At 46.5% G+C, this 60,948-nt stretch overlaps 1 protein-coding gene across 2 annotated transcripts; it reads right to left on the reverse strand.

Moving 5' to 3' along the window:
- Nucleotides 1-11,528: 11,528 nt before the first annotated feature.
- LOC132836667 (transcription factor RelB homolog) lies at nt 11,529-60,388 on the reverse strand. 2 transcript variants are annotated; one of them, XM_060856054.1, is made up of 12 exons: nt 60,150-60,388; nt 46,138-46,173; nt 42,589-43,226; nt 38,537-38,688; nt 34,791-34,882; nt 29,204-29,329; nt 25,748-25,852; nt 21,958-22,173; nt 20,545-20,610; nt 18,038-18,085; nt 16,428-16,490; nt 11,529-12,011 (listed from the first exon to the last, which is right to left on the reverse strand). In XM_060856054.1, the coding sequence occupies exons 1-12, from the start codon at nt 60,250-60,252 to the stop codon at nt 11,557-11,559; spliced, it is 2,100 nt and encodes a 699-aa protein (XP_060712037.1). In that variant the 5' UTR covers nt 60,253-60,388; the 3' UTR covers nt 11,529-11,556. The 2 variants fall into 2 exon arrangements, with proteins under 2 accessions (XP_060712037.1, XP_060712038.1); XM_060856055.1 differs by lacking the exon at nt 60,150-60,388 and adding an exon at nt 47,536-47,675.
- Nucleotides 60,389-60,948: the final 560 nt, after the last annotated feature.

Genomic DNA, 60,948 nt, shown 5'->3' on the forward strand with positions numbered 1-60,948 from the left:
GACTAGATGGATCACAATGGATCCACAAGCAAGCCTGAGCACCCAGCTGGACAATAGTGGATAGGCATTGGAAAAAGACAGTAATAATCAACCAGATCATTGGCTCAGACAGGTCAGAAGGATCAAGTGGGAACATTTACCTTTGTTACAGTCTCATGGATATCATTTGTGACTTTAAGAGATAAGACCCTAAGACATAGGAGTGTCTTTGGTATTTGGCAGAGGCCAAAACTTAGTTGGAGAGATTGAAGCATGGAGTTTGGGATATATTGGGAATATTATTTGGAGTCAACAACACATTCAAGGACTCCAGAGATGAAACGTTGTTTGGAGGTTGGATAGTGGTTTGCAAGGAGAAAAGAGGTAATTTTTTTGTTGTTGGGATAGATGTTGGCAGCATTTCAGAGGTGAGGGGGACAGCATCTAACGAGTCTCTAGTCAACATCTGAAGAGAGGGTGATCCTTACCTGGATCTTGAGGGAGTGTAGCAAGCTGGTTACAAAAATTTACTACTCAATGTCAAGGAACAAAGAGTAACATTTGATGAGTGTTGCAACTAGAAGGCTCTTTCAACCCCCTGTTTTTTTTTGTGTATATTAATGATTCAGAATTAAATGTAGGGAGCAGGATCAAAAATTAAAAAAAAACAAAAACAAAAATTAGCTAGTTAATAGTGAGGAGAGCAGCTGTAGACTGCAAGAACATATTAATGTATCTGTCAACCAGGCATAAGAATGGCAAATGGAATTCAAACAGATAAATGTAAAGTGATGTATTTTGGAAGTCAAGACAAAGGGATAAACAATAATTGGGAGGACATTGAAAGTGAGAGATCTTGGACTGCACGTCCACAGATCACTGTAGTATGGCAGGACAGATTGATAAGCTGGATAAAATGACCAATGGAAGACTTTCCCTAAGTAACCAAAATACAGAAGGTAAATGCTGAGAAGTTATGCTGGAATATATGAAACACTATTTGAGTACTGCATGCAATTCTGCAATAGTCACCACATTCCAGAAAGGACGTAATTGCATGAGATAAGGTATAGAGGAGATTTATAAGGATGATAGTGGGATTTGAAAATTGAAGCTATGAGGAAAGATTGGATAAGATGGAGTTGTTTTTCTTGGAACTAAGATGGCTGATGGGAGATTTCATTGAGATGCACGAGGTTGTGAGGGTGGAGCGCATGGGAATGACCTATTTCCTTTAACTGAGAATTCAGTTGGTGGTGTTTGGAGTCATAGGATTAGAAGACAGATGAGGAAAACATCTGGAACTCACTGCCTAAAAGGGTAGTAAAAGCAGAAATCCTCAATCCACTGAAATAGTGCTTAGATATGGATCTGAAGTTCTGTAACCTACAGGGAGGCTTTGGCAACCAGCTGTTTCACTCTGGTTTTTTCTCTGTCCAGTTAAAGAATTTTTTTCCCTGGAGGCCGAGGGGTGACTTATAGAGGTTTACAAAATTATGAGGGGCATGGAGAGGATAAATAGATAGTCTTTTCCCCGGGGTCGAGGAGTCCAGAACTAGAGGGCATAGGTTTAGGGTGAGAGGGGAAAGATATAAAAGAGACCTATGGGGCAACTTTTTCACACAGAAGGTGGTACGTGTATGGAATGAGCTGCCAGAGGCAGTGGTGGAGGCTGGTACAATTGCAACATTTAAAAGGCATTTGGATGGGTATATGAATAGGAAGGGTTTGGAGGGATATGGGCCGAGTGCTGGCAGGTGGAACTAGATTGGGTTGGGATGTCTGGTCGGCATGGACGGGTTGGACCGAAGGGTGTGTTTCCATGCTGTACATCTGTATGACTCTATGAATAGGGTAGCCATGTGACCTCATGAATGGCAAAACTCCCTGATGCTGTTGCTATGGCTCCCCCCATACACATCTCCAAGGGGTGGATCCTTCATGGGAGTTGGGAAGGGTTTGTTCTCACTACAGCTCCTGATGCTGTTGAGGAATCTCGGCCTGCACCAAGTCTATAGGACCTCTTCCTTGTTCTATAATCCCTCACGCTCCTTATCATCTGTTTGTTGTTCATTGATGGGGTTTGAGATTGGGTAGAGTTAAAATTCTCCACTGCACTATCCTGGCAGGAAATGACGTGGGATCTGTACGTGCGTTGTGAGGTGAGAGCTCAGATCAGCATAGAATCTGTGTTGCCATGACAACAGATTAGTTAGCCGAAGACCTTGTTACAAAACAATCACTCAGCTTTTATTTTCCTGTACTGTTATGAGGGATGAAGGTGTCACTGGATTTATTGCCTGTTCCTAATTGCCCTTTGAACTGGTTGGCCCTCTGGGCTATTTCAGAGGGTAGTTTAGAGTCAACCACATTGCTGTAGGTCTAGAGTCACATGTAGGCCAGACCGAGTAAGGATGGCAGATTCCCTTCCCTAAAGAGGGACCCAGATGTATTTTTACAATGGACAATAGTTGCAATTGGTTTCATTTCCAGATTTTACTGAATTCAAATTCAGTTTTCACCACCCACCATGGAGAGATTCAGACCATAGCCCCCAGGACACTAGCCTGGTGCTGTAGATTACTAGTAAAAAATGAGGTCTGCAGATGCTGGAGATCACAGCTGCAAATGTGTTGCTGGTCAAAGCACAGCAGGCCAGGCAGCATCTCAGGAATAGAGAATTCGACGTTTCGAGCATAAGCCCTTCATCAGGAATCATTCCTGATGAAGGGCTTATGCTCGAAACGTCGAATTCTCTATTCCTGAGATGCTGCCTGGCCTGCTGTGCTTTGACCAGCAACACATTTGCAGCTGTAGATTACTAATCTAGTGACAATATTCACATCACAGCCCCATAAATGTTTAAATTTGCATCTTGCGTTCTGCTTACAACCATTTTGATTTGTGTTTTATTACCAGTGGTTATGATGTATAAGGTTATGTAACAGCACTGTTTGAATACTGAAATGTTTTTGATTATTTATTCGTTGGGTGTGTGGGTGTTACCAACTGGCCCAGTATTTACTGCCTGTTCCTAATTGCCCTGGAGAAGGTTGTAGAGAGGAACTGCAAAATTAAACCGTTCCCTTCCACATTCCTCCGACAAATTGACTGATTAAAGATTGTGGAGCAGCTGGTGTTGGACTGGGGTGGGTCAAGTCAGAAGTCACACAATGCCAGGTCATAGTCCAACAGGTTTATTTGAAATCACAAGCTTTCAGAGCACTGCTCCTTCGTCAGGTGAAATGTCAGCGCTCCGAAAGCTTGTGATTTCAATTAAACCTGTTGGACTATGACCTGGTGTCATGTGACTTCTGATTAAAGATGTTTCCATGAGGATACGTCAAGGGCTGTTTTATAATCTCCGACGTAAAGCTGCCAGGCTCCTCTGTAAAATCTAATGCAACCCTGCACAAAAACCACAAATCAGAGCAATTGTAAACAGAGTGTTAAAAGCTGGGTATTTGACAAGAGCAAGACCTCAGTGCTTTGGGACAAGGAAGTATTGCCTTTGCTTTCAGAACGTATAGTAGCTTGTGTAAGATTGGGTAAGTCTATATAATTTCGAACAAAAACCTAATAAGTCTTTATATTTAGAAAAATTGAATGCGCAAGATTAGCTCCAGTTGTTCAAAGTCCTGGTTGGACCACACCTGGAGTTACTGTGGCAGCTCTGTGCCTCACACCTTAGGACAGCAGCGAGTGCAACAGACATTTAGCGGGAAGACACAACAATGTGTCTTCTTCCTCAGGCGGCTTGAGAAATTCAGCATGTCCATGACTCACCAACTTCTACAGCTGTACCATAGGAAGCATTCTATCCAGGTGCATAATGGCCTGGAGCGGCAACTGCTCTGCCCAGGATGGCAAGAAATCACGGAAAGTTGCCCAGGCCATTACGAAGCCACCCTCCCATCTAGTTACACTTCTCAGTCCTGCAGAGAGGCTGCCAACATTATCCAAGACCCTTCCCACCCCAATAATGCTACCTCTTCTGTCAGGCAGAAAATACATAGCGCCTGAACACATGCACCAGCAGGTTCTAGAACAGCTTCTTCCCTGCCATTAATGAACTGATGAATGGATATCTCTAATTCCAAATAATGTTGATCTTGCTTTGTGCACCTCCTGTTCAGTTGTAATCATGTACACCTCACTCTGTCTAAGCACCTCATGATCTGTATGTCCTTGTGTGCTACAATCTGCCCTTCCTGCTTGCAAAACAAAGCTTTTCACTGTACTTAGGTTCATGCGACTACAATAAACCAAATCAAAAAATCAAATCAAGGATGGGAGGTACTCTTCAAAGGTGTTGAGGTGAGATTTTACAAACTGTGATTGAATTCACTGGAATTTAGAAGATTGACAGGTGATTTGTTGAAAGGGGTGTGACAAAGAGAAATAATTTCTGTTATTTGTTTGGGTGGTTCCAGGACTTGGTGAGAGCACTCTTCATTAGAGTCGTAGAGACGTACAGATGGTCCAACTCGTCCATGCGACCAAATATCCCGATCTAATCTAGTCCCATTTGCCAGCACCTGGCCCATCTCCCTTTAAATTCTTCCTATTCATATACTTTTTTTTAGATTAGATTACTTAGATTACTTACAGTGTGGAAACAGGCCCTTCGGCCCAACAAGTCCACACCGACCCGCCGAAGCGCAACCCACCCATACCCCTACATCTACCCCTTACCTAACACTAGGGGCAATTTAGCATGGCCAATTGACCTGGCCCACACATCTTTGGACTGTGGGAGGAAACCGGAGCACCCGGAGGAAACCCACGCAGACACGGGGAGAACGTGCAAACTCCACACAGTCAGTCGCCTGAGGCGGGAATTGAACCCAGGTCCCTGGCGCTGTGAGGCAGCAGTGCTAACCACTGTGCCACCGTGCCGCCCAGATGCCTTCCGATGGGCTAAATGGCCTGTTTCTGCTCCTGTGGGTCAGATCCAGAAAATTTCACGAGGGAGGTTAGGAAACATTTCTCACAGTAGAGATCTGGAACTCTCTTCTACAACTGATCATTTATTAATTTTAAAACCAAAGGTTTGGCAGGACATTGACAATATCTGGTAAATGGAGGTCAATTAGAGATCAGCCATAATCTTGTGGAATTGGGGCTGAATGGCTTCCAGCTCCACCCAACTGCACTATTGTGACATGTTATAACCCAAATGGAGAAGCGTTTGTGATGATCTGTCCTTGTTATGTCAGACGTGTCACAGTGGGTAATGTTTCTCATGATGATGTAATTAATGGCATGCAGAGTTGGGGGTGGGGTGGGGGAGGGAACGACACTGATTGAGTCACTCCTTCAGAGCATGACGTGAGTTTAATCTGGAAATAATGTGTGATTGCCATCAGTTTTATTGCCTACGTTGCACCTAATAAAGCCTTAAAAATTGAGAGGTTTGATAGCCGGATAAAGCATTTGCAGCAAGTACTGATCCAAACCAGCCAGACCTTGGGAACCATGATTTGGAGGGGCCGGTGTTGGGCTGGGATGGTCAAAGTTAAAAGGCAAACGCAGCACCAGGTTATAGTCGGTCAAATTTATTTGGAAGCACTAGCTTTCGAAGCGCTGCTTCTTCATCAGGTGGTTGTGAAGCTGGACCATAAGACACAAAGGTTATAGCAAAAGATTACAGTGCTATTGCAGCTGAAATGATATATTGAACAAGCCTAGATTAAGTCTTCCATCTTTTAGAATGGGTTTGCTACTTTCGGTTCTTTAATACGTAAGTCCAGAACTTCTTTTAAGTCACATTCTCAAGATAAGTTAAGGTTTTATAACAAAAATGCATTCTGAGCTGAGATGGCACCTTAATGTGTGAGGTTAGAGTCTGACTGACTGGTTCTATTTCCAAAGTAGGAATTTGTTAAATATTACATGGATGTATGCTTTTTTGAGCAAAACAGAAAGTATCTGCATATATAATTGTGCAAATATAAACTCGCCCCACAAACCTGTATTTGTATGTGCGTGCATACACTCACTCTGTCTCTTTCCCCTGCACGCACACACACGCAGGCGTTTATGGGTGAGTTTATATTTGCACAATTATATTTGCAGATACCTTCTATTTTGTTCAAAAAAATGCATAACCTACAGGCAGTCAATGCAGGCAGTAAATCCATGTAATATTTTATAAATTCCTACTTTGGAAATAGAACCAGTCTGCCTTAAGATTGGGATACAGACAGACTCTAACCTCACACCTTAAATGTATTCTTTGAGCTGTGATGGACCCTATCAGTATAAAACCTTAAGTTATCTTGAGAATGTGACTTCAAAGAAGTTCTGAACTTACATATTAAAGAACCGAAACTAGCAAACCCATTCTAAAAGGTGGAAGACTTAATCTAGGTTTGTTCAACATATCATTTCAGCTGCATAACACTGTAATCTTTTGCTATAGCTTCTGTGCCTTATGGTCCTGTTTCACAACCACCTGATGAAGGAGCAGCGTTTCGAAAGCTAGTGCTTCCAAATAAACCTGCTGCACTATAACCTGGTGTTGTGTGATTTTTAACAACTTGGGAAATCATTCCTCCACCCAGGTTCTGTGGCATGACCATCTCACGGCCTGGCGTAGTGGCCTTCTGGCATGGCGTCCTCTTAGCCTGACATGGTGGTCTGAAGTGATCTCCCAGCCTCTTAGTCCTCAAGTCTGGAGCCAGAGCCTGATGAGGACTGAAAGCTAAGTGCCAGCGTGGCCTGTTGTTCTGAACTTTCATTTTTGCAACCCTAGAAATTTTATTTCTCTATTGTCTAAGATCTTGTAACTAACGAAGCTGTGCCTGGGTACCTTTGTATCTAAAATGGTGCTGTAAGTAGCGATGTATAAATTTTTCACTAGACTCATGTGACAATGAAGCCAATTCAATTCAGTTTGATCTCGGCCAGTGCTGCAGTAGTTCCTCCTTCAAACAGCTGCACCTCAGTCAGGACCCATCTCCATCTCAAGAACACCAACCATGTAAACAACACCTTCTTAAAAAATGGTGACAGCTCACAGGAGCATCACGGGCTAACCATAACAAACTTGATTTCTGAGCAAACTCCTCTCAGGCTCCATCAAGAGAGAAGGGACTCTTAATGGGAGGGTATTGAGGGAGGCTGGTGTCGGGAATCCAGAACAGTGAACCACAATCCCAGACCAAGTCGTCAGACCAAGATGAGGAGGAATGTCCTCGCTCAGAGTTGAGTATCTTTAGTAGAGAAAGAGAGGGAGAGCTGTGGGTGCTCTTTCATTGAATGCAAAGATCAGTTGATTGCTTTGGGGTTCAAAGAGAATGAAGGGACATGGGTAAGAAGGGTGAAGGATCAGCTATGAGTTTATTGAATGGTGGAGCAGGCTGGAAGGGACCAAATGCTTTTCTTCAACTCCCATCCCTCAATAGTTCCTCAATCTGACCCACACGTGGCCTCTGTTTGTTGGTGAAGATCATGAATTCTTGGTTCGCTGAGCAGGCTGGCTTTCAGTCACACAGCTTCTCGCACTTGCCACTTCCCCTCACCACCCTCCCACGACATCCAATGACAGTACAGTGCCTGAAGTGCGACATGCATATGTGGCTTTGGGGTGTAAAATGAGATAAACAGACACAATCACTTTTTAATCAATATTTAATGTTCACATTCTTGCTCCAAGCAGCCAAGGGAAATTAACTAACACCTGTTTTACGACTGGAATTACAGTTCGGAAACTCCCGATTGTAGTTAAGTTAATTATTTATTTACATTACATACACCATATACACAGAATTTCACCTTCATTATCCAGGCTCACTGCAGCATCGGTTAAACCAACTTGCAATTTATCTCAACTCTTGCAGAATTCCTTTTCTCCCTCCCTCCCTTCCATGGACCTTTCAAACCAACAAGTCAAGCTCCATTTGTCAGCTGGAACTGACTGGGAAAACCCCAGGATCAATTTGTAGGAAGATAGGAAACAGGAGCAGGAGTAAGCCGTGCAACACCATCAAGCCTGCTTGGCGTTTCAACATATTCGGGGCTAGTCTTCTACCTCAACAGCATTTCCCCGCATGACTCCCGCATCCCTTGCTGCCTTTAAGATCAAGAAATCCGTCGATTTCCACCTGGGAAATGCTCAAAAAGACTGAACACCCACAGCTCTCCGAACATTCACCACCCTCTGAGCAAGGATAATCCTCCTGGTCAGTGCTAAGTGGGCTCCACCCCCCCCTCCCCCATTCTTGCATTGAAATAAAACAGATTATTTTTGTCTCTCTTTACCAGACATGAAAACAGTGAAATTAAAAGATGGTTTGGCTCACAGTTCGTTGGATAGGGTGAGTCTTTTCCTTTGCTATTTCATTGGCTCAATGTATCATAAAGACTGTTGTATTGGCTGATTAAAGATTGGAGCGTTTGGACAAGTTGGGGTGGGGGGGGGGGAGAGCATAAGTGACATGATACATTTAATTGCACTTGGCAAGTCTACAGTGCCCTAGCTTCTGTTGAAAATCCCCTGGACTCTCCACTAGAGCGAAACTCTCACTATACATCTTTCCACAAGTATTGATCAGCCTTTGTTTCAATAAAGTAGCATTCCATTCAATTCAAAACCATAACATCAGCATTATTCCATATCCACACTTGAGTCTGAAGCAGCAGAGACAATCTATCCCTTGTGGAACATTTATCGTTTTTATCCGTAAGATCACTGTAATCAATTGCACTGACTGACGTAACACCTCTCTGGAGCCAGTGGGATTTGAACACCCCCAGGGTCTCCTGATTCAGAGGCAGGAACACTGCCACTGTGTCACATGACTTCTCTGTTTTTATGAGGTAAAAACAATGACTGCAGATGCTGTAAACCAGATTCTGGATTAGTGCTGCTGGAAGAGCACAGCAGTTCAGGCAGCATCCAAAGTGCAGCGAAATCGACGTTTCGGGCAAAAGCCCTCTGTTTTTATGTACAAACCCCATAAAAGTCACTTTGTCTAAAAGGCTAATTCCACCTCATAAAACCAAAAGTACTGTGGGTGCTGTAAATCAGAAACAAAAACAGAAGTTGCTGGAAAAGTTCAGCAGGTCTGGCAGCATCAGTGGAGAGAAATCAGAGTTAATGTTTCAGGTCCTGTTCTAAGGAAGTGTCACCGGAGCCAAAACGTTAACTTTAATTACACCTTGTTCCTCAACCGTGATTCGTTTCTCATCTATTGTACTGATAAAGGTCAGTCACCTGTCAGTGAGTCAATCTCATTGATGAGCAGAATTGAGTCAGCATAGAATTCTTTCATGGGACATGGGCGTCACTGGCAAGACCACAATTAGCCCCCAGTCCTCGGCTGACCTTAAACTGAGTGGCTTGCAAGGCCATTTCAGAGAGAAGTTCAGAGTCACATGTAGATAAAGATAGATTTCCTTCCCTAAAGCGCATGGAGGGAACCAGAGAGTCATAGAGATGTCCAGCATGGAAACAGACCCTTTGGTCCAACCCGTCCATGCCGACCAGATATCCCGACCCAATCTAGACCCACCTGCCAGCACCCGGCCCTCCAAACCCTTCCTATTCTTTTTACAACAATCAATGGGATGTGACGTCATAACCCCAGAGTAGGAGCCGAAATGTTTAAGCCAGTAACAGTCATCACTGTGCCCACCCCCCCCTAAAGAGGAAGGGGTGTAGAAGTAGACATTGATACTGGACAAAGAGTTACTTACCACCCAGTAACTAATGGAAATCTTACATAAACCCATTTAAGGCAAAGCGAGGATCGAGAAACCCAGAGAACAGATCCATTGATGACTTGTGTCTGTATTGGACACTTTCTTCACTTTTCCCTAGCTGTGTTTTATTTAAATTGTGCCGTTACCATGATAAAATGACCTATATAGGAGGGCAAAGCATAATTAGACAGCATGTCACAGAAATATTGGGGCAAATGACCAAAATAGTATGGTTATAGAAGAGAGAGAGATAGAGGCAGAGAGACAACTCCAGAGTTTAGAGCCCAGGTCTCTAAAGGTGTGGGTGCTAGGGCGGGGGAGGGATTAAATCAGGGATGTTCCAGAGGTTAAAACAGGAGTGCAGAAAACTCGGAGCTGGAGGAGAAGTCACGGGGGTGGGCAAGGGCACAGAGGGATTGGAAAACTAATGACAAGGATTTTAAACTCCAGGCACCATGTGACCCAAGGGCTAGCCCATGTGACCCATCAGCGCCGGACAGAATGAATAGGACTTGGCGCAAGTAACAAGACCACCCAAGAGCTCTGGACAAGCCCAGGTTTCAGAGTTCATGCAAGCTGATCTGAGAGAGGGGATTAGAATTTGGAACAAAATACAAAACAAAGTTGAGAGAAAGATGGTTTGAGGAGGTAAGTGCTTGAAAAGCCTGCATCTGCTGCTTTGAACAGATTGGAAAGGATGAAAAAGTTGGCCAGTCCAAGACCTCAATAAGCAGCCTTTGCCGCCTTCCGGAACTTTCCACCTTCAAACTGCTGGCTCTCTGTTTCACAAATCACAGACAAAGCCACTCAACCCCATAGGAAATGCCAGAGTCTTTCAATCTGTCAGGAAAAGTTGTGAACAGGCATGGGGACAATCCTTGAGACCACACAATCAGCTGGAAATAACAATCCTTAAATGTAGACAGAGACATTCTTTTTTAAAAAAAGTTCCATAAGTACTTCACAGATAATAGGTACATTTTCAGTTTCTCAACTTCCATTATAAAAATAAGAAAGGTATTTGTTTTAGTAAAAATTAACAAGTGAATAACAAGATCCCAAAGCCTGGATCTAAAATTCCACTGTCAGTGAACAAAAGGGCACTTCAAAGGGCATCTTAAGTATCAAGACGTCTTCAAACTCTACATTCTTTTAATCTGCTGACAATTCACAATCTCCTTGTTTTGGCTGAGGGAAAGGATTGTGGAAAGGTATGCAGGAGGGGAAGTGCTATGCCAGCCTTGTGCCCAATAGTCTGGCACCATCTCCTCCCCTTCCCCAGAGAAGTGGGGACTTGCACTACCCGCTGTTGTCCCTGGAATGTCAAGTCTCCGCCTTCCCACTTCCTCACCAATACAGTGGGCTGCTGAGTGGTTAGCACTGCTGCCTCACAGCGTCAGGGACCTGGGTTCGATTCCAACCCTGGGCGACTGTCTGTGGGGGGTTTGCACTGTGTCAGTGTGGGTCTGCTTTGGTTTCTTCCCACAGACCAAAGATATGTAGGTTAGGTGGGCAGGCCCTGCAGTGTCCAGGGATGTGTAGGCTAGGTGGGGATTGGAGGGTCCTCTGGACGGGATGCTGTTTGGACGGGGGCTCAGTAGTCAGCAGGAAAGTAGCCACGGCCATTAACGGGCGAGATTGGAAAAGGGCGGAGGGGGAGTCAGCTGAAGACACGGGCGGGCATCAAGTTGGGGATGGGAGGCTGGGTAGGGCAGTGGAGTGCGCTGTCCTTTCAACCCACCCCTTCCTGATGACAACAGCCCTCCCACATACACCATCCCCCGCCACCCGCCCCCTTACCCACCACCACCCCCCCCACCCCCCCCCCCCCCCCCCGGTATTCTGACCCAACAGCGAGCGAATCAGCACTCAGCCCTTGGATCCTGGCTGCTCATTGGGCATGGCGATACTGCTGCCCAAGATGGTGGACAGCTCCTCACTGCCATTGGCAAAATCCATGTTCAGCATGTAATTGTCGAGGTCCCCGCCTGCTGGAGCCATGGGGAGGTCTTCAACAGGTGGCAGGACGTTGTAATTTGTGTCAAAGGTGGCACCCACGCCTTCGGGTTCCCGGCACTTCTGCAGCTCCTCCAATTGGCTGTAAAATCCATAATTAGTCGTGTCCAAAGGCTCGTCTTTCATGTAACATTGACTGTATGGGTCCTCCTGCAAATCTTCCACGGAATTGTCAGTGTAGGGCACAGCACTCGCATAATCTTCCTGGGTGTAGCAGTTCCAAGGTTTGGTCACTGGATTCAAATAGAGCTGATCCTCCTCATGTTGAAAATTATATCCAACGTCCATGTTAGCCGGGAATTGGAAATCTGTTGTGAGGAAAATCAGTCAGATCACAGAACTCCTCAATTATTACAGTGCAAAAAAAGGCCAATCAGCCCATCATACCTGCACTGGTTCTTTCCCCCAGTGCCAACCTTCTATCTTTTCCTGCACACCATTTCTATCCAAAAAACTACCCAATACCCTCCTGACTTGAACCTGCCTCCCCCACATTTCCAAGCAGTGCAGTCCAGACCCTAATTACTCACGGAGTGAAAAAGGTTCCTCCCATCACCCTCGCTTCTTTAGCACATCATTGAGTCGTAGAGTTGTGCAGGATGGAAACAGACCATTTGGTCAGTCTCATCCATGCTGACCAGATATCCTAAAGTAATCTAGTCCCATTTGCCAGCACTTGGCCCATATCCCTCCAAACCCTTCCTATTCATATACCCATCCAGATGCCTTTTAAATGTTGTAATTGTACCAGCCTCCACCACTTCCTCTGGCAGCTCATTCCATACATGCACCACCCTCTGCATGAAAAAATGGTCTCATAGATCCTTTTTAAATCTTTCCCCTCTCACCATAAACCTATGCCAACTAATTTAGACTCCTTCACCCTGAGGAAAAAAAACCTAATCATGCCCTTCATGATCTAATATTTTGTTTTAAATGAGCAGGAACAGCTTCTCCCTATCTATGCAGACCCCCTATGATTTTGCAAACTGCTATGAGATCTCCTCTCAGCCCTTCTTTCTCCAAGAGAAAATCCTTAACTTCTTCTGTCTATCCTTATCATTGACGTTTCTCGATTTTTCCAAGTCAGGATGGTGAGGGGCTCGGAGGGGAACTTACAGGAGGAGGTGTTCCCATGTGTCTGCTGCCCTTGTACTTCTGGATGGAAGTGGGCATGGGTTTTGGAAGGTGCTGTCTGATGTTACTTGGGGAGTTGCTGCAGTATGCCTTACAGATGGTACACACTGCGGCTACTGAGTGTTGGTGGCAGAGGCAGTGGGTGTTTGTGGATGTGGGGCCAATCAAGCGGGGGCTGCTTTGACCTGGATGGTGTTGAGCTTCTTGAGTGTTGTTGGAGCTGCCCCCATCCAGGGCAAAGTGGGGAGTATTCCATCACACACCTGACTCTTGCTGAACAACATTCTTGTTCCTGTATTTAAATCCTCTCACTACGAAGACCAACATACCATTTGCCTTCTTCACTGCCTACTTTCAGCAGCTGGTGTACAAGGGACACCGAAATCTTGCTGCACGCCTGGAACTATTCTTGTATTTCTGTACTCTCTGCAGTACATTCATATGTTTCCGATAATGTGATTCCCACATACTCCACCTCCCTGGAGTCACAACCTCTTTTTTTAAAAAAATAAATAACGAGGGGGACAAAAAAAACCAGAAAAGTCCCCTCCTGGGAGGAGGAACCTCAGTTAATGAGGATAGATTATAGAACCAGGTCCACAAAAGTATCTCATTATCACACTGGCGTTGGTGGGAATGTGTCAAGTACCCATTATCACAGTGACTGAACTTTCTTCATTGGTCATTGAGATGCCAAGGGATCTAGTGATCCCCTGTGGCCCAGATTTTCATCTCTCTAAATGTGATTTTCGTTGTGCTGTCAGTTATAGGGGATCTCCGATATTGGGCAACAGTCACATCATCAAAAAGGCTAAGCAACCAATCACAACGGCGAATTCCAAAGGACAACAAACCCGAAAGTAACAAATGGGCTATGCAAATGTGGGCCCCTTCACTGTTGAGCAGCATCAGTACCCAGAGGACAAGAATTTCGAAAAGAGTCAGGGGGAAGATACGGGATACTTTAAAAACAAACACAGCAAAACAGTTAACAGAAGTTTTGATCTTGTTGCTTGAAAAGGCAATGGGGGAAGATTCAAAACTTCGAAAAAGATGTTGCTAAATACAAGCTGTTTACATAAGCATGTAACTTCCAACTCTTAATAACATTAGATTCATATTTGGCAGATGCAGGCTTTAAAAAGCATAATAAAACTCACACATAAAGTTTTGACACAAACCAGATCACATTTCTAGATTTCAAACTATCCTTTTTTGCAATACACTGTTGAGTGGGGGTTTCTAGGACAGTTCACCTCTTCGGCCCCTGTTGTCATTTTCAATCAGTTTCAGCATCATGACCATAAGTTTATTAACAATATTACACAATATATTCTTCACCCAGAGGGAGGTGGGGGTCTGGAATGCACTGCCTGGGAGGGTAATTGAAACAGGCAACTTCAAAACCTTTAAAATGTACTTGGATGAACACTTACCATTCAAAGCTATGAACTTAGTGTGGGAAAGTACAGCAAGTGTAGATAGTAGCATATTTTGGCAGTACAAACTCGATGGCTGAAGGGCCTGTACTGTATGATTTTATCATAGAATATTTTTATGAGTTACGTGTTCAAATTAGATTTAGCTTGCTCATATGTTGCACACATCAAAAATTATTAAGGGTTAAAGTTGCACAAAGACGTTACAAAGGAGCTGTCCTCGATGGAAGGGGCAATAAAATTATGGGATGGTGGTGAGAGAGTAGGGGATGTCGGAACAAATTGGACTGCTCTTTTAATGAGCTGGCACTTAAAAGATGGGTTGAATGGCTTCCTTCCGTACTGGAAGATCTTCCGAATTAAGTCAATTTTCCTCACTCCCTCTTTCGAGTTTAGATTAAAACATAAAGGAGAGAGAATTTTAACATGGGCACCCTGACCATTTTAACGGAGGCACCCTGGACCATTTTAATGGAGGCACCCTGGACCATTTTAGCGGACGCACCCTGGACCATTTTAGCGGAGACACCCTGGACCATTTTAGCGGACGCACCCTGGAGCATTTTAGCGGACGCACCCTGGAGCATTTTAGCGGAGGCACCCTGGACCATTTTAGCGGACACACCCTGGAGTATTTTAGCGGAGGCACCCTGGACCATTTTAATGGAGGCACCCTGGAGTATTTTAGCGGAGGCACCCTGGACCATTTTAGCGGACGCACCCTGGACCATTTTAGCGGAGGCACCCTGGAGCATTTTAGCGGACGCACCCTGGACCATTTTAACGGAGGCACCCTGGACCATTTTAGCGGACGCACCCTGGACCATTTTAGCGGACGCACCCTGGACCATTTTAGCGGACGCACCCTGGAGCATTTTAACGGACGCACGCTGGTCCATTTTAATGGAGGCACTCTGGAGCATTTTAGCGGAGGCACTCGGAGCTCCAGTGAACAGTAGCTTGGAGACATTGGTTATTCAGATTTTTTGTCATGGTCACGGCCAGAGTTTGTTGCTGACCCAAATTACCCTACAGAAGGTGATGGTCAGCCATCTTGGTAACCCACTGCAATCTGTCTGGAATGAAAACCAAATGGATCTACTTTTCAAAAGGTTCTCCTGCACAGTGGCAACAGCTGAAATTGGCCTCAGCGCCCATAGATTGTGGGTGGTAGGGGTGAGGGAGGTGGCGGGAGTTGCTTGGCAGGGTACCCTACCAACCCAGGACATCCCCCTTCAAAGGGAGGGAGGTTTGAGAATTTGATGGAGGTCAGAATATGGTCAGTCAGTCTCTTAGAGTGAGATGTGTATGGAAACATTGGATGAGAACGCGGCTGATTGTGACGTCCAAAAGCAATTCTCCCAACAGAAAGGGAAGGTAGGAATGGAGAGCTCGCTGTCCCTGGGAAAAGTGCTGTGGATGCTGCTAGAGCAAATCAGAAAGACTGAAGCCAAAAGAGTCTGGGTGGGCAAGAAATATGGAGCCAAAGTGGGCCAAAGGAGTTGTGGTGGAAGGCAAGCCGGGTCTTAAAGATAGGTTCTTGATTGTTAAAGGGATCAAGGGTTACAGGGAGAAAACAGGAGAAACTTATCAGCAGTGATCGAATAGCGGAGTAAACTCAATGGGCTGAATGGCCTCATTTCTGCTCCTATGTCTCATGGTCTTGTCGTAAAGGGCTGTCGAGGCTGGGTACTTAAGTATATTCAAGGCTGAGATAGGTTGTTTATCAGGAAGAGAATCGAGGGGTGATGGGGTAAGGCAGGAAGGCAGAGTTGAGGATTGCCAGATCATTCATGATCCCATTGAATGGCAGAGCAGAACTCAAAGAGCTACTTCTGCTGGTCTGTCTTATGGTCTTAGCTTACTGAATTGGCCAATTTAATCTTCCATCTCACTGATATCTCTGCAAACAGTCAACTCTTGCAGTAAAGGGGCACGGTGGAGGACATGGAAGTGATTGACTCTTCTGGTCATCAACTGCTCCCTTTCCTCCCCTACTTTCAACTTGATTTTGTCGATAGCATCCTCACGTCTGGTCACTGGTAACTCAGGGCAGGTCTGCTCGTGGTGACCACCTACAGAGCCCATTTCATGTAACCCTCCCTCCCTTCAAGTCATGAACTAAGCAGCTTCCGCAACCGAAGTTACCTCGATTCTTGATGGTCTGTTTCATCGGGATAGCTGGTGGGTCCGGCTGGGTAAAACTGGAAGCTGTTGGTGAAACAAATTGAAAAGCAGAGTCTTAGTCAGGATCAGGAAGCTGAACTGTTTTTTTTTGTAGATATTTTTATTGAAATTTAACATTTTTGCAAATTTACAAAAATAAACAAAACTCTCAAATACAAACATTGATGTACAATTAAATCATATATACAATAGTCATAATTTAACAAAGAAAAGAGAAAGAAAGAAAACAAAAAGAGAAAAAAAAAGAAACAAAAAAAGAAAGAAAAAAAAACTCAACTTTCTACTAATCTAACCTATAACTAACCAGAGTGTATACCTAAGTCTCTTACATGCTCGGAATGTATAAACATCAAATATAATAAAACCCGTATTCGCGCAGGATTCCTCTCCCAAGGGGCCCCGGAGCAGCCTGGTCTGAAATCTTCACTAAGGAAGCTGAACTGTTAATATATTGAGTTACTATTGACACCACTGTGTCAGCCAATGAGATAGACACAATGGTGGGACTCGGACAATATAGACACCACGTCAGACAATGAGTTGAAGATGAGATGTTATGGCTTGTCTTAATTTATAAGGTTTACAAAAGAAACTGTACAAACAGAGTCTCCCAATTCTCGTGGGATTATTTTGTGGCAGAATGCAAGGTTCAGTTCTGCTTTGATTCAAACTGAACAGCTTAATTCTCCTCCCTCTCCCTACACCAATACTGCTTCACCCAATCAGAATCCTAAGGATGGGGTGAGAGTGAGGGGGGTAAAACACAACATTAACTCCTCTGGTTGACTAACTTTTGCCCATTCCCCTCACTGCAAGGTAATTGCAGGTTGAAGGTACAATACAGATTGCACTGGTAATTAATGAAAGCCAGAGACGGCACGGTGGCACAGTGGTTAGCACTGCTGCCTCACAGCGCCAGAGACCCGGGTTCAATTCCCGACTCAGGCGACTGTCTGTGTGGAGTTTGCACGTTCTCCCCGTGTCTGCGTGGGTTTCCTCTGGGTGCTCCGGTTTCCTCCCACAGTCCAAAGATGTGCGGGTCAGGTGAATTGGCCATGCTAAATTGCCCGTAGTGTTAGGGGTATGGGTGGGTTGCGCTTCGGCGTGGACTTGTTGGGCTGAAGGGCCTGTTTCCACTGTAAGTAATCTAATCTAATCTCCGGTCCCCATCTGGAATTCCCTCCCAAAATCTCTCCTTCTTTTAGACACTCCTAAAATCCTAGCTCTCTGACAAAGCTTTTGGTCATCTCACGTCTAGTTTTGTGGCGAGGTGACCTGTGAAGTGCCTTGCACTGTTTTGTTACAATCAAGGTACTATATAAATGCGAGTTCTGTTGATGAGCTGTGTAGCCAAAAGGAGAAAGTGAGGACTGCAGATGCTGGAGATCAGAGCTGAAAATGCGTTGCTGGAAAAGCGCAGCAGGGTCAACATTTCGGGCACGATTCCTGAAGAAGGGCTCATGCCCGAAACGTTGACTCTCCTGCTCCTCTGATGCTGCCTGACCTGCTGCGCTTTTCCAGCAACACATTTTCACAGCTGTGTAGCCAGGCATCATTCAAGTCAAACTTACCTTGATTCTTTAACCGTGTTACTGGTTCTGATGAAGCTAAATTGGATCCTGTCAAATGAAAGAAAGAAAAGTAACTTTAAATTGCAGGATCTTATCATTTTGCTGGAAACCAGATTTGTTGAACAGTATGGCGGTTTGCTCAGCATTCATTTCTGTCACCCTGGGAAAAGCTTCAGGTTGTTAGGGTTCAAATCTCACTGTGGCAACTGAAGGCCCCAACCTGGGTGGGACATTGCGAGGAGTCACTCGCTGGGATGTCATCTTTTGGAAGTTTCCTGGCTACAGTCTCAGATGATAATGGCCCTGGGCTACTTGGTGAAGAATTGGGGGTGCTCCAGCTGTTCTGGTCAAACCCACCCAAACGTTGGCCTTTGACCTGATCTTGACCTGTCCAGGGTCACACTTACCAGCTGATAAAAATGTACTTTAAAGAAATTTATTCAGGGGGTGTGGACTTGGCCAACAAGGCTGGTATTTGTTGTCCAATCCAAATTGCCCCTTGAATAGACTGGCTTAGCTTGACCAGTCAAGATTCAATTACGTCACTGTGGGTCTGGAGTCACGTGTAGGCCAGACTGGTTAAAGATGGCGGTTTCCTTCTCAAAAGGACATTAGTGAGCCAGGTGGGGTTTTTTTTAAAACAACAGTCAATGGTAGTTTTGTGATCACCACAGCAGAGACAAGCTTGTGCTCCGGTTTCCTCCCACAGTCCAAAGATTGGATGGATTGGTCATAGGAATTGCAGGGCCACAGGGATAAGGTTTGTCTGGATAGGATGCTCTTCGAAGGGTTGGTGTGGATTCGACAGGTGGCACGGTGGCACAGTGGTTAGCACTGCTGCCTCACAGCGCCAGAGACCCGAGTTCAATTCCTGCCTCAGGCAACTGACTGTGTGGAGTTTGCACGTTCTCCCCGTGTCTGCGTGGGTTTCCTCCGGGTGCTCCGGTTTCCTCCCACAGTCCAAAGATGTGCAGGTCAGGTGAATTGGCCATGCTAAATTGCCCGTAGTGTTAGGTAAAGGGGTAAATGTAGGGGTATGGGCTTCGGTGGGTCGGTGTGGACTTGTTGGGCCGAAGGGCCTGTTTCCACACTGTAAGTAATGTAATCTAATCTAAGCTAATCTAATCCACATTGTAGGGATTCTATAATTGCAGATTTGTGAATTAATTAGATTTGAATTCCATAGTGGGTTCTGAACCCATGTAGCCAGAGGATTAGCTTGGGCCTCTGAATTACTAGTCCCACTATGCCATTAATTCTGACTTCTAAAAGTTCCCTTTCTTCAAAATTCATAAGATATGGAGGGTACCAATGGTAAAACCAGCATTTATTGCTCATCCCTAATTGCCCTTGAGAAGGAGAGGTGATGGCCTAGTGGTATTATCGCTGAACTATTAATCCAGAGACTGAGGTAAGGTTTGAGGCACTTGGATTTGAATCCTATGTTGACAGACGGTGAAATTTGACTTCAATAAAAATCTGGATATAGGAGTCTAATAATGACCGTGAATCCATTGTTGATCGTCAGGAAAAACCCGTCTGGTTCACTAATTATCTTTAGGGGAGGAAACTGCCATTCTTGTCTGGTCTACGTAGGACTTCAGACCCACAGCAATGTGGTTGGCTCTTAACTGCCCTCAGGGTAATCAGGGATGGGCAATAAATGCTGGCCCAGCCAGTGGTGTCCACATCCCATCAATGAATTCATAAAAGATACATTCTCTGTCATTTCACCCATCACTGTGCAGACCTCCAGGGTCGTATCCCTGTAACATTCTCCCCTTGTGCCACTCTGTATGCCTTGGAAAATTCTTCAACCCCCTTGAACTGAAATTGTAATCATTTTTATTAATATTCATTTACTGAAGTATTGTCCGGGGAAGTAGCAGAGCCAGAACTCCTTTGTAGGGCCACCCTGAAGCTAGGACATATCACACCTACCATCGTCTTGGAGAATGAGTCAATAAATCGTTTGCATAATGATTCCCCAGGATTGGGGCATTTACATTTACATTATCATTATGACCTCATCCTACCGTTGCACCTGGGGTAACAGGAGGTTATGGGGGCTGGGAGTGGCCAGAGTATCTGTGAGCATTACTGACTGACCTGTATAACAGGGGTGTCTTTCCTTTATTCAAGGCCTCATTTTGGTTCACCTTCGTGAGACCGAAGAATGTCACAGTTGGGGGGATGGGGGTCACCTAGCTTGTACAGGCTTTAATAAACTTTTACTGTTTGCAGCAATTGGTCTGTGCGGATTGCATCTCATGAATGAAACCTCAGGAAAAGAACCTAACACCACCATCTTAACGCCACCTATTCTGTTGGCTATACATCACTGCTTCCCTGTTAAACTCCTCAGTGTCTTCTACTGCACTCAGGGCACAGGAAGAGTTGAGATACCACGGATGACACCACAACAATTCCAAATGAACCCATCCATTCAACAGAGCCAAAGCAGACGTGAATGATTAAATCCAGACAGCACTGAACTCAGGACTCACCCATTAAGGCGTTGATTGAAGGGAACTTGATCTTTCTCGTGCATTTACTCCGAACTCCATAGGCATCTGTCAGAAAGCAGAAACAGCAGAGGGTAATCACACAGACCACCTTCCCAGAGTACCACCTTAAAAACTTGCGCATGACCATCCCAAATATTTATACTGTGCCCTTCAGCTCAAAGGGTTGACCTGATGCAATCTGGAACCCATTGTTTAAGGCAGCAGTAGAGACAAATACAATAATGGCTGCCTGAAGGGCATTGTGGGTAAATTTAAAACTCAAAATGTTTGCAGGACCATGGGGGCAGGAACACGAGGGAGTGAAAATCATCCAATAGTGTGACTGGGGAGACAGCCTAAGGGCCCAATGGCCTCCTCGTGTCTATGCAATTCTATAACTGATTTAAACATGCAAGATGCTGAGGAGGTTTGAACATGTAAATGTGAAGAGGATTTTTTTCATGGGAGAATCTGGAACAATTTTAAAATGAGGGATTGCCCCATTTAAGACATTTTTTCTTTCTCAAAGAAGGTGATGAGTCTTTGGAATTCTCTTCCTGAAAAGTTGGTGGAAGAAGAGCCTTTAAATATCAATTCTTGATAATCGAGTGGATAAACATTATCGGGGGTAGGTGGGAACATGGAGCTGAGGTTCCACTCAGCTCCACAATAGATCATGGCATCTCTACAGTGTGAAAACAGGCCCTTCAGCCCAACAAGTCCACACTCACCCTCTGAAGAGTATCCCACCCAAACCCATTCCCCTACCTTATTACTTTATATTTAACCCTAACTAACACATCCCTGGACTCTATGGGGCAATTTAGCACGGCTAATTCACCCTAACCCACACATCTTTGGACTGTGGGAGGAAGCCAGAGCACCCAGTGGAAACCCACACAGACACAGGGAGAATGTCTGTATGAGTTTGCACAGTCACCTGACGGTGGAATCGAACCCAGTGCTAACCACTGAGCCACTGTGCCACCATGGTCTTATTAAATGGTGGAGCAAGCTCGAAGGGCTGAATGGCCTACTCCTAACTTGCTTGTTTGTACATACGTCTCAGACATATTCAGCTCATGTGCAGCAGTTCGCACATTGGCATCGCTCAAAGTTCTCCTATTGCTGCATCTCTATTCTACCCCATTAGGTGGTCTGTTGGTGTGGTGGTGGTGTCCCTGTCCCTGAGCCAGAGGCTGTGGGTTCGAGTTTCTTGGCAATGGAAGAATGTGATGCTGTTAATCAGTCTGTTAATCCTTCCAATCACTGCCCAACAGGGAAGAGAAAGCGAATGTGGGAGGATAGATGCAACAAATAGATTCTATCGTTGACTTTGCTCTTGACCCAAGCTATCCCATCCCACGCGTTCGTTAACACTCAGGAGTTTGCCGATCTGTTTCGGTACGTTACCATTTAGCTTTGGGAGGTAACGGAACTCAAAGCACTCGCTGTATTCCTTATCAGAGGGGCGGTACAACTGCAGCCTCACGGTGACAGGTTCCTGGATGTCGATGTCACAGTACGGCGGCGTTTTGAAGACTATGGCGATCTGCCGGTGAACATCGGTTTGGGAGAAGACTCCCTTCGCTTCCCAGTTGCCTTTTGAGAAGACGACGGCAATATCTTCTGCATGAGGAAGAGAAGATTATTGAAAAGATATGCTTTCTCCCCACCCTCTAGCGTTCACAATTTGACTTCTTTCACATCTCTCCTGTCCCTACTATCCAACATTTTTTTTAAAAAAGCAAAGCTTAGGGACACTCAGGATGTTATCAAACTATCTCCCTGGCTATAAATTCTGTGTCTTGCAATCTTAATCTCCACAACCACCCGATGAAGAAGCGGCGCTCTGAAAGCTAGTGCTTTCAATTAAACCTGTTGGACCATAACCTGCTGCTGTGTGATTTTTACTTTGTACAGCCCAGTCCAACACCGGCATCTCCAAAGCATTGCTAAGAGTTTTACATAGAGTCGGTAGAGGCAGGGAAGGCAGGGAGTTATAGAATGTAAGTCCAATATAAGAAGGAAGAAAGATGAAAGGAGTGAAATTCTGTGGACATGTTTGTTGACATCAGTACAGAAAATGTCAGAGTGTATTATAAATAACTGGACTGTTCAAAAAGATTGATAAAATTGGACAGAGTCAACAAGGATTTAAAAAAGGGAAATCCTATTTAACAAACCTTTTGGTGTTTTTTTGAGGATGTCACTAACAGCATTAATAAGGGAGATCCAATGGATGTGGTGCATTGGGAAGGCTTTCGATAAGGCCCCACACGGGCCACTAAATAAAATTACACCATATGGGATTGGGAGAAAAAAGATCGAGAATTGGTGAAACAAAATGAAAGCAGAGAGCAGGAGTAAACGGATCATTCTCACGATGGTAGGTGGTAACTAATGGGGTATCACAAGGGTCAGTGCTAGGTCCACAATTATTCACAATACGTACGAATGATGTGAAGACTAATTTCCAAATTCGCCAATGACCCCAATCCGGGTGGGAGTTGTGAACAGGATGTATAGAGGCTGTAGAAGGGCTTGGGCAGGCTAAATAAATGGGCTAGAACATGGGAGATGGATGATAACGTGAACAACTTACTAATTTTAGTAGGAAAATACTGGAAAGGCAGAATATTTCTTGCATGGGGAGAGAGGGGTTGGGACATGTAACAGTCAAGAAGGGACCTGAGTGTTCTTGCTCATGAGTCACTCAGTTATCATTCATGCAGGTGCAGAAAGCAATTAGAAAGGCAAACTGTGCATTTGCCATCATCATTACAAGAGGATTTAAGTGAAGCTGTCTCCCTGCAATTGTATAGATGCTAGGAGAGACGTGCCTGGAGTACAGTGCACAATCTTAGTCTTCTTTTCCAAGGAGGAAGAGCACCAAAGGCTTGTCAGATTAATCCTTGGGATGACGGGATTGTTGTCTGAGGAGAGATTGAGGAGATTCGGCCTGTATTCCCTAAAGTTTTAAAGAATGAGGGCTGACCCAATTAATCCAAAAATTCTCTGAGACAGAGGGGGCGGCTCAGTGGTTAGCACTGCTGCCTCATGTGCCAGGGACCTGGGTTCGATTCCAGTCTCAGGTGACTGTCTGTGTGGAGTTTGCACATTCTCCCAGTGTCTGCGTGGGTTGCCTCCGGGTGCTCCATTTTCCTCCCACAATACAAAGATGTGCAGATTATGGTGAATTGGCCATACTAAATTGCCCCTTGATGTTCAGAGATGTGTAGGTTAGGTGCATTAGTCAGGGGTAAATGTAGAGTAATAGGGGGATGAGTCTGGTTGGGGGTTACTCTTCAGAGAGGGTCGGTGTGTACGTGCTGGCTCAAAGGGTTTGTTTCCATGCTGTAGGGATTCTATGACTGGGTGAACATAGATGAGATATACCGTCTACAGCAAGGGGAACATTATCTCAGCCAAAGGGATGCATCATTGAAGACTGAGATGAGGAAGACTTTCTTCACCTAGAGGATGGGGAATCTTGGAACTTCTCTACCCCAAGCTCAAGACAGAAATTAAAACATTTCCACAGAATATTGACGTTATAGGAAATGGAAGCAGCATGGGAAATTGGCATTGAGGTAGATATCAGCCTTGACTTAACAGAATGGCAGAGCAGGCTTGATGGCCTACTCCTGTTCTGGTGTTTCTGCAACAAGGGAAGGGGTGGACATTACAATAAGGGCCAGTCCATTCAGGGGTGGTATCAAGAGGCACTTCTTCACAGGAAGAGAAGTGGAGATATGGAACACTCTCCTGCCAAAGGTCAAAGCGAGCAATAGATTTTTGTTTGGGCAGATGGAACCGAAACAGATAGAGTTAGGATACAGACAAAAATAGAAATTGCTGGAAAAGCTCAGCAGGTCTGGCAGCACCTGTGGAGAGAAATCAGAGTTAACGGAGTTCTGAGGAAGGGTCACTGGACCTGAAACCAGTGCTGCCAGACCTGCTGAGCTTTTCCAGCAACTTCTGTTTTTTGTCTCCCATTTACAGCATCCACAATTCTTCCAGTTTTTAATGAGTTAAGGTATAAATTGGCTAGGATTTAATTGAATGAATAGCTTTAAGGAGCTGAGTGGCCTTCTCCTGTCCCTGTGTCTCTTTGTAACTCTGCTGCCCCATATCCAAACACATACCAAGTCCCGTCCCCCTATTACTCCAGAGATTGCTGACTACACTGGCAGCCAATAAGCAATGAGTCAATTTTAACACTCAGCCACATTTTAAAACCCTTCCACCTCCTTGCCCTTCTCGTTATCTCTCATCTCCTCCCACTCTACAATTCCTAGAGATATCTGGCCTCCTTCAAGTTTGGTCTCTTTCAAGGACAACAGCATTAGTGGTGGTTTCTTCAGCTGGTGTGAACCCCTAAGGAGGGGAATTCTCTTCCTAAACCACTACATCACTTGGCTCCTTTAATACCTGCCTCTTTGTCCAAGCTTTTGGACCACTGTCCTAATATCTCTTCATGTCGCTTGGTGTCATATTTCATTTTTTTCTGTAATGTCTGTCTGTGATGCTCTTTAGAACGTTTCAATTCACTTAAGATACCTCACAAGTCCAAGTTATTGCTTTAGCTGAAAAGCTACATGCAGATATTACAGCCACCGCAGCAAGTAAAACAACTATAAGACTGCTTCATCATGCAAGTTAAAAATCACACAGCAGCAGTAATAGTCCAACAGGTTTAATTGGAAGCACTAGCTTTTGGGGCACTGCTCCTTCATCGAGTGGTTGACAATTTGAAATTTGGAATTCTTGTGTTTCTGTCCTGATTAGTTCAAAGTGAAAAGCTTTGGCAGTATGACAACCACCTGATGAAGGAGCAGCGCTCCGAAAGCTAGTGCTTCCAATTAAACCTGTTGGACTTTAACCTGGTGTTGTGTGATTTTTAACTTTGTCCACCCCAGTCCAACACCGGCACCTTCAAATGATCCTCACCCAACCAACTACCTGAAACACTTTGAATATTCTCAGAACCACAAACCTGATTGTGTCTGTCATCATTGCCTGCTGTCACAATGTTATCAAGGATATCAAAACCGTAAATGCAAAATACAAATGTCAGGTGTGGGAAATAAAACTGAAGGCAGAAACTTAATGGATGAGACGGCGTGTGCAGAGAGTCAAACAGAGTTAACGTTTCAGGAATAATTGCCTTTCAGCAGAACCACAGGATGAATGTAAATACCTTTCTGCACCTTGTCACACAGGAGAAACAGCTCCTCCCCTCCTGTGCAGACCCCATTGTCTTTGTTCAGGCGACAGATTCGCAGCTCTGAAGTGTTAGTCGCCTCTAGAAGTGAAATATTGAGCTTTGTGAGTTCAATGTTAGGAACAAAATCTCCACATATCCAATTCTTTCACATCCCCGATTTCAATCGCTCCACTATTGGCTGTCCTGACATAAGCTACCTGGGCCCTAAGCCCCGATGTTATCTATATAAACCTCTCCTCCTCTCAGCTAGTCCCTTAAACCTATCTTAGTTTAGATCAGAATGGTGCTGGAAAAGCATAGCAGGTCAGGCAGCAGCCGAGGAGCAGGAAAATCGACGTTTCGGAAAACGCCCTTCATCAGGAAACCTACCTGATGAAGAAGCAGTGCTCCGAAAGCTAGTGCTTCCAATTAAGTCTGTTGGGCTATAACCTGCTGTTGCGTGATTTTTAACTTCATTCATTTGGTCATTCTTTCTTGTATTTCAGCCATGAGATGCTTTATTTTAGTGATGCTAAACGAATGAACTTTGTTGTTGGGAACTGCTTTTGAAAGTAAACCCTACAAAATCACCGTAGCCCCGGGAAATCTGCACCCTCGCAGCAGTGGTTTGCAAACCTGACTGTAAATCCAGCAATGTGGCTCACACAGGGAAGTGTCCTCTGTAGGCAAAAGGAACATGTCCAGGCATTGCATCTTTTTTCTGAATTAAACAGTTGTGTAGGGACAAAAAAAAACTCAGTGGATTCTTAGCAACATAGAAAATAGGAGCAGGAGTAGGCCATGCGGCCCTTCAACCTGCTGCACCATTCCATTTAATCCTGGCTCATCCAACTCGGTCCACCGTTCCCACTTTCCCCTTCTCACTCTTTGATCCCTTTAGCCCCGAGAACCAGATCTATCTCCTTCTTGAAAACATTCAACGTTTTGGCCTCATCTGCTTTCTGTGATAGAGAATTCCACAGGCTCAGGGCAGAGCCTCAACTAGAGTCAACTGGCCAACCAATCCACACACTTTGCTCATGCAGTTTAAATTGTTGCTCCCTTTGAAATTTGGTATTCTTGTGTTTCTGTCCTGATCAGTTCAAAGTGAAAAGCTTTGATAGTATGTCTCTTTTCCTTCCCCACCCCACCCCAAGCAATACACAAAGGGGCAGGGCCACAGACACGGTCTTTTCCCTAGAGTAGGGGAAACCAAAAATAGAGGGCATAGGTTTAAGTTGAGAGGGGAAAGATTTAAAAGGAACTTAAGGGGCAACTTTTTCATTCAGAGGGTGGTGTGCGTGTGCGGAATGAGCTGCCAGAGGAAGGAGTGGAGGCAGGTACAATTACAGCATTTAAAGAGCATCTGGATGGGTATATGAACAGGAAGTGGTTAGAGGGATATAGGCCTAATGCAGGCAAATGGGACTAGATTAATTTAGGATATTGTTAGCATGGACGAGATGGACCAAAAGATCTCTAAGTTCTGTATCACCGAGGGACTATTTGCCAAAACAGCAGGTGGTAGATTCAAGTTTCAGGCCAGAGACTTGACCACATAATCCCACCGCGGCCCTGAGGCAGTGCTGCATTGTCTGAGGCGCGGTCTTTGTTAACGTCTCACCCGAAAAGCCACCGAGAGATCATTTGCTGCCACCAGTGAGAGAAGATCAGGGATGGGGAGGGAGGCTCATTGTCAATGTCTCATCCCATATGAGCCTCCCTCCCCATCCCTGATCTCCCCTCACTGGTGGCAGCAAATGATCTCACGGTGGCTTTTCCATAGAAGAGCTGGGAAAATTAGCCACAGTGCACACGGACCTCAGCATTTATGACCCCAGCAACTTTTCAAAAAAAAATTGAGCTGTGGATATCATTGCAATTTGCGGAATCTTGCTGTTTGCAAATTGGTGACAGAAATAGTGAGGTTACAGAGGAGATGTTTATCTAGCTCCACCTACCTAACAAAGCGAATGGTGAATGGCAGAAACCATATCTCTACATTAAAGTTATAGAGGTCTGCAACAGAGGGAAAGGCCCTTCGGCCCATCAAGTATGCGCTAGTCAAATACACCCATCTAATTATTCCAATCCCATTTTCCAGCAACGTGGTAAACCATCACATTGGGAATCACTGATTAATCTCCCCATTGTTTTTGTTGTATATGACTTCCCTTGGCAACAGTCTGTCCAATTGGAACGTATCACCCGAGCCCTTTAGAAAGCATAGCCAGTGGCCTTTGCAGATAATCCTCTAATTGACTGCACGGGTGGTTGTTGCTGGGTGGTTAATACTTAAAACAAAAACAGAAGAGTCACAGTGATTTGGTGGTGGGAACATCATTCAGTTCTGTGTGACAACACTTCCAGACATATAAAAGAAAGCTGGTTGACCCAGATTCCAGAGTAACTTTGGAGAGGGAGTGTGCAGTGTCAATCAATACTCTTGATGCCTCTAGAGAGACACAGGGCACCACAACTTGTGGGAGTGCTTTATTTCTGCTTCCCTCTCTCCCTACTTCCCCCCTCACCTTCTGGCACTTAGCATTGTCCTTAACAGGCCTTGCATGTCAATAACCAATTAGCTACATGGGTGATTTACTGCTTAATAAATGAAGGAATAAAATGTCACGCTGATTTGGTAATGGGGAAGAAAAAGTTCAGCTGTATGAAAAAGCACTTCAGTACATAACGAAAAGAAGAAAGCAGACTCAGGAATGGATCTGCATAATTAGGGCGGCAGAGTGGCTCAGTGGTTAGCACTGCTGCCTCACAGCACCAGGGACCCAGGTTCAATTCTAGACTTGGGCAACTGTCTGTGGCAGACAGGGTTTCCTGTAGGTGCCCTGCTCTGCTCCCACAGTCCAAAGATGTGCAGGTTAGGGTGGATTGGCCATGCTAAATAGCCCTGCAGTGTCCAGAGATGCATGGGTTAGCTATGGGAAATGTGGTAGATTGAGTCTGGAAGGGATGCTCTTCAGAGGAGTGGTGTGAACTCAATGGGCTGAATGGCCTGTTTCCACACCATAGGGATTCTATGAATTGTTGGCCCTTGGCTGGGACTAGCCCATGGGTAGTGGCTGTGTTTTGATGCTCCTTTCCATATTATACAACCCATAGCCTCATACGCCACAGCGTATTTAAATATTTCTTAAATGTTGTACTGTTCTTTTTATTTATGCAAGGCAGAAGTAGATCGATTTATTAGAAACAAGGGAGTCAGGGGCAGTTGGGAATGTGGAACTGTGGCCACAAACATATCAGCCACGGCCTTATTGAATGGTGGAGCAGGCTAGAGGGGCCGAATGGCTCACTGCACCTAATTCTTAAGTTTGTGTGAATTGGGAAGGAAGAGACATAGCGTGGAGATTTTGGACTGAGGGAGCATGCCAACTGAAAAATAGGTGCATAAACCAAAAAAAAAGATGAATTCCTCAATGTCTTCCGTACTTTTGTCGTAGATAGGATCCGACAGGACAGGGGCTAGGGCCAAGTTCGTCTCTTGGATAAAGGCCTGGAAGCAAAGTCGAACCACATTCATATCAACGTCTTCCGAACACCTCGCAGAGTCACCAACTGTAAAGGAAACAAGGATTCCGTCAGCCTTCTGACATCGCCAAGAATTCCACCCCTCCCCCTCCGAATGCCCTGAGCAGAGGTCAATGACCAGCAAGCCCCACCCCAGAACCCCAACAAAGTTATAAATTACTGGCAAAAGCAGTGCTTACTAAATAGGTTTGGGACAGGCAACCACTGGGGCCTCAGCGCGGACCCCTTATGTGGGCGGCACGGTGGCACAGTGGTTAGCACTGCTGCCTCAGAGCGCCAGAGACCCAGGTTCAATTCCCACCTCAGGCAACTGACTGTGTGGAGTTTGCACATTAATCCCGTGTCTGCGTGGGTTTCCTCCGGGTGCTCCAGTTTCCTCCCACAGTCCAAAAATGTGCAGGCCAGGTGAATGGGTCATGCTAAATTGCCCGTAGTATTAAGTAAATGTGGGGGGTGGGTTGTGTTTCAGTGGGTCGGTGTGGACTTGTTGGGACGAAGGGCCTGTTTCCATGCTGTAAGTAATCTAATGTAATAAAGAAGTGCATCACCAATTAGTGTCCCCTCTGGCAGTGGATAAAACTTCTTAAATACGGTAAACGCAGTAAACGATCAACTAGGGAAGGTTCAAATCTTGCCACAGCAGGTTCTAGAATTTGAATTCAATAAAAATCTGGAATTACGAGTCTAATGATGACCATGAATCCCATCTGAATAACTAATGCCCTTTAGGGGGAGAATCTGCCATCCTTACCTGACCTGCCCTACATGTGACTCCAGACCCACAGCAATGTAGTTGACTCTTAACTGCCCTCTGGGCAATTAGTGATGGGCAATAAATGCTGGCCCAGCCAGTGATGCTCACATCTTGTGAATGAATGAATTTGAAACAAAAATATGCAAATCAGATATTCCTCCCAGCGTAGGGAAACCTAGAAGCAGAGAGCAAAATTTAAAAATACGGGGATTCCGTTTAAGTCTGAGATGAGGAGAAATTATGTTGCTCAGAGGGTGATGAATCATTAGAATTTTCCAGGTGAAAGCGAGTACTGCAGATACTGGAGATCAGAGTCAAGACAGTGGTGCTGGAAAAGCACAGCAGGTCAGGCAGCATGTGAGGAGCAAAAGCCCTTCCCAGTATCTCAGATTTTAAGTATAGTTAGGAACGTTGTGTAGGGATTGATAGACTGATAGTGTAAAGTCAATATGGAAACACTGAGGGAGAAAACATTAGATTAGATTACTTGTGGAAACAGGCCCTTCTGCCCAACAAGTCCACACCAACCCTCCGAAGAGCAATCCACCCAGACCTATTCTCCTACACCTAACACTATGGCAATTTAGCATGGCCAATTCATCTAACCTCCACATTTTTGAACTGTGGGAGCAAACCCACGCAGACACAGGGAGAATGTGCAAACTCCACACAGACAATTGCCTGAGAATCCAGGTCTCTGGCGCTGCGAGGCAGCAGTGCTAACCACTGTGCCACCGTGCCAGCCACAATATTGAGGTGGACCATCAGCCTTGGTCATATTGAATGGCAAAGCGGGCTAGGTGGGCTGAATGTCCGCCTTCTGCTCCCAAGTGACTCCCATTGGCTAAATAATAACGTTGAGCTATTTGTTCAGGGCAACAGACTACAAATTATTCAGAACCATCGGGCAAATTGCATCCTGCCACCCTGTCAGTGTTCGCCTTCCTCAAATGATTCAGGAGGAGTGGGAAGGCAGCAAATATTTTTTTGTGCGTGGCTAAAGTCAAGCCAAGTTACCAAGGGCCTGGATGAACACACAATGCCTTCGATTCTCAAAAGCTGGGGACTCTCCCCAGCGCTGCGAGCTTCTGAGATACAGCGTCTGATAAGAGACAGTGGCAGAGAGGGCTTGCTGGGCCCCTGAGTCATTTGTGGCAACTTATGGTTAGATAGCCAAGGCAGACATGCCACAAGTTCGTTGGAGAGCTTTCTTGTTTTGAGAAAACAACCTCACTTTGACCTTGGGGTAGCTGTCATTTTTTCTCCCCCCCCCCCCAATTCTTTTACTCATTCACTGGATGGTTGCCTAGACCAGCATTTATTACCCTATCCTTAAGACTGCAATTAAGATTCAACCACATTTGCTGTGGGTATGGAGTCACGTATAGGCCGGACCAGGCAAGGATATATCAGTCAACATGGTGGCGTTATATTTGTTTTTCTTTAAATTGAAATCAAATTTCACTGTCTGCCAACCTGGGCGTCTCGTTTCCTCGTCCAGTCGTATTATTACTGCACTACCAATGTCACTTCATTTGTTTATAGAATGTAGGTGATTGTGGCCAGCATTTATTGGCCTTCCCTAATTGCCCCTTGAGAAGGCAGTGGTGAAGCGCATCACCTGAGCTGGGGCAGCCCACGTGGTGCAAGGACACACCCACGATGCTGTTGGGGAGGGAGTTCCAGGATTTTGACCAGCGACATTGAAGGAATGGTGACGTACTTCCAAGTCAGGATGGTGAGCGGCGGGGAACTTGCACGGGGCGGGAGGTGTTCCCGTGTATCTGCTGCTCTTTTCCATCTAGGTGGTAATGGTTTGGAAGGTGCTATCCAAGGATTTTCAGTGAATTTCTGCAGTGCATCTTGTAGATATTACACACTACTGCTACTGAGAGTGGGTGGTGGGGGGTTTGGATGTTTGTGGATGTGGTGCCAATCAAAACAGGCTGCCTTGTCCTGGACAGTGTCGAGCTCCTTGGGTATTGTTAGAGCTGCCCCCATCCAGGGCAAGTGGGGAGTATTCCATCACACTCCTGACTTGTGCCTTGTAGATGGTAGACAGGCTTTGGGGAGACAGGAGGTGAGTTACTTGAGTCTGAATCTCTAAAAGTTGCAAGTTTCAATTTCCCACAATTGGTGTAGGCAGGCTATTTGGTTACTTGGCATGCAACCGCAGACACACTCCCTGTCCTCAATGCCCACCAGTAAGGGTCAAAGGGCATAGTTTCATGCCTCGTGGCACCTCCAGCTGTGTGGCATTCCTTCAGCATTGACACTGGCAACTCAGCCAATGTGGCGTGCTTGAGTTTCTGGAGTGAATTATACAGAGAACAGCTATGACCCTGACCCAATAAAGAGCAAGTGCAGTCCCACCTGGCTGTGTACCAGACAACCTGGGAGGTGTCGCACTCAGGGAGGTGTGGCGAGGCCAGGGGTGCAGTGGTGGGAGGGGGAGAGCGGGAGAGCGAGAGATAGAAAGAAAAACAAACTGACAGACAAAAAGAGAGAGATGGAGAGACTGAAAGGAGGAGAGAGAAAGAGAGAGAGAAAGAGAAAGAGAGAAAGAGAGAAGAGAGAAAGCGAGAGAGAGAAAGAGAGGGAGAGAGAGAGAAAGAGAGGGAGAAAGAGAGAGAAGGAAGGAAAGAAAGAAAGAGAGAAAGAAAGAGAGAGATAGAGAAAGAGAGAGATAGAGAAAGAGACAGTGAGAGTGAGGAGTGGGGCCAGGGTCTTCATAACTCCTGTAACCTCTTGCACTCAGTGATAAAGTGGCTGTGGTTATGCCAATGAATCATTTCACTCCACAGGGGCGAGGCTGTTTTAACAGGAGAGGACAGCAGCAGTCATCTACAATTTGTGAAGAGAGAAGCTTCCTGTTTGTGCTGGCTCTGCTCTGTCACTCTGTTCCTGGGGTTTTGGCGAGTTGCCACAGCCTATGGGAGAGCCTCTGTGGTCTCTTAGCCGTTAAATTTAACTCTCTATCTTTGTCACGTAGCAACAATAACCGTTAGAAACTAATAGCAAGCTAAACCAGCTGGTTCCAAAAGGCACAAGGGGATTTGCATGTCCTGCCAAATTTAAGCGAAATTGAGCTGCAAACAAGGACCTTGGTAACGACTGGAAAAACCCAGGGAGTCTGTCCATCATTCTCTTACTATACACACACACACACACCCACACCCCCGAACTCAAAGGCACACACACACTCAGACATATTCATCCCCATGCATGGATAGGCACATAGGAATTTGCACACACTCTCAGACACACACATCCTGAGATCCAGAAAGACGTGCACATGCACGTGCACACACATGCACATGATCATCCACACACACACACACACACACACACACACACACAGGCAGGCACATACTTGCAATGTAGGTTAAAGTGAGGACTGCAGATGCTGGAGATTAGAATCATGGAGAGTGTGGAGCTGGAAAAAGCACTTGCATATACAACACACATTTGCGAGCACACGCAGAGGTAAGCACACACTTGCAAAAGCATTAACACACACACACACACACACACACACACGTTGAACATCTCATCCATCACTGATGTAACAAAGAGTACCATGTACAAACTGCTCTGCAGAAATTCGTCAAGGCTTCACTGACAGCAACTTCCAAATCCACCATCTCTACCATCTAGAAGGACAAGGGTGGCAGATACATGGGAACACCACCCCCTGCAAGTTCCCCTCCAAGCCACTCACCATCCTGACGTGGCAATATCTCGTCGTTCCTTCACTGTCATTGTGATACACCCCTCTCTCTATCAGTACTGTGGATTCACTTGCACCATATGGACTGTGCTGGTTCAAAAAGGGTGACCCACCACCACCACCACCAGCTTCTTGAGGGACATTTAAGGTCGGGTGTAATAAATGCAGTGATGCCCAGCCATCTCCCATGACTGAATTAAGAATTAAAATAAAGAATTAAAAGCTAGCTCAATGGTGATCATGGAACCATACTCAATTATTGTAAAAACCCATCTGGTTCCTTAGGGATAGGAAATCTGTTATCCTTGCCTAGCCTGTGACTCCAGACCACAGCAACAGAGTGGACTCTTTGTTAGATATCATTGTTAGTGCTAAAGGGATGAAAGCTTAGGGGTGAAAGCAGGAACAAGGGACTGATGATCAGCCCAGTCCAGCTCCTATGTTTTCTGTTCCTGTGTTTAACTACCTTTTGGGGCCTATCCAGCAACACTTACTTCCCGTTAACAATTTATTTAAAAAAAATACACCTTTAAGGCTGAAGGAGAATGATTTTTAATCCACAAGGGAGAAAATTTCTTTGGTGGTAGGGCGGTATGCAGGAAACTAGTGTCGAGACTATGATCATATCAGCCGCAAACTTATCAAATGTACACAGCAGTCTTGAGGGGCCAAATGGCCTACTCCTGTTCCTAATTCCTATGCTCTACACTCAGTTGGCAAATTCATGCATGCTTTTAATTAAAACAAAAATGTCCTGTCCCTTCCAAAGGTTCAAGAACAGAAGTTGCCAGAAAAGCTCAGCAGGCCTGGCAGCATCTATGAAGAGAAATCAGAGTTAACGTTTCGAATCCAGTGACCCTTCCTCAGCATAGCTCTCAGAGGTTTCTCTACTTGCAACTGATGGGTCTTTCTGACCTGCAGTATTTAATTGTCACTGTGAAAGTCGATTGAACTAAAAACAATGTGTTCTTATGTAAAAACAAATCACACGAACTCTGACTCACCATTGAAAGGATCGATCCCAAGTTTCAGTCGGTGTTCCAGGGCTTTCCCAATTTCTTTCTTCTTCATGCACTGAATACCAAGATTGGCAAAACTGAAAGATAGAAAGAGAGGGAGCAGTGTGAGTAGCCATACAGAGACAAAGCATAACTGCAGGTATGGCCAATAGCCAGCGACACACTAGTTACAGAACTGGACTGCCGACCCAGGAGGTCATCAATGCAGCTACACCATAAATCTCCAAACTTGTGTGGAAACAGCCATGGATAGCAGAGCACTGCCATCTTTTGTGGAAGGAAAGCTGTCACTTGTGGAGGGGTTGAGTGGGGGGGGGAGGAGGAGGCAATGCGGGGAGGATGGGGGTTCTAGAACTCCCCCTAAGGGTGGGAGAGGCAGAAACCCTCATCGCATTGAAGGAGGATTTAGAAATACACTTGCGATGCCAAGGCTATAGCCAAGAGCTGCAAAGTGGGATTAGAATAGTGAGGTGGTTGATTTTGAATGGTGCAGACTAGATGGGCCAAAGGGCCTTTTTCATAAAGCAACTAGTTCATGCCAGCCATGTTCCCACACCAAACTAGTCCCCCTTGCCTGTGTTTGACCCATCTCTCTCCAAACCTTTCTGATTCACGTATCTGTCCACATCTTTTAAATGTTGCAACCTTACCTGCATCTACCACTTCCTCTGATAGTTCATTCTACAGATGAACCACTCCCCGTGTAAGAAAGGTCCCCTCCTGTCTTTTTTAAAATTTCTCCTCTCATCTTAAAAACATGCCCCCCCCACCTTAGAAAAAAAGAGCTTTGATGTTCACCTTCTATGGGCACCTCGTGATTTTAGAAACCTTTATAGGGTCATCTCCATGCTCCAGTGAAAAAAGTCCCAGCCTATCTTTATAAGTCCTTCCATTCCCAGCAACATCATGGTAAATCTTTTCTGAACTCTGCCTAATTTACGAATATATTTCCCTGTTGTAGGAAGGTCACAGTACTCCAGAAGAGGCTTCACCAACATCCTGTTCAATCTCAACATGACATCCCCACAGAGGGTGTGATGGCACTAGAGACAGTGCAGAGCAGATTTACCAGGATATGGCCTGGGCTGGACAGTTTCAGTTACGAAGGGAGACTGGACAGCTTTGGGTTGTTTTCCTTGAAGCAGGGGAGGCTGAGGAGGGGACCTGATTGAAATATATAAATTACGAAAGAGCATAGATAGCGTAGACAGAGTCAGATAGCACAGTCTTTTCCCTGGGGTGAGGGAGTCCAGAACTAGAGGGCATGGGTTTAGGGTGAGAGGGGAAAGATATAAAAGAGACCTAAGGGGCAACTTTTTCACTCAGAGGGTGGTACGTGTATGGGATGAGCTGCCAGAGGAAGTGATGGAGGCTGGTACAATTGCAACAAATAAGAGGCATCTGGATGGGTATATGAATAGAAAGGGTTTGGAGGGATATGGGCCGGGTGCTGGTAGGTGGGACTGGATTGGGTTGGGATATCTGGTCGGCATGGACAGGTTGGACCGAAGGATCTGTTTCCATGCTGTACATCTCTATGACTCTATGATAACAGACCATTCAGTCAGACTCGGTCTTGCCGAGCAGACATCCCAATCTGAACTAGTCACATTGGACAGCGCTTGGCCCACATCTCTCTGAACCCTTCCCATTCACATATCCATCGGGAATAAACTTTTCCCCGTGACAGAGGGTACCTTAAGGTAAGGGACAGGAGCACTAGAGGAGATAGGAGGAAACATTTCAATTTCCACCAGAGGGTGGTTTGTATCTGGAACTCCCCCTCAGTGTGGGAGGGGCAGAAACCCACATTACATTGAAGAAGGATTTAGATATGCAGCACTTGCAATGCCGAGACTACAGGCCAAGTGCTGCAGAGTGGGATTAGAATAGTTAGGTGGTCGAACTTGACTGGTGGAGACTAGATGGGCCAAAGGGCCTTCTGTTGTGCTGTAGACCTCACTGACTAGTAGCTGGTCTCGTCTACACGTGCCATTAGCCCTGCATTGGATCTCAAAAATATAAGAAAAGGAGATCTCACACTAACATTAAAAAGGTACAAACAGAAGCCAGGCTGGGCATTGGCTAATGACTTTCTTTTTAAAATTCATTTATGGGATGTGGGTGTCACTTTTATTACCCATTTATTGGCCATCCCTAATTGCTCAGAGGGCATTAAAGAGTCAACCCCATTGCTGTGGGTCTGGAGTCACATGTAGGCCAGACCAGGTAAGGATAGCAGTTCCCTTCCCTGAAGGACATCATTGAACCAGATTGGCTTTTCCCAGCAATCCACCATGAATTCATGGTCGTCACTGGACTCTTAATTCCAGATATTTTATAGAATTCAAATTCCACCATTTGCCAACCGAGATTCCCAGTCTGTGTCTGGATTAATACTCCAACGAGGCCATGATTCTATAATGCTCACACGATAATGCTCACAGGAGGGCAGCACAATGTCACTATCGCAGTAGTATAGAGGCCTCAGGCTGGTGCTCTGGGGCATGGGTTCCAATTCAGAGGGTCAGTGTGGGCCGAATGGTATGTTTCCACACTGTTAGGATTCTGTGGGCACAGCTTCAGAATAATGGGGTCAGCCATTTAGGCCAAGAGTTTTTTTTTCCCACGTGGTTGTGAATCTTTGACATTCTCCATCCCAGACTGTTCCACATTCTCAATTACTGACTACATTCAAGGCAAGGGGATTCAAAGGTTTTTCAATTCATTACAGAAGTGTATAGTAGAGGGAAGTGCAGCTAAAGTAGATCAACGATGGTCTTGTTGAATGGTATAACAAACTCAAGGGGCTGAATGGCCTACTCCTGTTCCTATTTATGTTCTCTCCAGCATAGGGTTACACTGCAAAGAGGGATTGAAACAACAAGGAAGGCGGGGTGGGGAAGAGAGAGAGAGGGAGAGAGAGAGAGAGAAGACGACAAATAGGGGAGGGGGGAGAGAGAGAGAGAGAGAGAGAGAGAGAGAGAAGACGACAAATAGGGGAGGGGGGGAGAGAGAGAGAGAGAGAGAGAGAGAGAGAGAGAGAGAGAGAGAGAGAGAGAGAGAGAGAGAGAAAGAAAGAAAGAAAGAGAGAAAGAAAGAAAGAGAGAAAGAAAGAGAGAAAGAAAGAGAGAAAGAAAGAGAGAAAGAAAGAAAGAAAGAAAGAGAAAAGACACATGGGGAGAGAGAGAGAGAGAAAGAGCGAGAGAGAGAGAGAAAGGGAGAGAGAGATGAAGATACATGGGGAGAGAGAGATAGACAGAGACACAGACAGAAAGAGATAGAGGGAGTAGAGGGAGAGTGACAGAGACAGGGACAGGTAGAGAGAGATAGAGAGGGGGAGACACTGACAGGAGAGAAACGTAGACAGAGAGAGGGGAGGAGACAAGGCAGGGAAGAGTGACAGAGACACAGACGGGGAGAGTGAGACAGAGACCAGGACAGGGGGAGAGAGATAGACTGAGACACAGACACAGATAGGGTCAGGAGATATAGATAGAGAGAGGGGGAGACAAGACAGAGAACAACAGAAACAGAAAGATGGTAGATGAACAAACAAAAATTAATTTATCTTTGTGGTCTCACACTCCAGCTAATAAGGTGCCTGTTGGTGCTGAGTCATTCTGTATACAATACAGTGCAGCTAACACTGTATTGTATTCAGAATGACTCAGCGCCAACAGGCACTGTAGCTAACACTGACTCCTGACTACAGGCAGCTCCTTGCTTACCTGGCTTTCATGTTGCACTTGGGGCTGACGGTTACTTCACAGATGCCGTTTTGACAGTCTTTCCCCACAAGGCTATGGGGGTGCGGCTTGTACGGTTCATCTTTGGTCACCAAGGAAATGATCACCTTGACCTCGCCTTGCCAATTCTGGATCTGCAGAGAAGGGAGCAACACGCAATTCAGCCACTAATCCCAAAACAGTTTAATCCCACCAGTTATCCAAAGTGGAGGAAGAGATTGAAAAATAATACTCTGGTGATGAGACAAAATGAAACACTAAGTTGACCAAACACTTGCTGAAAGGAACATCTTAAGTGGAAGAGAGAGTAGAGGGGTTTTGGGAAGGAATGCAGGGCTTCAGACTCAGGAAGCTGCCAATGTTGGAACGATGAACTACACGGACTCGCAAGGTGGAGTGCAGGAATCTGGGAAGATTGTGGAACTGGAGGAAGTTTCAGAAAAAATGTGGGACCAGGCCGAGGAGGGATTTGAAAACCTTAGGGTTAGGGCACTTGGAAACAATGGAAATCATTTCCTCCCCAGTTGCAATCTTAAAAGTTGCGAAGGGGTTTGTTAGGATAGGTGTGGTGAAGATGTTAGCCACTGCCAGGAGAAGAGAAATGAGCTGGGTGGGGTCGTAGATACAAGGTAGTTACTAATAAATCCAACTGAGAACAGAGAGGAAACCTCTTCGCTTACAAAACGGTTCGGTGTGGGCTGAAGTCCCGCATTGTGGACTCGAGCAGCAAGACAAGACCTCAGGGCCAGTATGGAGGGTGTGCTGCACTGTTACGATGTGACATTCCTCAGATAAGGAGGTTAAATCTAAAAGACTCCATGAGGTTATTTCAAACATGAACAGGGCAGTCCTCCCCAGCAACCATCAAACGCCCAGCCAACATGTTCAAGGAGGAGTAAAGAATGTGTCGTCGCTGCTAATGGGATCTTGCTGTGCACAAACTGCTTTCGGACACCACACTAGTGGCCGTGCTTCAAATAAGTATCTCACTGGCACTGTGGTGCCTTGAGGTCATGAACAGAAATGTTCTTTCTCTCAACCTTTCAGTTCATCTTTGCAAGCTCTTGTCCTTGTGCTCCACCACAGGCTGAAGGGTAATTCAAGATACGTGTAACAAACAAACCACGGGCAGGTACAATGGAATCCCCCCCCCCCCAAGAAAATCTCCCTCTCTTGGCCGCACCCAGTCACCATGGGAATGCACCTAGCATTGTGCCTCAAACTCCCGGCTAAAATCCCCCTGAATATTCCACTCTGACCAAATCGGCGCAAATAAAACTCATGGAAAAACGGTCATCTCAGAACTCGGTATTTTAGCCACACGGAATGAATCTTGGCCAGCAAGCATCCACGTTCCTTTACACATCCTGACTAACACAACAACACTGAACAGCCTTAGCTCAGCACTCCAGCCCTTTCGGGTTTGCTCCTTAATGTAATCAGAAACAAAATGGCCTTAGTATCAAACTCTCAACCTGCCAGTGGTCAATGGACCTTTACTCTGTATCTAACCCCCTGCTATACCTGTCTTGGGAGTGTAGAGGGAACTTTACTCTGTATCTAACCCCATACTATACCTGTCCTGAGAGTATTTGATAAAGACCATGCACAGGGATGTTTACTCTGTATCTAAGCCCGTGCTGTACCTGTGCTGGGATGTTGATGGGGACAGTATAGAGGGAGCTTTACTATGTATCTAACCCCATGCTATCCCTGTCCGGGAACTGTTTTATGAAGACAGTGCAGAAGGAGCTTTACTGTGTATTTAACCCCATACTGTCCCTGTCCTGGGATGATGACAGTGCAGAGGGAGCTTTACTATGTATCTAACCCCATGCTATCCCTGTCCTGGAATTGTTTTATGAAGACAGTGCAGAGGGTGCTTTACTGTGTATCTGACCCTGTGCAGTACCTGTTCTGGGACAGTTTGATGAAGACAGTGTGGAAGGAGCTTTACTCTGCATTTAAACAGAGCCCTCGGGCAGGAGATTTGAAATCCCACCTTGGCAGCTGGTGGAAATCAAATTCAATTAATAAATTCGGATTATAAAGATAATTTCAATGAAGGTGACCACAAAACTATTCGATTGCCATACAAACCCACCCAGTTCACTAATGGCCTTTAGGGAAGGAAATGTGCCATCCTTATCTGATCTGACTACATGTGACTCCAGACCCATAGCAACAGGGTTGACTCATACCTGCCCTCTGGGTCAATTAGGGATGGGCAATAAATGCTGACCCAACCAGCAACAGGTGTATCTCATGAATGAATAATAACAAATTAAAGATATTTTTAAAACCGGTCCTCACTCGTATTTATGTGCCACCCCATCCCAATATGCTTTTCCTTTGTCCTCACAAACTTCCCATGAAATACATCTGAAATATTCAACCATTCTCTGTGAGATCAAGTTCCTCATTCTCAACACTGTCTGGGTAAAGAGATTTCTCCTGAATGCCTGACTGAGTGATTATATCCACTCCCCAACCCCAATGGCTTGACTGCTTCCTAAGATAAAGGAGTTTTCTCTTGTGATAGTTGAATAGCTTGGGCTTATATCCATTGGTGTTTGGATAGAGCTGGAACACACTTGACCCTGAGGGGGAAGTTGATGGGAGGAGAGTTGAGAGGATATTTCCTCTTGTGGGAGAGACTGGAATGAGGGAAGACAGGTCCAAACTAAGCTGTTGCCTATTTACGATCACTGGACTAGTAATCCAGAGGCCCAGACAAAAGCTTTGGGGTTCAAATCCCACCACAGTAGTTAGTGGATTTCAAATTTCAGTTGATAAAATCTCAGTGAGAGGTGTTGAGAAACTATTGACAATTTATGTTAAAAAAAACTCATCTAGATCACTAATGCCCTTCAGGGAAGAAAATCCACTGCTTTTACTCGGTCTGACCGACACATAACTACAGGCCCACATCAGCGTGGTTGATTTTCATACGAGTGATTAGATGATTAGATTAGATTACTTACAGTGTGGAAACAGGCCCTTCGGCCCAACAAGCCCACACCGACCCGCCGAAGCGCAACCCACCCATACCCTTACATTTACCCCTTACCTAACACTACGGGCAATTTAGCATGGCCAATTCACCTGACCCGCACATCTTTGGACTGTGGGAGGAAACCGGAGCACCCGGAGGAAACCCACGCAGAAACGGGGAGAATGTGCAAACTCCACACAGTCAGTCGCCTGAGTCGGGAATTGAACCCGGTCTCTGGCGCTGTGAGGCAGCAGTGCTAACCACTGTGCCACCGTGCCGCCCACAAGTGGATCGAGCCATTCAATTCAGGAGCAGCTTGAGACGGTGGAAATGTGCTGGCAAGGGGCCAAAGTTGTAGCAGGAGTGCAGAGAGCTTGGGATGGCACAGTGGTTAGCACTGCTGCCTCATAGCACCAGGGACCTGGGTTCAATTCCAGCCTGGGGTGACGGTCTGTGTGAAATTTGCACGTTCTCCCCGTGTCTGCGTGGGTATGCTCTGGTTTCCTCCCACAGTCACAAAAGATGTGCAGGTTAGGGTGGATTAGCCATGCTTAATTGTCCCATAGTGTGCAGGCTAGCTGGTTTTGGGGGTCTACAAGGGATGCTGTTTGGGGGGAGTCTCATTGGGCTGAATGGCCGCTAGCTGCACAATAGAGAGGCTATGGTTCTAATTTGGATGGTTGTGGGGCCAAAGGTGGTTGTGGAGACAGGTTAGGGCTGAAGGGGTTGGAAAGGAAGGCAAGAGAGTTGTCGAGGTTGATGGAGTCGGTCAGTGAGCACATGGGGTGAAGGGCATGGAGCGAGTAAGGCCACATTCAGGATAACCTCAAGAGGGTGGAATGCAGTGAGTGGGCTCAAAGGGAGTATGCCTAGCTGCTTATGGAATTAACAGAGAAAGAGAGATGGACGAGGGTTTCACCAGCTGAGGTAACCCTTGGGGACAATTTCTGGAGCAGTGGGCTCAGGACCGGTATCCTGGATACAGCAGCTAACGTTCGCCCCAGCCCCCACCCCCCAAGGCACAACATGGCGGCTTCACCTGGATGGTCGGGAGAGTCTTGGTTTGCTCCGTTGTGTTCTCTCCGGGGATGCTTCCCGCCGAACGGCCCTCACACTCGTAGCGAAACCTCATCCCTCGCTGCTTGGGCTGCTCCACGATGACCAGCTTTGGCATCTCCTCCTTCACGAAAACCCCGGACAACGGGTGGCCAAAGTGCCTGGAGCTCGGGCGGGACGAGGGCGGGTCCACCCGCCTCCCCCCTCGGTACGGCATCTTCCTCTTCGTGTCCTGCGCCTGGTTGTCCTTCCTGACCAGCTGAGGGGAGCCGGTGCCCCTGCTGACCAGCTGAGGGGAGCCGGTGCCCCTGCTGACCAGCTGAGGGGGCCCCGTGCCCCTGCTGACCAGCTGAGGGGGCCCCGTGCCCCTGCTGACCAGCTGAGGGGACCCTGCGCCCCTCTTGACCAGCTGAGGGGACCCTGCGCCCCTGCTAACCAGCTGGGGGGAGCACGTGTCCATTGGCATCAGCTCCACTGGTGAGGCTGCCCATTCGGGGATGTGGTTCATGAGTTGGTTCCTGATCTCGCCGATGTGGGGGTTGGTGAAATCACAAGGCACGGAGTTCCTGCTTTGCCCTTCTTCAAGATCTTTCAAAATAAATTCATTCAACACGTTCAGATCTGGCAGATTAAAAAGAGAGGGGGAAACAGAAAAGCTTGAGAGAACGTCAACCCGAGCTCCCTTGATGCTGGATGCAGACAACAGCTGACCTTTGAAGTACATACTCTCTGAATTGGCTCGGGGGTATGATCGCAGAAGCTACAACTGGCTTCAATCCCCGAGGGCTGGAGTCAAACTCAGAGCGGGTTAGCCTTGAGTGAGGCATCCCACCGTCGCAAGTCATTGTAGAATCCACCCACTGGATACCATCAATTAAACAATGGAAGCAAAATTCAATCAATCAATCAGTTACTAAATTCAGTTTCTTTCAAGAAATCTGGAATTGAAAATTAGTGGTGATCATGAACAGTTGGTTACACAGACCTATCTGGTTCATCACGGGAAGGAAATCTGCCGCCCTGACCCGGTCTGGCATACACGTGACTCCAGACCCACAGTGATGTGGCTGACTCAACTCCCCTCTGAAATGACCCAGAGCTGAAAATGTGTTGCTGGTTAAAGCACAGCAGGTCAGGCAGCATCCAAGGAACAGGAAATTCGACGTTTCGGGCCAGAGCCCTTCATCAATCAGGAATGTTGAAGGGCTCCTGATGAAGGGCTCTGGCCCGAAACTTCGAATTCCCTGTTCCTTGGATGCTGCCTGACCTGCTGTGCTTTAACCAGCAACACATTTTCAGCTCTGATCCCCAGCATCTGCAGACCTCACTTTTTACTCTGAAATGACCCAAACAAGATACTCAGTTCGGGGACAATTAGGAATGGGCAATTTTGCCAGTAATATCCATATGCCGTGAACAAATATTTTTAAAAATTAGAAGTGCAGTTGTGGAATAGTATTTCTCAGCAGGGGGTCATTCAGCCCGTCACATTGGTACTGGCTTTTTCCAAAGTGCAATCCATTTTGTCCAACTCCAAGCTCCTTTCCCCATATCCTGGATTGCTCTCCTTCTCCTTAGAGACAATTCAGGGCTGCTAATGAATCTTCCTCACACTGTCAGCAGCACAATCCAAATCCTAACCACTCGCTATCTTAAATTTCTGCCTTCTGTCTACTGACCCTGCACCAGGGCAAATTTTTGCATCTTATTTGTGATTTTAAACATCTTTACCAAAACCCATTTTCGTTTCTCTGCCCCAAGGTGAGCGTACCTCTGTTACTCTACTCTATGGAGGTATCTAATCTGGAGCCATTCCAGTTGGTATGATTCACTGGGGAGTGGGGACATTAGCTGGGAGACTATATAGCTGGCTGCAACAAGTGTGGCTTGCCAACGTGAAATATCCACACTGGACTGGTGTGCAGGGGTTGGAGGTCGGGTTGTGGGGATGAGTGAGGAAATCAGAGATAGAAAGAGGGAGAGCCAAAGACAACGAGAGAGAGAGAGAGAGAGAGAGCAACAGAGAGACAGAGAAAGGAAGACAAAGACAATGAGAGACTGAGAGAGAGAGAGAGAGAAAACAACAGAGATGAGGGAGACAAAGACAATGAGAGAGAGTGTGTGGGCAAATGAGAACGGGAGAGAGAGTGGGGGGAAGGGGGGGGAAGAGAGAGAGAGAGAGAGAGAAAGAGAGAGGGGAGAGACAGAGAGAGAGAGACAGAGAGATGGGGGACAGAGAGAGAGAGGGGGAAGAGAGAGAGAGAGAGGGGAAGAAAGAGAGAGAGAGGGGAAGAAAGAGAGGGGGGGGGAAGAGAGAGAGAGAGAGGAAGAGAGAGAGAGAGAGAGAGAGAGAGAGAGAGAGAGAGAGAGAGAGAGGAAGAGAGAGAGAGAGAGACAGAGAGAGACAGACAGAGAGAGGGGGGAGAGAGGGGGAGAGAGGGGGGTGAGAGAGGGGGGAGAGAGAGAGGACGAGAGAGAGAGAGAGAGAGAGAGGACGAGAGAGACAGAGAGAGGAAAAGAGAGAGAGAGAGAGAGAGAGAGAGGAAAAGAGAGAGAGAGAGAGGAAAAGAGAGAGAGAGAGAGGAAAAGAGAGAGAGAGAGAGAGGAAAAGAGAGAGAGAGGAAAAGAGAGAGAGAGAGAGAGAGAGAGAGAACAACAGAGAGGGAGACAAAGACAATGAGAGAGAGAGCAAAAGAGAGAAAGAGTGAGAGCCAATGAGAGAGAGAGAGAGTGAATGAGAGAGTGAGAAAGAGAGAGAAAAAGCAAAAGCGAACAAGATGGAGAAAGCAAAAGAACACAACAGTCATAGTCATACAGAGAGAGCAACAGAACATGAGAGACAGCACAAGACAGAGACGGAGCATAAGATTTCCTGGCCTTACCTATCACTGGCTCTCTGTAGAGAAATTCAGGTTAGCCGACATTTATAGTCCGTCCCTAGTTGCCCCTTGAGAAGGTGAGCTGCCTTCTTGAACTGCTGCAGACCATGTGCTGTAAGGACAGCCAAAATGTCTTTGGGGAGGGAATTCCAGGGTTGGAACAGTGGGCAACATATTTCCAAGTCAGGATGATGAGTGGCTTGGAGGGGAACGTGCACAGGGTGGTATTCCCATGTATCTGCTGCTCTTGCCCTTCTAGATAAAACTGGTCATGGATTGGGAGGTGCTGTCTAAGAAGACTTGATGAGTTACTGCAGAAAATCTTACAGATAGTACACGCTGTTGTCATTGAGCTTTGGAGTGAGCGAATATTAGAATTGGTGGATGGGGTGGTCCTAATTAACCAGGATTGCTATGTCCTGCATGATATCGAGCCTCTCGAATGTTGTTGGAACTGCACTCGTCCAGGCAAGTGGGGAGTATTCCATCACACTCCTGACTTGTGCCTTGTTGTTGGTGGACAGACAGAGTCAGGGGTCGAACTGCTACTGACAGAAACTGACTGAAACCGTAACTCACTGACTTGACCGCTGCGACAGCGGCAAATAACTGATCTTGCAGACGTGAGGAGGAATTTCTTCAGTTGTACTCACCGAAGTTCTGGTCCTGCTGTATTGATCCTGTGGCACCTGGAAGATGGAGACGGGAGACAGAAAATCAGAAGCAATAATTAATTCAGTAAAGGATAAGACCATCCAGAGAGGAGACACCAGCCTCTGAGAGTGTGGAATCTCTGCCAATGATCACAAGAGAAGGACTTTGTAAACAAGGAAACATGCAAGTCTCAATAAATCTATTCACACTCTCCTCATCATCCTCACCAATCCCTCCTCTCACTGGAGACTGGGAATAAATATTGGTCAGTCCCAAATTCTTGCAGAAGACTAAACGTGGCTTATGGTCTCAGAGGGTCTGTCCCCCTGGACCTGGCTTACAAATTGTAGTATTTTGTGAATCCCTGCTGACCAAATTGCACATGAAGCATCGACCAGGTTTCACCAAATGTCTGGCATCAGTGCCGCCTAAATCTACCAACTCATTTGCCGTCGTATTTCAATCCTTCACCAGAGAAAGATCACACCTGCATTACACCAAAGGTCAGTTCCTGCCTTCTGTCCTGAATTACTGATGTTTTTCAGAACGTAAACGAAATGCGAATTCTCCCCCACCAAAGACAAAATAATTACGAATATGTGACTTATAAACACAATCTCATACGGGGGGGGTGTAATTTTCGATGTCTGATACGCAAACATTTCCTGACATTTACGAACAGCTATTTCTATGAACCTGCATTGCGTTCTGACTTGTATACAAATAGAAGACCGAAACACATTCGGAGCCTGGGGACTGCCAGTAAACTCGCTCTTTGCTGATGATTGGAACCCTGGCATTCTGCATCACCTGCATTGTTGGGCTCTGTTACACAGAAGCTTAGAAAAAGAGGAGCACGTGTAGGCCATTCAGCCCTTCCAGCCTGCTCCATGATCCAATATGATCATGGCTGACAATCCAACTCAGTACTCGCTTTCTCTCCCATTCCCTTTAGCCCTGAGAACTGTATCGAACTCTTTCTTGAAAACATTCACTGCTTTGCCCTCAATCGCTTTCTGTGGCAGAAAATTCCACAGGCCCCCCCCACTCCCTGGGTGAAAGACATTTCTCCCCCTCTCAGTCCTACCTCGGTATCTTTAGTCTGTCATCACCCCCAGCAACAGCCTTCCCACACCCACAGGCACAAAAGCAAAAACACAAAAGTGCTGAAGGAATTCAGCGTCCATGAAGAGAGAAACAAAGTTCACACTTCGAGTCTGAAAAACTCTTCTTCGGAACTTCAGAGCCCACCGCAGGACTTGAAACGTGAACTGTGTCTCTCTCCCCCACTCCACAGGAGGCTGCCAGACCTGCTGAGTTTCTCCAGCTCTTTGTTTTTATTTCAGGCCTCCGCAGCATTTCGCTTTTGTTTGCACAACACTCGAGTTGGACTTTACCCAAATTCTCAGCAGACCCGCAGGCGACTCGGTGAGCATCAGTCACAAAGCCAAGTCCTCTGATCACATCAATCAGAGAAATGGGAGGGGGATCATCTTCAGGAAGGAAAGCCCCTCTCAGCGCAGAGCCTCCAGCGAGCTGCTCATGACTGGGCTCAGTCAGCATCCGAATGAGCCGGGGCCACGCTCTATCCTGTTTTAAAAATGCCACAGGAAGAGGAAGAGAAACTCGGGAATGAGCTGTAGCTCACGTCAAAGGTTGACAGTGGAGTAAACTTCCCCAGACGCCCACTGGCAGAAACTTGAGACAATAAATCCCCTCTTTCGCCCCCAACACCTCCAGCACTCGACTCCCACCCTCTCAAAGGCAAAGCCCTCAAGCTTCGAGCAGAGGCTTCCGTAGAAAAGGGAAGCGCTGTGATTCGGAGTCTGTCCCCCCCCCGCCAGGTTTCCCTTCCCATCCACCCGCAGCCTCACCGTGATTTCAGGGAGAAGTCAGCCACTTGGCTTCCTGGCTCCGAGGTGACCGATACCGCGGTGTCATTGGAACATCACCAGGGTCGGACCAGGGTGGGGTGGGGAGGGAGAGGAAGCTCGAGGTTTGGTGATGCGCGCTAAGTACAAATGGCCAGTGAACAGGAGGATGTGGACAGAGGGAGGGAGGGAAGGTAAGCAGTGTCAAGTGGACTCCGGCCACCCCCACCCTCAACCCAACCTTCCGGCTTTGCCAAAGGCAAGGGGCACTGTTCAGAGCGGCACTGAGGTACCGGAGTTACTCAGACTGTCATCCAGTCCAGGACAACCCCACCAATGACCCTGTACTCCTCTCTCTGGTCCGGGTGACGTCCCACTCTTGGCGGGTGAATTGGGCTAGACCTTACTTATTTGCCGGTGTCCGTTCCACCATCACCGTAGCAGGACGCGCCCACATGGGAGACGGGATGTGTGTTGTGGCAACCTCGGTTGTCTCTTCCAGTTACAATATCCTTTAGTTCCTTAACAGGACTCCCTCACAGGTACTGAATCAGCCCATCGCCACTGACCTGACGATTTCTCTTTTGGCGTTGGTAAGACCGGCACTTGATCCACATCTCCTGTTGCCCCTATGAACTGAGCATCTTGCCAGTCTATTTCAGAGTCAACCACATTACTGAGGGTCTGGAGTCACATGAGGAAGGAGCAGATTTCCTTCTCTCACTGGATGAAGGGGCAGCGCTCCTAAAGCTTGTGATGGCAAACAATCCTGTTGGACTATAACCTGGTGTTGTGTGGCTTCTGACCTTGTCACCCCAGACCAACTCCGGTACCTCCACATCACACGATGTTAGCTTCACGGCCACCGTCACTCAGACAAGGTTTACTTTCCAGGTCAATGATTTGAACCTATGCTGTGGTGGGATCTGAAGCCATATCTCAACAGGATTAGCCTAAGTGTCTGGATTACAAGTCCAGTGACAGAACCACCACACCACCAGTGTCCTCAAAGTGCTAAAACTGGCATTCGGGATAGAAGGAAGGAAGGAATAGTCAGCTCAGCGTCCAACAATGATCACTCTCCAGTGGAGTTGCCAACTGTCTAGGATTGTGACAGAATTAACAAAGAATCTCCTGGACATTGGAGCTCCTGGGTGCGGTTGGCAGCAAATAAAATCTCACAGGGATGTGAAATTCTGTAATTTAGTGCCCCGTTCCCCCTTTAAGTGTTTATTAAGTGTAAGATTGTTTGATTAAAATGGGTTGTTTGACTGGCCATCTAGTCAAGAATTGGATCCTGCCATCCAGTGGTGAAAAACTATGGCTGGTCGCCAATGACGGACATGACCAATGATGAGAGACGGAGCTAGGGGGAGTGGGGTGGGTCACCTGACTGCGATGCCCCACTCGGCCTTCGACCAACTTGCTCGGTCCACAACGGAATGGCCGCCTGACCAGGGAGTGCTGGCTCTGAAGGAAGGTTTGCCTTCATATAGCACCAAACCCCTTCACAGCCACTGGATTACTTCTGCTTCAAGTGCAGTCGCCACGGTAACGTGGGAAAGGCAGCAGCCATTTTGGGCACAGCAAGCTCCCACAAAAGCAGTGTGGCGAGTGACTACATTGTCCTCCTTGAGCAACACTGTGGCTGTTGGTGGCTAACTGTTGCTAGGATACCTGCTGTCACACAGTGGGCCACTCTGGTCTTCCGTGTGCCCTCCCCTCCTATCTACAATAGTTCATTGAAAGCCACTCTGAGATCCATCCTTCAAAAGTACCCAGATCATCCCTGCTTTCTCCTGCTTCCACTTTGCTCTCTGTTTTCCAGCTCTGAGAATTCTAACACTCTCTTTTCTGGATTTAATCTTTAGCTTGCATTTTGCTCTTGCTGTTTCACTACCTCTCCATTTCCATTTATTTGCGCTGAGAAGAATTTTCAGAATAATTCTTACCGTCCACATTGCAAAGGACTCTATTTCCTTGTATTAAGACCGTTACTTGTAAATGAAAACTGAAAGAACTGCAGATGCTGTAAATCAGAGACAAAACCAGAAATTGCTGGAAAAGCGCAGCAGCATCTGTTCAGGGGTCAACCTGAAACGTTAACTCTGATTTCTCTCAACAGAGTACTGCCAGACCTGCTGAGCTTTTCCAGCAATTTCTGTTACAAGTAGATAGGGAGACAGGGTCAATGAATGAGTTCTGAGGAAGGGGGGCCACACGACCCTGAAACATTAATCCTGCTTTCTCTCCACAGATGCTGCCAGACCTGCTGAGCTTTTCCAGCTATTTCTATTTTTGTCTCTTAGCAATGCTGATTGACGGATTGGCCAAATTCACTGCTACTGAGCAGCTGACAAGTGGCAACATTTCAGAAGATTCATCTCATCGAGGGACAGGGAGAGTTCAATGGGCCGAGTGGTCAGCTCCAACTTCCTCACTCTTCAAGAGGTGAGGGAGAACAAACGGCTGCTAATGGAACACGGAAAATGACTCAGTGCTTCAAGTGACCAATTGTATTTGGGAAAAATCCTGAAGGTTTCTGACGACTGCTATCAGCCATGACAAAACAATCACAACAATTTTTCCAGCTCCACTTCCTCTTCACGTTTTCGGTCTCTGACAAACATAAGACGCCTTTGAAGAGGGAGAGAAGAGCCCTTTTGCAAATAACGCCAAGCTTTTCCACATGAGCTCAGAGTCAGAGTGACATAGGAGGGGGCCACTTGGCCCATCGAGCCGAGATAGCTTCCCGTCAACCTGCTCAGGAATGTTAATGCACACCTCTGGAGCAGGAGGGACTTGAAGCCAGGCAGGGACATACCTGCTGCATCACAGGAACCTTATCCCATCAAGTCTCTTTGTTGAATGTATTCAGTGACTTGGCCTCCCTGGGAGGAGAATGCCACCGACTGACCAGCCTCTGAGTGAAGAAACTGTTCTGCATCTCAGTCCTTGGTTTGAATTCCTGGTGTTAAAATTTCCCCATCGGTATTCCAAACCCACATCGTCAGAACATTAACCTGGGACACCGGGTTAGCAGTTCAGTGATACTACACAACACCACCATCTCCCCTTCACATCATCATGGCTGTTTGTAGAGCAATCCAGTCAGCTCCAATCTGCTGCTCGACACTTTTAAACTGAAAGTAAAGTGCCCTCAAAGCTGACCTCATCAAATCACTCCCAGGACTGGTGCAGTATGGGGTTAATTACAGAGAAAAGCTCCTTTTACTCTTTTAACTTCACACTAAAATTCGCTTGACACTATCCCCAACAAACATTTCCTAGGATAGAATTAGCACTGGTTTAGTAAAGCTCTCTCTGCCCTTTTAAACTAAAAGTAACGCTCCCTCTACACTGTCCTCATCAAATCACTCCCAGGACTGGGACAGCACTGGATTAGATACAGAGTAAAGCTCTCTCTACACTGCCCTCATCAAATCACTCCCAGACTGGGACAGCACTGGATTAGATACAGAGTAAAGCTCTCTCTACACTGCCCTCATCAAATCACTCCCAGAACTGGGACAGCACTGGATTAGATACAGAGTAAAGCTCCCTCTACACTGTCCTCATCAAAACACTCCCAGGACTGGGACAGCACGGGATTAGATACAGAGTAAAGCTCTCTCTACACTGCCCTCATCAAATCACTCCCAGAACAGGGACAGCATGAGGTTAGATACAGAGTAAAACTCTCTCTACACTGTCCTCATCAAATCACTGCCAGGACAGGGACAGCATGGGGTTAGATATGGCATAAAGCTCCCTCTATACTGTCCCCATCTAACACTCCCAAGACTGGGACAGCACGGGATTAGATACAGAGTAAAGCACTCTCTACACTGCCCTCATCAAATCACTCCCAGAACAGGGATACCACGGGCTTAGATACAGTGTAAAACTCTCTCTAAACTGTCCTCATCAAATCACTCCCAGGACAGGGTCAGCATGGGGTTAGATATGGCATAAAGCTCCCTCTATACTGTCCCCATCTAACACTCCCCCAGGAAATGGACAGCACGGGGTTAGATACAGGGTAAACCCTCCTCTACTCTTGTAAAGAGAAAGTTGAAAGAAAAGGAAACCACTCCATGCTGGACTCTATCGCACAGTCTCTGCAAGTTTACTTTTCCCTCAAGGGTTCATCCAATTTCCTTTTGAAAATTATTTATCCTCTTTGCTTCAAACTTAGGCAGAGCGTTCCACCTCATCAGCTCTTGTTGTCTCTTTCCCAGAAACCTTAAATCTGTGGTCGCCCTGCTACCAGTGAATGGGAGAAATTGTCCATATACTGCCTTATTTTAAACCTGTCAGTATCTTGTGCACCTCTCTCTAATCAGTCTCCTTTAAAACAAGGACTGGCAACCTCAGTTTCTCCAACGGAGTTTTGTAGCTAAGCTCCCTCGTTCCTGGAACAGCCCTACTCCACCTTTGCATCCTTCCTCAATCAGAACAGCACGCAGTTCTCCAGTTGCGGCCGAACCACAGCTTAGTCTCCAAGGAGATTAATCTTTCATTACCGGAAACTCCAGGTTGGTTCCTGCACGGTTGGCCGTGGTACAAAGACGGAGAGATGAAAGATACCAATTGTTGAGAAATGCAAGAGCACTGAAGGTCATTGAAAGAACTTGCTCAAAAAGAGAACCGTCCACAGTCCAAAGATATGCGGGTTAGGTGGATTGGTCATGCTAAATTTCCTGTAGTGTCTAGGGATGTGTATAGGTTAGGTGGATTAGCCATGGGAAATGCAGGGTTACAGGGATGGTTGGGTCTGGGTGTGGACTTGACGGGCCGAATGGCCTGCTCCCACACTGTACAGATTCTATCCTTAATTGCCCCTTAATAGGAGATGGCAAGCTGCCTTTCTCAGACTGTGCAGTGCAGATACAGCCCAGTGCTGTTTAGGGAGACAGTTCCAGGATTTTGAGCCAATTATTCTGAAGGACTCGCGAGCTATTTCCCATGACGTGCAGCTTGAAGGAGAACTTGTAAATGTGTTCCTGTGTATCTGCTGATTTTGTCCTTGGGAGGTCGTGGGCTTGGAAAGTGTTATCACAAGGAGCCTTGACTTCTATAGTGCATCTTGTAGACGGTACACACTGAGTGTTGTTGATGGACAGAGTAAATGCTGAAGGTGGAGCGTGGGGGTGACACTGAAGCAGGTTGCAGTGTGTCCTGCATGCTATCAGGCTTCTTGAGCTATGTCATAGCTGCATTCACCCAGGCCAATGTGGCAGTACTCACAGTCGAGAGAGTGTTGCTGGAAAAGCACAGCAGGTCAGGCAGCATCCGAGGAGCAGGAGAATTGACGTTTCGGGCCAGAGCACTTCATCAGGAATGTCAAACGTCGATTCTCCTGCTCCTCGGATGCTGTACTTTTCCAATTCCACACTTAACGACTCTGATCTCCAGCATCTGCGGTCCTCACTTTCTCCTGGGAGTATTCGCAAGCTACTCTGGGCTTCACAGTCCCAGTGATTTGCATTTCCCGTTTTACTTTCATCTGCAGGAGGTGTTGCTTTGTGGACCACACAATAAAGCCATCTTACACAGCAGCAGAAGGGAGATCAGTCAACAACTGCTTGCATTGATGTAGCACCCTAATGTAAAAGATCCCAAGACACTTCAGAGGATCATTAGTGAAGAAAATGACATTGTATCATGGCGGGGGTGTCAGTGCAGGTTTGACTGAAGAGGCAGGAGCATCTTAAAGGAAAGAAGGTGGTTAAGAGAGAGTAAGTGTGTGTGTGTGTGTGTGTGTGTGTGTGTGTGTGTGTGTGTGTGTATGTGTATTAGGGAGGAAATTCTATAGCACAGGGCCCAGGAATGAGAGAGCCTGGGTGCCAATGGTGCAGCAATGAAAACTGGAGGACACTCAAGAGAACAGTATTATAGAAGAGCAGAGGTTTTGTCAGTTATGCAGCCAGAGGAGATTATACAGACAGGCAGGGAATAAAGTTAAGAATCACACAACACCAGGTTATGGTCCAACAGGTTTAATTGGAGGCACTAGCTTTCGGAGCGACGCTCCTTCATCATCAGGTGGTTGTCCGAAAGCTAGTGCTTCCAAATAAACCTGTTGGACTATAACCTGGTGTTGCGTGATTTTTAATTTTATCCACCCCAGTCCAACACCGGCATCTCCAAATCAAGGCAGGAAATAGGCCCAGTGGGGGATTTGGAATCAAGCATGGGACTTTTACAAAGCAAGGCATTGCAAGAGCAGGAGCCAGCGAAGGCTAGCAGGACATGGGGTGGCGGGTGAGCTCAGTATGATTTTGAGGAGTACAGGCCAATACACCAAGCTCTCCTGATTAAACTCTGAGAGGGGACAGCCTGAGGGACCATGTTTCAGCCAGGAGCCAGCAGCAGGGGGGAAGGGCAGAGGGAGCGGGTGGATAGAAGACACTATTTAAATACTACTTGCATCTCCACTTATTGGAGTTTAGAATAAGAGGTGATCTGATTGAAACCTGATTCGGGGGGATCCTGACAGGACACACAGAGAGAGTTGTTTCCTCAACAGGGGAATCTAAAACTGGAGAAGGCAGAGGTTGGGGCAGGGGAACAGGACATGGGTTAAAGTTGAAGTAACTTACACTTATAGACAAGTATGAGGAGAGATTTTAGTCTTTCAGATTCTCTTCCCCCAGGAGCAGCGGGGGCTGTGTTCTTGAATACGTTGAAGGCAGGGTTAGTTTGAATGACAAATGAGTTGAGGGTTACAGGAGGTGGGACTGGGTGTCAGAAGGATCGTGGAGTTAAGGCTGCAACCCACTCAGCAATGATCTCAGAATTATAGAATCACTACAGTGTGGAAACAGGCCATTCAGCCCATCCAGTTGCATCGACTCTCCAAAAAACCCTCCTACCTAGACCCACCCTATCCCTGTGGCCCCCTGCATTTCCCCATGGCTAACCTACCTAGCCTGCATGCCCCTGGACACTACAAGGCAATTTAGCATGGCCCATTCACCCTAACCTGCACATTTTTGGATTATGGGAGGAAAGTGGAGCACTCAGAGGGAACATGCACACTCCAGACAGTCACCCGAGGCTGAAATCAAACCTGGGTCCCCGGTTCTGTGAGGCTGTAGTGCTAACCACCATGTCACCCCATTTTTTCCACAGGATATGGGCATTTGACAATATTTGCTACCCTTCCCTAATTGCCCTGAAAGCTATCTTAGTGGGGTTTGAATCTATATCTCGAAAGCATTAACACAGGCCTTTGGATTACTCTTCTGGTAGCACTACACTACCATCTTCCTCCCCATTTTATTGAATCTCAAGGGGCTGAATAAGACCAGAAAAAAATAGGAGTGGAAGTAAGGCCATTCGGCCCATCAAGTCCACTCCATCATTCAATCATGGCTGATGGGCAATTCAATGCCACTTACCTGTACCCTTCCCATATCCCTTAATTCCTTGTAAGATTAAGAATTTATCAATCTCTGCCTGGGAGACATTTAATGTCCCGGCCTCCACTGGGCTCCGTGGCAATGAATTCCACAGGCCTAACACTCTCCGGCTGGAGTAATGTCTCCTCATTTCCATTCTAAATTGACCCCCTCTAATTCTAAGGCTGTGCCGAGTCCTAGTCTCCCCGCCTAGCAGAAACAATTTCCCAGCGTCCACTCTTTCTAAGCCATGAATTATCTTGTACATTTCTATTAGATCTCCCCTTAATCTTCTAAACTCTAATTAATACAATCCCAGGATGCTCAGCTGTCCGTGTGCTCTTGTTGCTCGTGTCCTTATACAAAAGGGAGTGAGAGAATGGAGTGCAAAGTGATTTTGCTCAGGTTTGACCAACACGTCAAGACACAGAGTTAAAAACCACACAACAACCCAGGTTTCCTCCGGGTGCTCCGGTTTCCTCCACAGTCCAAAGATGTGCAGGTTGGGTGACCTGGCCATGCTAAATTGCCCGTAGTGTTAGGTGCATTAGTCAGGGGTAAATGTAGGGGAATGGGTCTGGGTGGGTTGCTGTTTGGCGGGCTGGTGTGGACTTGTTGGGCTGAAGGGCCTGTTTCCACACTGTTGGGAATCTAATCTAATCAGACCAGGTCATAGTCCAACTGGTTACAGTCCAACAAGACAACCACCTGATGAAGGAGCAGCGCTCCAAAAGTTAGTGCTTCCAATTAAACCTGTTGGATTGTAACCTGGAGTGCTGTGAGATTTTTAAACTTTGTACACCCCAGTCCAACACCGGCTCCTCCACATCATGACATCATGACAGTGTTATCGTCTCCCCCCCACTAGCTAATTAGTGGAGGCTTTCCCCAGTCTATAAATAACAGCAGGAGGCGGGCCTCACCAGGCTTCTGGGCGACTGACTCACATTAGACTTTTTGAGAGACAGAATAAGTCAGTCGATTGACCGCAAAGTAATCAAGACCTCAGTAAGGCAAGGATGACAAACAAGCCTGTTCCCAAACAGTGAAACATTGCTGTGTGTGTGTATGTATGTGTGCATATGTGTATGTGTGTGTGTGTGTGTATATGTGTGTGTGTATGTATATGTATGTGTATGTGTATGTCCAATAATTGAGCCACCTCCAAAACTAAAACCGGAAACTTCAGCGAGGTGAACATCTCCACCAGAGTGCAAAGCAGCCAAATGTCCTATACTAATCATTTCTTGCATTTCAATTAATGTTGCAGAATTCTCCCATCTCTCCAAGTAGACTTGACCCTTTAAATTGGTAGCCCACATTGAATCCTTCGACCCTGACTCTCACGCCACTCCTGAAATCCGTCCTTCCCCCTAACGCTGAACGTGCCATCGAGTGTTTGTTCTATCTCTTTTTAATAAAAAGTGTCTTGAACAAGTCAATTTTCGACTAGCAGGCAAAACTAAAATACAGCGCCCCAACATAAAATGGCAACTTTGGTCACATCAAAAAGGGCAGTGTTTTAATCAGCCATTTTCAGAAAACATTCAGCCTGCTGTTTCTTCCATCTGCTGTGCTCCAAGTGTACAGAACCTCACACCATATTTTACACGTGGATCAACCTTTACAAAAACATCTATTACCAACCGGCAGCGTGACATTTACAAAACAGTAACTTCTCTCTGATTGATATAAACACTGATAAACAACCTGATATCAGAGTGGTGCTGGAAAAGCACAGCAGGTCAGGCAGCAGCTGAGGAGCAGGAAAAATCGATGTTTTGGGCAATAGTGATGAAGGGCTTTTGCCTGAAACATCGACTCTCCTGCTCCTCGGATGCTGCCTGACCTGCTGGGCTTTTCCAGCACCACTCTGATCTAAACTCTGGTTTCCAGCATCTGCAGTCCTCACTTTTGCCTAGGTTGTTTATCAGTGCCCACACTGGCTTGGTCTCACCCGTAAGAATAATATTCCTTTGGAATATGCCTTTCAGTCCAATCATCTCAAAACCCCGTACCAGGTCGACAGCACAACATCACAGTCACAAAGCAGACTCGAGCCTACCCATGGGGGACCCCATGGGAGATCTGATGGTACTTAAATAAAATTCTCATATTCAGCACACGTCCCGAAACCACACTGCAGACATCTCAGGCCAGGTCCTGACTTTCTATGCCAGCTATTTTGCTACTGCTCAGAATAATAATTGCTCTTTTTTAGAAAAAGAGACAGGAATTGATTTACAAATTAGTCCAACTGCCCAAGACAGTTCATTCGTATAAGCAGTTCCTATTTACCTATTCAAAGCAGGGCCTTAAATAGCACCAGGCAGAAATAGGCCTATCGGGCCCACTAGTCGTTAGGCCACACACCAGCTCCCATCCAATCTCTAGTTCCCCCCACCCCCCCTCCCCAACACCATAATCCTGCCCCCCCCCCCCTCAAAACCCTAACCCTGGCTATTTTCTGTCTCCCTTCGGGGCTTGTCGAGATTCTCCACAAATGTGTCGCAAACGGTTAAGTCTCCAACTCTCCACAGGACAGCAGGTTCCAGGTTTCATCTTCTGTTCTTAAACCTTAGGGCAGTGACCTTGCTTTGCCCCCACGCAACTGCAGCATTGCATCACAACTTTAAAACACACACATTGTGCTTACTTATGTTTAACTGGCTTGCTAACTGCAACATCGTTTATAAATCTTCTTACTGACACCACTCATCCCCACTGTAGCACTCCAGTCCGCCTAACCCCCCCACCCCTCATCTCAGAATCATCCAGCATAGAAACATATCCTTCAATCCAACATGAGCACCCCGACCATGTTCCCAAACTGAACTAATCCCACTTGCCTGTGTTCAGCCCATATCCCGCCAAGCCCTTCCTATTCACGTACCTGTTCAAATATCTTTTAAATGTTGTAATTGCGTCTACATTCCACACACGGAGCACTCTCTGCATAGAAAAGTTGCCCCTTTATAAAACTTGCCACTCTCACTTTAAAAAACATGCCCCCTTGTTTTCAACTGCCCCACCCTGGGGAAAAGCCCTTTGTTATTCACCCCTCATGATTTTATAAACCTCCAGTAGATGTATAACCTTCAACCTCCAACATGTTCGTGAAGGGTCCCAACTGATCCAGATATTTTTATAACTCAAACCCTCCATTCCCAGCAATGGATAGATCTTTTCTGAACTCTCTCCAATATAACAGCATCATTCCTATGACAAGGCGACCAGAATTGGATGCAGTGCTCCAGAACAGGCCTCACCAATGTCCCGAGCTGAAAATGTGTTGCTGGTTAAAGCACAGCAGGTCAGGCAGCATCGAAGGAACAGGAAATTAGACGTTTCGGGCCAGAGCCCTTCATCAGGAATACTCTAGCCCGAAACGTCGAATTTCCTGTTCCTTGGATGCTGCCTGACCTGCTGTGCTTTAACCAGCAACACATTTTCAGCTCTGATCTCCAGCGTCTGCAGACCTCACTTTTTACTCACAATGTCCCATACAACCACCCAACTCCTATGCGCAAAAGGTCTGAGTAATGAAGGCAAGCATGCTAAATGCTTTCTTAACCACCTGTCACACAAATTTCAAAGAATTATGTACCTGAACCCCAAGGTCTCTGTTCTCCAACACTACCCAGGGCTCTACCATTCATTGTATACATAAAGGTAGAAAATGGACTGAGGGAGAGAGAGTTGGAAACAGTTAAGAGATCAAGTTGAAAGGGTCAAACACCACACTGCGCATCTGTCATTAACAACACCGGGGGGAGGGCAAGGATACTCAAGATAGGCACAGGAATACAAACAGATAAAGGGGTGGGTGGCACACGTGATACCAGAACAGACGAGCCCACACGTTGTTGTCAGGATGCAGAGATACATACACACACTTGCATGTGACAGTTAGATACAAGGTTGGGGAATTATGACAAATACACAGGGGTAAGGGACACTGACAGAATCACAGAATTACATCAGAGGACATTTAGCCCATCGTATCACTCCCCGACTGAACAATTCAACCAGTGCCTTCTGCCAGTAGCTCTCCAAATTCTTCAATCGTAAATAATAATATAATTACCCTTTCAATGCCTTTATTGAGGGTGCCTCCACCACATTCTCAGGCAGTGCATTCCAGATTTTAACCACCCACTGCATGAACTTTTTTTCATTAAGTCGCCCTTGTTTCTATTGTCAATAGATATCGGGATCAGCGATACAGAAACAGACATAGGACTGGCAATACAGACAAAGGGGACACTGATGCACACAAGCATGAAGATGTCAACAACAGAGACAAACAAGAGCTGGGGATATAGAAACAGGAATACAAATGGATGACATAGAGCAGCGTTGAAGAGACAGTGACAGGCAGACATACAGACAGTGAGAAATTGTGAGGGTGCCAGGACACAGACAGACACACAGGGTTGGAGGGACGGACTCATGGGTGGGAAGTCAGTAATTTACAGACAGAACGGGTCAGGGAAAACAGACAAAGATCAGAATACAGGAACAGGCGCACACAGGGAGACAGATACGGACACACATAAGAGGGGGGGAGGGCAGACAGACTCGGGGGGGGGGGATCAGTGACTTGCAAACGCACGGGGCTCAGGGAGAGAGACGGACAGGGCAGGGGAGGGGAGGGGAGATGAGAAATACACAGACGGAGAGGATGATCGTAAGAAACTGGAGTAGGGAGAAAGAGTGAGAGAAGACACCCACCTGGTTGACCCGAAAGGCCCAAGGAGAGTTGCTGCTGCGATTGCTCCTCCTTGCCTCTCATCGCTGCCTCTGTCGGGGTGTGCTGCTGCTCGTTACCCCTCATCGCTGCCTCTAGCAGGGTCTGGGGGCCCCCCGCTGCCGCCGCCGCCGCCTCTCTGTTTATTTCAGTTTCTCTTTTTTTTCGCTACTTGCCTGGAATTCCCCAGGGCGGAGCTCGCGCTCTGATTGGGCGGAGGCGCCCGCGCGCCGCGGGGAAACCCCTACTCGCGAGGCCAGTGACGCAACGCAGCTCCCCGCCCCGCCCACCCGCCGGAGCCGGGCGCCTGGGAAATCCAGGACTGGATCGCCAGCCCCGACGCGGACCGGAGCGCGAACCAAAACCCGGTCCGGATTTTCAGAAGTTAAAACGAATGGATCCATCCCAGTCAAAAGCCGACAAGGCTTAGAGACAAAAATAAAACTGCAGATGCTGGAATCCAAAGTAGACAAGCAGGGGGCTGGAAGAACACTGCAGGCCAGGCTGCACCAGGAGGTGGAGAACCCTCCTAAACAAAGGGTTTTTGGCCAGAACATTAACTTCTCCACCTCCTGATGCTGCCTGGCTTGCTGTGTTCTTCCAGCCTCCTGTCTGTCTGGAGTCTACAAGGCAGCAGTGGGGACCAAGGGTCAGCCAAACTGAGATGGAGGGGGAGCAGTTATAACATTCTGTCAAATGTCGACTTGGTTTCCATTGGGGGTGCACATAGAGTCATAGAGTCTGAGCGATATACAGCACAGAAACAGACCCTTCGGTCCAACT

Source organism: Hemiscyllium ocellatum, chromosome 47 (genome assembly GCF_020745735.1).
Source record: "Hemiscyllium ocellatum isolate sHemOce1 chromosome 47, sHemOce1.pat.X.cur, whole genome shotgun sequence".
NCBI lineage: Eukaryota > Metazoa > Chordata > Chondrichthyes > Orectolobiformes > Hemiscylliidae > Hemiscyllium > Hemiscyllium ocellatum.

What these genes read in the sequence shown, in the direction of transcription:
- LOC132836667 (XM_060856054.1), bottom strand. Translation starts at nt 60,252, where the DNA reads ATGAGGGGTAACGAGCAGCAGCACACCCCGACAGAGGCAGCGATGAGA. An exon ending in GGGCCTTTCGGGTCAACCAG is followed by an intron (nt 46,174 to 60,149) that starts GTGGGTGTCTTC and finishes TCCATCTTCCAG; the next exon opens with GTGCCACAGGATCAATACAG. An exon ending in TTACCTCCCAAAGCTAAATG is followed by an intron (nt 20,611 to 21,957) that starts GTAACGTACCGA and finishes GCTTTCTGACAG; the next exon opens with ATGCCTATGGAGTTCGGAGT.